At 39.5% G+C, this 72089-nt stretch overlaps 1 protein-coding gene across 1 annotated transcript; it reads left to right on the top strand.

The window, feature by feature from the left end:
- The first annotated feature begins 5230 nt into the window (after positions 1–5230).
- On the top strand, positions 5231–38790 carry ADGRF1 (adhesion G protein-coupled receptor F1). The gene is made up of 15 exons (XM_056125953.1): positions 5231–5299; positions 7989–8046; positions 10429–10578; positions 12823–12996; positions 15256–15356; positions 16818–16876; positions 18492–18497; positions 19929–20074; positions 23260–23423; positions 26104–26292; positions 28074–29447; positions 31166–31207; positions 32760–32819; positions 36913–36979; positions 38717–38790. Exons 1-15 carry the CDS (start codon positions 5231–5233, stop codon positions 38788–38790), a joined length of 2733 nt encoding a protein of 910 aa, XP_055981928.1.
- Positions 38791–72089: the final 33299 nt, after the last annotated feature.

A 72089-nucleotide genomic window follows, 5' to 3' on the forward strand; every position in this document is an offset into this window, starting at 1 on the left:
ATTTATATGCTTTTGTTATATGACATAGTTCTAGACGTTCAGTCAAAAATGTTTGAAAATATTGATGTCGAGACAAAAGTCTGGCACTTCTGAAAGACAGGAAGCACAGGTGACAGGGAGTACAACTCAAAACAGGTTATTTTTAAGAATCAAGATTTAAAAGAGTGATCTGGGACACAGACAGCCAAGAGTTCCTTATGTCTGTCTCTTACTGACATTTACAACATTTTCAAAGGATATTTGTGTGGTAGTCATTACCTGGACCCCAATGTTTTGTTCTTGTTTTGAATATTTGAATATGTTACAAGTGAAATAGGGCAGTATTTTTGGTTACATTAAAATACAATGTTTAAAGAACCCTCAGGAGCAAGATTTGAAGCCTGTCTCTGTATTCTCTCTCTCTCTCTCTCTCTCTCTCTCTCTCTCTCTCTCTCTCCCTTCCTCCTCACTTTCTCTTTCTTTCCCCTTCCTTTCTTCCTTATTTTGGGGTTTGAGGGTCACATCCTGAAGTGTAGATGATCACATGTATCCAATCATGTGCTATTTCATTATAAAGAGCAGAGGTAACATTGTGACTATTGATATCAAATGATGAGAAATGACCAGTTTTGTGATCTTAACTATGATGACTTGATCACTTGATATCCCATTATTTATTGACTTGCTTGAGCTGGTGCCAGTAATGTTTCCATTCATCCCTGTCGTGTGCTAGAGTAGTCCAAAGACATCTGCTCATTCTAGGAAGACGAACGGTCTTGACGAAGAAGTCTGACCAGCTCGTAAGTGGGCGACCATGCGATCTTTTGACGTCCCATGGAATCCAGTCGGTAATGGCTCTAGTCCAGCGGTTGTGTCCAAATCTCATTACGTGTCCAGCCCATCTGATTTTCGACGTCTTGGCAAACGAAACAGCACCCCTGATTCTCTATCATCGATGGAGGTGGGAACTCTGGATTCTTTCTCTCACTTGAGTGAAGCGTGATACTCCAAGCATAGCTCTTTTGATTCCTCTTTGGGAGACCCAAAAAGCATTCTCATCCTGTTTTCGTAGGGCCCAGGTCTCTGAGGCGTATGTTAAAGCAGGAAGAATGGTGTAATCGAAGAGACGTGCCCAGAACCTGAGGTTCTTCGTCCTCTTAGCTATTTCTTCGAAGCTCTTGAAGATAATCCAAGCTGCTGTCTTCCTCCTGCACAACTCAGGTGCCAGGTCATTCGTCATGTTGACTTCTTGACCTAGGTACATATTACTGTTGCATTCAGAGATGTTCATCCCATTGAGAGTGAATGGAACATCAGGAGAGAGACCGTTTCTCATAAAGATTGCTTCATGAGATTCAGTTGCAGTCCAACCTTTCCACACTCACGGTCAAAGTCGGCCAGCATTTGTGCTGCTCTGCTAATATTTGGTGTTATTAGAACGATGTCATCAGTGAATCCGAGGTGCTGTAATTGCCGACTGTCTATCTTCACTCCCATTTCTTCCCATTCCAGTCGTCATGTTCTTGAGGGTGGTGAAATGATGTCACCCTGACGAACCCCTCTCTTGACATGGATGATCACTTCCTTGTAGAATGGTGAGATCCTGATAGTGAATCTGTAATACAACTCATAGAGGAGCCTGATGTATTGAGTTTGAGCACCCTGTTTGGATAGGGCTTTGATGACCGTTTCAGTCTCAGAATCAAAGGCCTTCTTTAAATCAATAAATGTTAGATAGAACATTTATTGAACTCCCAAGAAACCTCAATGAGCTTGGTTACTGTGTGAATATGGTCAACCGTGCTGAATCCTTTGTGGTACCCGGCTTGCTCGCATGGTTGTCCTTCATCTAGTTTTCTGCCAATCCTATTCAAGATGACTCGAGTGAACAGCTTGTAGATGACAGACAGCAGGCAGGTCAGGCAATAGTTGCCAATGTCGTGGATATCTCCCTTCTTGTACAGTAGAACAGTCCTGCTGGTTTTACATTCAGATAGGTAGCATGTGAAGAGCCAAGCCAGTGTATTGATGAGTACTGATGGCAGGTTCTTCAGGTATTCAGGTCTTACCTTGTCTGGGCCGGCTGCTGTTCACTTCTTTACTGACAAAATGGCATGTTGGATTTTGGAAGGGAGAACAATGGAAATGACATATCCATCCTGCGGAATTTGGTATGTGGGCAGGTGGATGTGGCTATTGAAGAGATTGTAGTAGAAGTCATACATAATCTTCTCCATTGCCCTTCTGGAAGATGTGAGAGATCCATCAGGATGTTGGAGGGCAGTCATCTTGGTCTTGTACTGGGCAAAGGACAGGCGGGCATTGCGAATGCTTTTCCCTGCTCTCTTTTCTCTTTGAGGTCTTCCTTTATTGCTTCTCTGAACTGCTTTGCGAGCTCGGATGTTTGCGTGAGGTTGCCTGAGGCTTGCACCAAGCCACATTGGTGAATGTGCTCGAGAGTTTTTAAGGACAGGCGTCTTTTTTGGCTCTCTCTCTCTCTCTCTCTCTCTCTCTCTCTCAGAGTTCCTCGCACAATCATGAAGGTGCTGAGCCAGTCGATTGTATTCCTCGTCAGTGTTGTCAACAATGGCATCGTCCCGTGTTGCTGCAGTAGTGCCAAAGGGCTCTCAGTTGGTGGTCATTCTGGGAGTTCTCGTCTTAAACTTTGCAGCCCTTTCTTCCTGCTTCATGAAGTAGAATTTTGCATGAAGGAGATGGTGGTCGGATACCATTTGGAATTTTTGGACAACAGTGACATTGGTCAGACAAAATCATCGATTGAATATGATGAGGTCAATTTTGTTGTGGAACCGTCCACCGGGAGACTCCCATGTCCAACGTTTAGATTCGACCTTCTGGAACTTTTAGTTACCATGGATGGTCTTGGTCGACTTGATGAACTCAGTCTCTCATCCTGTTTGTTCCAGTCTAGGCTATGGGTCCGATGTGGAGTTCTTCGGCTGATCTTCTCGATCCTATCTTGGCATTAAAATTACCCAGCTGCCGCCACACTCCATGACGCTTTCCAGATGCTCGGGCTGAGACTCACGCACCAGTGAAGCCCTACAGAACCAGGTAAGCGGAACTTCGTGACCTTGGACCCCAGGCTCAATGGGACCCGGGAACAGAGATTCTCTGCCTGCTCCCATCAATCTCCTACAACCCAGGGTTTAAACCCAGAAGCCCCACCCTACCCTGCCCTGTCTGCTTCCACCAATCTCTGGTGACCCAGGGATCACACACAGACGACCCACCCTACCAGTACCAGATAAATACCTCATTGGCAGACGTCTACTACCTCCACTACCTCCACTATCCAGCCACCGCTACGCTCCAGGACACTTTTTTGACAGCTTGCGGTTGTGCGACACATCATAAGACACTTGATACCCATCTTCCAAGATTACTGCACCGTATTTGATGGGGCTCAAATATGGTTCAAACCATGGGAACACTGCAAGGGTGATTAGAGGCCACCCTAAAAGCCCCTATTCCTCTCGTATAGCCTGGCAAGCTATCTGTGGAGTGTTCCATATGCCAAAACCCGTAAATACAATGTGTCTCATTTTCCTGACCCTGAAAGAGCCACTAATACGGCAGCATTAAGAAGGATGAGGAAGGAGAGACTGATAAAATCTCAAGGCCAAACTAGGCTTCCAAAACGAAGAAGGACAAAAATGACTGTCTGTACTTTCAATGAACGTAAGCTGGCATCAGATGCACCTATTGAGGACCTGATGGTACAAGTGTGAAAGATCAAGTACAACATCATTGGTATGACTGAGACGAGAAAGCATCAATTACATCATGCCGTTTTTGACACTGGAGAAGAACTGTTTCTCGGAACATGTGACACAAGAGGCGTCGCTGGTGTAGGTGTCCTTGTCAACACGAACTTGGCCATGAGCATTGATTCATTCGAATGCCTAACAACTTGAATCGGATGATTATCCTTGAATAGATGTGGCTCACTGCTGGCAGTTTCTATCTTCGTTGTCTATGCACCAACATCCAATTATGATGAAGGAGAAAACTATGAAGTTTAAATAAATTATTAAAGTAACAATAAAGTTAAGATCAATATGTTGCTGAATACATCAGCTTTAAAAAGGAAAATTTGCCATCTTGATTCATAATAATTTACATGTGTAATTACAGATATCCTTCTTATATTAGTGTTTCTAGGGGTACTTCATTGTGACAATATTTTTTTTTACTGAGGTGAAAAGGAAACCTCCGTGAATTATAAACATCTGACTTCTAAATTCACCTCATTATAAAGTTAAGCAAATCATGATTTTAAACTGTCCCTTGCAAAGTAATGACAGTAAGATCAGTAGTTGGCAAGAATTCAGGAGGGAAATGGAGAGAGGAAAGTAGGATTTTTGTAGTATAAAGTTTTTAGGCAGTGAAATGATTCTGTAGGACATACTAATGTTGAGTTTGTATTATGAGCATTAGTCAAAACCCACATATTGTGATGATGTTAGGTATGTGTTAAAACACAGAGGAAATCCTAATTTCTACTATGGGCTCTAGTTGATAGTGATGAATCAATATTAATCCATAATTTGTAACAAATTTATCATAGTGGTGCATGGTGTTAATAAAGTACCTCCTTTATACACTCCCTCCTCTACCTTCCATACGAGGAGGGAAGAGGGATTATAGAAATAATATTATTATTATTATTATTATTATTATTATTATTAGTTTGATTGGGAGCCATACTCAGTGTACAGGGATACTCCAGACTCTGTGCTCCAGGTCATTCCTGGGGTACTCTGAGGACCATATGTTGCCTTCATGAAAAACAAGTACCTTAACTTCTATACTATCTCCTTACTACCTAGAGGAGGTAATTTATACTTATTTTTTTAAAGCATAAAACTTCTGGAAAAAATCACGTTGTGATAGTTTGTGTTTAGTAAATTTGATCACCTGCAAGAGGATTCTTGATCAATTTTCTAGTTAAGTTTGTAAAGACTGAAATATACAGTTTCTATGATGGGAGTGGAAGTAGAAATGAAAATTAATTTCAGTTCAAGTAAAAAGTAATAAAGTTCTCAGGATTTCTGATGAACGAGGACATCAAGGAGATGAAATTGGAGGCCACATTTTTTTCCATTTGGGAAAATTGGTCAACTTGTGTTTCTGCCTTAGCCCTGCATGAACACCACTGGTGCAGCCACAGACTGTCAGCCTGGCTCTTTACTTTGTGTCAGGAGAGTTGGAGAAAAAGTTGCTGAAGATGAGAGCCCCTATGCTCTGGCTCATCACCTTCTTCACCATCACTGAGGACAGCGAAAGCCTCTTGGGGGTGAGTTGGCAAGCATTGATTTCCCCTCTCTGTTCCCGTTCCTCTCTCTCTTCTACCAAGTCCTTCAAGAATCCATCAGGCTCTAAGTATGCAGTTTAATAACCTTGGAATCAGAACTCCTGGGCTCTTGTCTCCACATCATCACATTAGTGTAGCCTTGGGCCAGTGCTTTCATCCCTTAGAATTAGCGGACCAAAGTGCACCAAAAGGATCTTGAGCAAAAACATCTGGGAGGTCTCTTTTCCTTTGGGTTTTAGAGCCATTCCCAGTGATGCTCAGGGCTTGCTCCTGGTTCTTTGCCCAGGGATCACTCCTCGTGGATCTCCGGGAAGCATACGTGGTGACAGGAACAAAAACCAGATCTGCTGCATGCATAAAGGGCACCCTCCCTACCCCCTGTACTATTGCTTCAGGTCCTAGCATGGTTTCTTTGATGGAGAAAAAGCAAAAAATTTGGCTTCAGCAATCTTTGAACTTTTTCTCTCTTGTCTATATTCACTCTTACCTTTTGGTTTCCTCTTGACTTTGTGCTTAGGGGTCACTCCTGGTGCTCCTTAGGGGATCATGCTGAGCTGGGGAATCAAACCCAGGCTTCCAGATAGAAAGCACTGCTACAGCTCTTTGAGTTATTACTTTGGCTCCCAGACTCATTTTCTTGATGTTTTTACCTAGGATCACATTTAAAAAAAATTTTTTTTATAGAGACCACACCTGTCACTGTCAGACCACACACAAGTCTGACCATTTGGGGCTTATATCTTCAGATGTAGCTCTCCGTTGACCTTGAGGTACTCAAAGGCCACTAAGGCCACACTGAATAGTATTTGAAGAGAAAATGTGGTGCTGTGCATCAAACTCAGTGTTTCTTGCATGCTCAGCCTGTGCTCTACCACTTGAGATATCTTCCTGGCTATAGGTTCATAGATTTCATTATCTCTACATGGTTGTGTTTGTGGTAATGAGATCAAATCCATAACTCCATCTCAAATATCCCCTTTGAACTCAACACTCACAGGTCTCCGACCTCCATTATGCACGTTACCTTATTATATCTAAAATTAAACTTGTTTCTCATAGACCCGTTTCTCCCTTTCTATTCTCAATAAAGGGCATTACCATATTGCCCATGGCTGAAACAGATAGCTCACTTAGTTTTGTATTTTTTGAATTGAATCACTGTGAGATGCAGTTATAAACTTCCATGATTAAGTTTCAGTCATACAATGATCGAGCACCCATCCCTCCACTATTGCACATTTTCCGCCACCAATGTTCCCAGCATCCCTCCTGCCATGCCCAACCCATCCCACCCCCTGCCTCTGTGGCAGGCATCTTCCTTCTTGCTCTACCAAAAGTAGAGATCTCTACTTTGGGGCATTATGGTTTGCGATACAAAAACTAAAAGGCCATCATGTTTGGTCCTTAGTCTACTTTCAGCATGCCTCTCCAATCCCGAGTGATCCCTCCAATCATCATTTATTTATATTCATTGCTGGTGGCACTGGCTGGCTGGTCCAGCCCTTTGGGAAAACAATATGGACATTCCTCCAAAAACTAGAAATTGAGCACCCAGCAATACCACTTCTGGGAATATATCCCGGGGATGCAAAAAAAAACCCCACAAAAAACCCCAAAACAAAACAAAACAAAAGACCACAGTAGAAATGACACCTGCATTTGTCTGTTTATTGCAGCAGGGTTAACAATAGTCAGAATCTGGAAAAAACCCGAGTGCCTGAGAACAGATGACTGGTTAAAGAAACTTTGATACAGTACTATGCAGCTGCTAGAAAAGATGAAGTCATAATATTTGCTTATAAATGGATGGACACGGAGACTACCATGCTAAATGAAATGAGTCAGAAAGAGAGGGATAGACATAGAATGACTGCACTCATTTTTGGAATATAAAATAGCATAATATGAGACTAACACCTAAGAACAGTAAAGACAAGGGCCAGGAGGATTGCTCCATGGAGCTTGCCTCATGTGCTGGGGGAAAAGGCAGTTGGAATAGAGAAGGGACTTATTTTTATGTTGATTCTCCATGTTACCTTCATCTCAGCTATTGGTACTTTGTGGGGATTATCTTCAACATATAACCATCAGTCAAGTATTTCTCACCACCCCTTCAACTTTTAGCTTTATTTTGACCATCATCACCTTTGCCTATATTATTTTAATCACTCTTTTAATGTTACTTTGCTTCTGTGCTTGTCTGTTGTGAACATGTCTTCTAAAATCATCTAAGAAGTAAATGGCATCATGTATTTCCAGTGTTCAGGGCTCTCCAGTGGGTTCCCAGCTTACTCTAGCTAAAGAAAAGCTCTTGCCATACCCAGAGGATGGATACAGCTTGCCTCCTGGGAGATACTCTCCTTCACTTCCGGTATCTCTTCCCTCATCATTCCTTCTTTTTACTCTGTCCTCATGTGCCAGGCATGTCTTAACCCCTAGAGCTGTGTGTGTGTGTATGTGTGTGTGTGTGTGTGTTTATTCCTATACACGAAGAGTTTCCCCCCAAGGATGTCCTGATGGCCTTTAGCTTAACATTTAGAAGTGCCTCCTGGCTGCCTTTCCGTACTACCTCACCAACATTCTGGTTTGAATTTTAGACCCATGGTTTTAATGTATTTGGGAAATACAACACAAACTTGTCATAATTATTTCATTATGTTTTTTTTAACAGAGAAATATTAGTCTCAGATTGAAAAGAGAATTCATCATGAATAAGAAAAAACATCCTGGTGAGTTTCCTTTACATAGAATTTGTGGTGGACGATGGTACCAAGACACTAAGGTTCAAACCCCAAGGGTACTTCTGACAGAATGTGTGATTTTTGGTACTTTAATAAACAATCCAACTCTAGAATGATATGAAGAAATAAACATTAGCAATTAAATAATTTAGAAAACAATTAAAAATAAAATAAGATGAAGTAATAGAACAAAGACTTGTTCTTGTACTATGGATGGCAGCCCCTGGTCCATTCTTGGTTTTCCTTCCTTATCCCGATCCTAACAATGTAACTAAATGAACACAGACTTTAGGAGTGGACTGTGTTCTCACAATTAATGAGTCTGAATATATATGTATATATATGTATATACATATATGTTTATACACATATGTGTATAATATGTATTAGGAAATATATACATTAGATTTAATATATACATTAGATTTTATTATATATATACCAAGAGTATCCTCTCCACATGGCAGAGCCTGGCAAGCTCCCTGTGACATATTCGATATGCCAAAAACAGTAACAATAACGGGTCTCATTCCTCTGACCCTGAAAAAGCCTCCAATATGGCACTGTTGGGAAGGGCGAGTAAGGAGAGGCTGCTAAAATCTCAGGGCTGGGATGAATGGAGATGTTATTAGTGCCCGCTCCAGCAAATCGATGAACAACAGGATGACAGTGATACAGTGAATATACATATATATGCATATATATGTATTAGGAAAACAGTAAAGCACACAAGCATCTGTTAGGAACCTGGCCAGTTTGCAAAAGTGTTTTATGATAATGACAAACCTGCCATACAGCATTGTGCAATAATGCCAGAAATCTTACCACAGTGCAGGGTAGCAATTCCTTAGGGAATGAACATAAAACTTTTAACAAAAAATACCATGACTACATTTCTCCTGACAGTAAAGGTATATCTAATGTTTACTAAGTAGATAGTATGTGCCACACACTATTTTAATTTTAAGTACAGTGGATGAGCTAAAATGTCACTCTGATTTCTGAATTAGGTTTAAGAGTTAAAGTTTCACACGGGCCTCTCATCATTGTTCATCTTCATTTATAGAGAGTGAATGAAAGCAGATAACTGGGGTTCCAAAAGCATGATTCAAACCTAGTGAGCGTGGCTCCAAACTAGTGCCATGATTCCCTGATAATATAATCAAGGTCCACCTTTCTCCCATTTCCCAAATCCTAGGTGCTTGAGTAGTAAAAAATCTTAGCTTCACCTGGTATGACGGTCATACCTGGTATGACTTCCAAGGCCCAGAGCAGAAATTTCAACCTGCAAGGAGTTAGTGTGTGTCATAGAACGGGGCTAAGTCTCTTCAGTGTGCAGTGGTGGCAGATGGAAGTCTGGTAAATATCCTTTGCCTGCTGAACCAATCCCTGGTGCTTTTTTGATTTCTTTCTGTAAAGTCTAGGGATTGATTCAGTTCTTTTACTCTCTCCAAATCTCCCTTCTATATCCTTTATAATATCCCAAAGAACAATTATTATAGAAAAAAAAATCCCCAAAACTCAATCGTTTCTGTCCCTGCAGACAATATGTTTGTGCTCTAGCACTCTGGGGATTTTCTAAGCGATGCCACAGCCAATAGCAGAAACATGAGAGCCAAGCTGAAGTAATATTCAGAATTTTCTCCTTTTCAATGGGACCTTCTCATTCTTATTCTGGGTTCCATAGAGAAAATTTTGGGGAATCTTGAAAATCCATGGGGATCCATACTAAGTTGTATGTGAATGCACCTAGGTGAGTTTGGATCTAGAGACTATTCATCTTCTCTTCCTTATGCTTAATGGTCTTTACTTAAGGAAGAAAAAAAGTGCAGCTCAGAAAAGATCATGTGGAGATAAGAATGCTTCAGGAAGCACCAAGGTGTGGTCTTGTTTTGCTTTTGCATTTTATGTAAGTATTCGAGTTAGACTAACTGATAGCATGTTGTACGAGGTAAGAAAAGACTTTTTGGAAAGTTTCAGATTTTCATTGGAAATTCTTCAAGGAGACCAAAACTAGGGGAGGAGAAGGGAAGAACAATCAGGACTTTTCTTACCTCTGCATTCTTCAGTTCTGAAACTTGACTCGGAATGTGCCCTGAGGAAGTATGCAGCTCAGTGGCAGGAGAGAGAGTGGGAAGGACACAGTCAAGAGGACAGATGTGGAGCTCTCACACGTAGGACCCCCAGCATGTTTGTTTTGGAGGCTCAGTGTTAGTCACTGTCTGGATGAATGGAAGTCAATAAGAAGCATGTGTTCTATAGTCTTTGAACTGAAGGCTGAATCTGATGACCACTTCACGGTCACTTCCTGAGCAATGATTCTCTCCCGGAGAGAGAAAGGAGCCTTCTGACTGTCTTTCTTTCCATTAGGCTCCCCTCGGGAATACGAGTTATTGCTTCAGGTGACCTATAGAGATTCCAAAGAGAAAAAAGACTTAAAGAACTTTCTGAAGCTCTTGAAACCTCGATCACTATGCTTACACAGGCCAATGAAGGTGATCAGGGCAAAAGCTACAACATGTAAGTCATTCCTCTGGGAACTGAGACTGGAAATGGTGAAGGGGAGTACATCTGTCAGGAAAGGTTAGATCAGCATACATGCACTTTGTGTGGCTTAGAAGAAACCATGGTTCAGGGCTAGAGAGACAAATGTCCAATTCCCAACACTGCATGTCGTCCCTGAGGACATCTAAACAGTGATCCCCAAGTGCATAGCTAGAAGTAAGCCCTGAGCACCACTAGGTGTGGCCTCAAAATCTATATATAAAATAAGTTACTTTGTTCGATAGCACAGCAGGTAGGGCGTTCGCCTTACAAGCGGCCAACATGGCCGACCCGAGTTCGATTCCTCTGCCCCTCTCGGAGAGCCCGGCAAGCTACCGAGAGTATTCGATATGCCAGACACAGTAACAACAAAGTCTCCAATGGAGACGTTACTGGGCCCGCTCGAGCAAATCGACGATCAACGGGAGGGCCTTTACCTTTACCTTTACTTTGTTCACAAAACTAATTTTTAGATTAAGTGGAAAGTGTAATAGTTACTTTTGAGAAAGGAGAGAGGCAGAGAAGAGTGAAGATGTAGTCTTTTGGATGGTGATATGGTACCAATATGAGCTAAGTCTTGCAAATCATGATTGCTAACCCCCTGGAAATCCATAATTTTGCAAAGAAGTCATGTTAATTCCATTTAGAAAAATAATTCTTTTGATTTCTACACACCCATTGTAGGCTGACAAAGGGACCAAATTTGTGGTGGCCATTTGAAGATCCAGGCTGATGAATCAGAGATGATCTCAAGTATCTGAGACAGAAAGAAAAGGAATGCTGGAGGGTTTTATATTCGCAATTGAATTTTCTAACTGAGATTCATTCTGTTCACAACAAATTGGCTAGAACTGGTTTCATGGCTGTACTCAGCCTTGGGGGTTCAACAAATTCAATTCTACTATGTGTTTGGGATAGAGCAAGAAATATTTGCAGTGTTGGTGATAAAATCTAGGGTGTCATACATGCACAACAAATACTATACCACTGAACTACTCAGGTCCAGGCATAAAAAAATATCTGGAAGCATCACTAATGACCACAATGGTGAAATTCTGAAAAGTAACATGATTTACTAGAACTCTGGTTCTCTGAATGTGGTACCCAGTCCAGCATTAACAGCAGGAAGGAATTTAATAGAAACAAAAATTCTGGGCCACATCTCCAACTTACTGAGTCAGAAACTTTGAGCTGAGATGCTCTACATGATTCTGATGCATGATGAAGCCTGATGATCATTCACATCATGTTGCCAAGCAATTTTTTACATTAACAAACGTCTACGCTGTTACATTTTTCTTCGTTGGGGAGGTTGAGCCACACCCAGTTTTGCTCAGGGTACTCCTGACTCTGTGCTTAGCCATCACTCCTGGTGAGAGTAGGGAGAAGCAATGCAGGAATTGAACCTGGGTCACCCACTTAAAAGACAAGCACATTACTCACGGCAGTATCTCTCCAATCCTCAATTTTGTTTTATATTGGACTATTGAAAAGAAATGGATTTTAGTGTAAGTATTAGGTTAGATAGATGAAAAGTAAGCATACAAGATTGGTTGAATGGATTTGTTTTAATCATAACTGTGGAAAAATAAAGCCTCTTTGCATTCGGATCTCACTTGCAGGGTCTACTTGGGAATGATGATAGGTGCAGAGGGGATGGGGCACTGGAGAAGATTCCAATAAGATAATGAATAAATATCCTCTAGATTCCTTCACATAACTCTCCGGTCAACTTATATTCTCCTGAATCTCTCTTGGACAAATTTGCGGGCTATCGAATGTAGCCTGCCCACAGGGCAGAGTCTGGCAAACTCCCCGTGGCATACCAAATATGCCAAATACCAGTAACAATGATGGGTCTCTTTCTCCTAAAGAGCCTTGAATATAATCTCAGGGCTAGGATGAAAGAGACATTACTGGGGCCTGCTGGAGGCAATCGACAAATAACAGGATGATGAAATGAAAATGAAATGAAAATGAATCTCTCTGTACTTCAAGAGCATTCACCCTTCTTTGAATCTAGTACCTTTTAGTTTGCCAGTTTTCTAATTGTATCTAGTTGCTCATTTCCTTAAACTATATAGGGTCATCTTTGTTTCACCATTCTAGCCATGCATCAGAAATAATTCAATCATGTTCTAAGCCAGAGCCAAGGATAAGCACACAGTAATGGTGAAATTTTAACCAGACTACTTGAACTAAGCTCTGTCTTTCTTGTAGATTGTGACAACCAGAATGGGGTTCTACAATGTGCCTGTGAAGACGGCTATACCTGGTTTCCCATCTCATGCCTTGATCCCCAGAAATGCTCCTTTCACACAACCGGATCGCACCAGAGCTGTACCTGTCACCTCAACAACCTCACCCACAGCGTTAACTTCTGTGAGAGAGCAAGTAAGCAGAGTATAATGATGCCAGTAAAAGGGAAGTGCTGAAAAGAGTCCCTGACACCTAACTTAGACAGCAAGAGGACTGTGATTATTTGCTAATGTATTTTTCTTTGTCTTCCAATCAAGGACTGGTGTTTGCAAAAAAATTAAAGAGCAGTGGTCTTATATCCTGAAAGGTTTGGCTACGCACAATGAATTTTATGAGTGCAGAAAATTCATAATATTGGGTCAGGGATGTAAGTCAGTGGTAGCACTTATGCTTTGTAGACGTGAGGCCCCGAGTTCCATTCTTTCTATTTTTTTTTTAATGGTTCACCATGAGGGTACAGTTACAGACAAATTTTCATGCTTAAGTTTCAGTCATACAATGATTGAGTGCCCATCCCTCCACCAGTGCTCGCTCTCCACCACCAATGCTACCAGTATCCCACCCATTCCCCCCTGCCCCCCCCACCTCTGTGACAGACGCATTCCCTTTTACTCTCTCTCTCCTTTAGGGTGTTGTGGTCTGCAATGCAAGTATTAAATGGCCATCATGTTTGGTCTATAGTCTACTTTCGGCATGCATCTCCCATCCTGAGTGGGCCCTCTAAACACCCGAGTTCCATTCTTGGCACTTCTTTTCTTTCCCTCTCTCCACAAGAAAGTTAAAATTCAGAATTTCAAGCTGGTGTTTGAGTATCACTTTAACCTTAATGTATATCTATATCCAGCTCAGTGCTATGATTTTGTGATTCCATGGACATTTAGGCAGATAAATGGCAACACCAAGTAAAGAAATGCTTGAATAAAGAAAATTTTCTTACTTTTTTTTTTTTTTTTACTTATTTGGATGACATCAATTTCCAGAAAAGTTAAATCTGGAGGTGTGAAAGCAGGAGCAATTCCTAGTGATTATAATGAAAGAAATGTTCTCAACTGCCAGGTGAATACAGTACTAAGCATAACTGAAGATTAAAGCCTAACTCATTGGAGACACCTGGGTTGTGAGGTGTGCGCTTCAAAAAAGAAAAAGGGAGACAGACAGAGACAGAGAAAGAATATTTCTTACAATCCCAGCACCGTAGTGGTAGTAGTAAACTTACTTTATCAAGTGTAACTAATGGTTGATTGGTTATTGTAGTTTTAAAACTTAAAAAAATAATTAAGCCTAAGTTAAGGAACCAGTAGAATTGAAGGAAGCTGCTGTTTGTGTTCAATGAATAATGAAGACAGTCAATGACATGATTCCAGGGCTTAAAGAACTGCCAGAAGTTTTTCTCAAAGACTGTTTATCATGATCTTGAGGCTCTGGATTTTGATAGAACTGAGCAAATAGTGAGGGAGAGCCTAAAGGAGAGCAACTTTCTTAGGCTGTCTTTCCCAGATGACAGCAAGTTAAAGCAATATTCTCCATTAAGCACCACCTGTATACTCAGATCTGAGGACAAGTTCTGGGAGATCATATCAAAGCTATTTATGAAATGACAATCTAGTTGAGGAGAACTGTCTTTAATGAAAGATCAAGAATAATGCAATTTCTTTAATACATTTGGTTGAAAAATCTATCGTTTGAATGAAAATTCGTGTCTCATCCATCATCAGAGTATACAAAGATGGGTCAGACAGGAAATTATACTCCTAAGGGGTTTCCCAAAGGACAGTGGGAGATATCTATGCCTGAGAAATGTTCGCAAGTAGATGTCTTGATTCAAGGCTCTGTAAGAGAAATTTGGACACAGTTCTATAGAAAATTCAGAGGCAGGATCAAGGCAGCGTGCCTTGGGAAGGGGTGTTCTAGAATTGACCTTGACTGAAATCTAAATAGGCCTTGTCCATACAGAGTCAGGGAACAACCTGTCACAGAGAAGAAAAACCCAGGATAGATAAGCAAGGTTGGAATTACTATGTTGGAATTAGAAAGTAGTGGGCTTTGTTTTGTTTTAATTGTTAGTATGGATAACATTTGGATCCAGTGTCTAGTGAGGATACATTGCAAAGTTTGGTGACCATATTTTAGAAACACATGTAATTGGCTACACATTTACCTCCTCAGATTATCTTCCTCTTCAGCACCTTTCCATAAATTTTTGAAACCTTCAATTAAACACTCAGCTTTTATTTAAACCATCCTATATTATTTTATGTTTTTATTCATTATAGAAAGAAATTGAAATACCGCTGCCGAATATATATGTTCTGAATTGTATTTCTGTCATTTTATAGTATATTTAACTCAAGTGAACAATTTATGCATCTAGAGACTTCTTTTTATTTCTCATAGAAGTGTGGGGCACTTTCAAAATTAATGAAAGATTTACAAAAAACCTTTTGAATTCATCCTCTGCTATATACTTCAAATATACAACTGGAATTGAAACTAAGGTAAGCAAAGCTACCTATTACTTACAAAATAAGTACCAAATGTTCTCAGTCATCTATGATATATTAAGAGACAAAAATGAAGGAATAGACAAGATCAAATGATGACAAACCTTGACCTTCAATTACAAAACTGACTACCAAGCAGTTGGGAGAGGCACGGAGAGGATCTGGACCAGAAGCAACATAGGGTCAGTGGTGAAGGGTCATGGGTGGAAGTGAGGGACATTAATATCATAAACTTCAACACTCTATATTTATACCACACTACCTAAAATATGCACGGTAGCACTGTCCTCCCGTTGTTCATTGATTTGCTTGAGCTGGCACCGGTAACGTCTCCATTGTGAGACTTCTTGTTACTGCTTTTGGCATATCGAATACATCACGGGGAGCTTGCCAGGCTCTGCTGGGTGGGCGGGATACTCTCGGTAGCTTTGCCAGGCTCTCCAAGAGGGACGAAGGAATCGAACCCAGGCAGACCACATGCAAGGCAAACGCCCTACCTGCTGTGCTATAGCTCCAGCGATATATATTTTATATTATAAAATATAATATATTTATATTTTAATATAATTTAAAAAATTTAAAGAAAATTTGGTCAAACATAGTTTAATGTTTTTTTTAAATTAAATATAGTTCAGATTTTTTAACTTAACATATTTGCTTACTATGTATTCTTAATTATTTTTCTCAGTGAATTATGACTGAAAAGTTAATCACTTGGCTCATAATTGGTTGTTGTGCTTTGAATATGTTCTTTCAGGACAGCTTGCCAGTTGATTCTTTGTTCTATGTTCAGTTTTGTTTAAGTATTTGGACAATATACCAAGGTTTCTTGATTATTTTCTAATATTTATTCATTTTTTCCTCTCTCTCTCTCTCTCTCTCTCTCTCTCTCTGATTTTTGGGCCATACCCTCAATTATTCCTATCGCCGTGGTCTAGGTTAGCTCCTGGCAGTTCTCTGGGACCATATAAAATGCCAGGGATTTGGGCCAGATTTGGTTGCGCGCAAGACAAGACTATCTCTCTGGCCCATCAGTTGTCATTTCATTTTTATAACATGCAAAATTCTCTTACTGTATCTATTTCTTCACTCTATTTTCATTGGTTTATATATTGCCTTCATCAATTTTTTGCTCAATTGCCTGTCTTGTGTGAACAAAGACAAACTTTTTTTTTTAAAGTTCAAAAAGAATTTAATACAGAAACTACAAAAGTATGGAAATAAGTTGCATATGAACCAAATTGTACCATATAAGATCTCCAGAAGACTGGAATAGAAATCAGAAAGTTTAGTTTGGTTGTCTGAGATGGTAGGCAATAAAGGTACATAGTCATAGATTCAAATGCATTGCTCAGTGTTTTGCTAAGATTGAGTGGTGGTTTTGTATATGTTTACTTCATTATTATGCCTTACAATTTTCATTTTCATACTATATTTTTTTATTCTCTTTGTAAGCTTAAGAAAGTATACAAAAGAATTCAAGGTTTTGAATCAGTTCGTGTCTCCCAGTTTCGGTAAGTAATACACTGTCATTAGAAGGGTTCCCCAGAATTGTTCACTAGACCTGAAGAATTTCTGGTGCTTTCCCTAGTGAAAATTAGAAAATTGGTCCTCCCCGTAATTGATGGGAGGATGGGAGTAATCTTCCTAAAATTTGAAAAATTCATGTGCTGCTTTAAAAAGTTTTAAGAGAAGCTTAATGAATCCTATCCTTAAAACCTAATGGATCTAACCCTGAAACTATCCCAGAATGGCAAATCCCTAATTGTGTGACAGAAAACTTGATAGGGAGTGAGAGGGTGGGGAGAGGTGTGGAAGGTGAGTTGTAGAAGAATGGATTTTCTTTTTCCTCACAACAAAAGAGACAAAAGATTTACTAGTCAAATTATTGATGCTGGATAGCTGGCATTGAAAAAGGGGAACATTTGGTAAAATATTATATATACTGTAGACACCATAGCTCAAAACCCAATAGTCATTGTCTACAGCAAATAAAAAGATTATTTAGTAAATTATTCTTCTGTTTATGTTTTCATTACCAAGTTATTTGGTTAGTTAACCATGTGTGTATAATTCCCTATTTATAGTCTGCTTGATAAAAATAAATGACTTAGAGGTCACTTAGAACTTGGCATTTTATTTATTTTCTTTACCTTTATTTTTTATGGCAGATATGAGCGTTCTCGGTAATGAGCATGCTCTCCTAGGCATTACCCTTGAAGTCTTATAATGTCCTTATGTAATGGCGCAATTGTAGAACTTTCCTTAAAATTAAATGCTAGGGAAAACATTGCTTCTTTTTCCCTTATGTCAAAGTTTGTATAATTCCTTGTAGGTTTCTAACTTTGGGGTCATTATATTTATACATAAAATGAAATATAATATTTTTAATATCTATATCTATATAATATTTACTTTTCCCTGGTCCTGGTTTGCTCTTTATTTCTAAGTAATATTTTATTATATCTCTCATAAGCTATTTCCAATAATTTGTGGACAAAAATTACAGAATTAGTATGCAAAGCCTTTAAAACATACATAAGTTTTATTGCTCAGAATGTTTTAAAATAAATCTTAATCTCTCACCATCTCAACTTACATATATGCTGTATAGGACTAGCAATACCTATGTAATTAGCTTAATCTCATTAAATCAAATAAAATAGGCATGTAAGAGCCACGTAAACAATATGGAATTTTATGTCAATTTTATATGTTTTATTTATTTAATTTATTTATTTTATTGACATATATCAATGCAAAGACACTGAGATCATTGACATAAAAGGGTATTTGGGCTTACACATATGAGTAATAGTTTATGTAGAGCTTAAGATTTGAGCTTTAAAACATTATAGGTTCTAATCCATCAAATAATAAATACACAAACCAATTTGTCATTGAAACTCAGTTTCCTTATATGTGAATTAGTTTTTGCATTATTATTTTATCACAGGATTAATTTAATACAAGTGATGTTATTTACTTTTCTGACTTCAAACACACTCTATATGATCATGGATTCTAAATTAGTGTATGAACTTATCTTCCTAAACTTTAGACTCAAATCACTACTGCTTACTGGCATGTCTTTTGACTTTTTAGTATATATGCAACTGTGAGGACTAGACATGGGTTTTGAATTGGTTGGTTTTCCACTGATATATGTCCCTTCCACCAACTCTTTTCCTCCTCATCTTTAATCTACATCCACTGCCTTTCCTGTCTCAGTTATGGTAATGCTATTCTTCCAGATGCACAGACCCAAACCTTGGAGCCACCTTTTATTTTCATTTTTAATTGAAGTATATAAAGAAATAGGCTCAGACTTTTAAAAAATGACCCTACAACAAAAAGTGAAATATATTAAAAATAAACACATTTGAATGTTTGACATAAAAAAATTACCCTGCCTTGACTTTCTTTTCTATTGTTTTTATTGTAATACAATGCCCAGTACTCTCTCTCTCTCTCTCACTCTCACTCTCACTCTCTCTCTCTCTCTCTCTCTCTCACATACACACACACACACACACACACACACACACACACACTTGATTTTAGATCTCATACACACAATTTCAGTTGCAATGCTCACACATGCTTGCCAGAGCGTCTATTATTTAGTTGTGGTATTTAGGAACATTTTCATGGTAGTGCTTGCCAAGGGTCACATTTTTTATTTGCAAATATTTTAACAGTGTCATACTGAATTGTGGTGCTCACATGCACCTGAATGTGGTGTGCTGAAGATTACACATGTTATTGCAGTGTCATGGGTCCTAAACAAAAAAAGGATCAGGACAGATTTTCAGCACATGAGGGCTGCACCAGGGATCAAACTTACAGCCTCAAGCTCGTAAAACAGTCACTTTGCCACTGAGTAATTCTGGACTCATCCAGCTCAGACCTTAAGCTTTGACAAATGTTTTTATAAATTGCCTCTTATCAAGACAGATCATTTGCATCACCCCAAGAGTTCTCTTTCCTCCTTTTTCTCTTTTCTCATTCTCACCTTCACTCATTAAACTTTACCTGACTCAAAAGCTTTACATGGGCTGCCTCCTCCCTCCTCCTCCCTCCCTCTTCTTCCCTCCCTCCCACCCTTCCTCCCTCTCTTCTTCCCTTCCTTCCTTCCTTCCTTCCTTCCTTCCTTCCTTCCTTCCTTCCTTCCTTCCTTCCTTCCTTCCTTCCTTCTTGTTTGCTTTCTTTTTGTTTAGTATTTGGGCCACATGCAGCCCTGGCTCTGTGCTCACGGAACACTCCTGGTGGTGCTCTGGGGACTATATGAAGTGGCAGGGATTGAACTGTGGTCAGCCACATACAAGGCAAATGCCTTAACCCTGGAACTATTTCTCTGGCCAGTTTCCTTGTTTTATATTTGCCTTGCCTTCTTCAAAAGGATGTGAATGCCATGAAGTAAGGGGCCAGTCCTGGTTATTCCCAGGGATTCAATGTCATGCACACACAGTGCAGTGTGTGGAGCAGTGGGGTGACCAGATTTCTTTAATGACTTGGTAAGCAAATTTTGTGTCTCTTTTTACATAATCATTATAGGGGTGACAGCAGTATCAGTGCCGGGTATGAAGTTGTGGGATCCACCAGCACCTCCGAGTTGCTGTCAGCCATTGAACAGGTGGCCGAAGAGGCAAAGGCAGCTCTCCACAAGCTGTTTCCACTAGAAGCTGACTCTTTCCAGGTGTTCGGGAAAGGTAATGCTGGTTCCTCAGACTTTTAGTGCAAATTCTTTCATGTCTTTAGAATTGAAGAGTTTTCTGACACAGAATTTTTCTAAGACTGACTTTCAGCAGAAACAGGAAACTGATTCGTTACCATGAAGCAACTCAATTTCCATGACTCTTTCGAATCCAGGGTAATCAGGGATCTGATCTCCACCTTTCAGTGTAAACATTGTGGTAGACTGATTTTATTGCAGGCTCTGCAGGGAACTATTCAGCTGTGTTTATTGGCATATATTTAGTATCCTTAGGGCTGACATTACTGCTTCACCACAAACCAAGGAGAGAATGCATGTATACAGGTATTTGACACATTCATACACATGCACATACAGAATTCAAATATACATAGACACACACATATATACATACATATATATATACAAATATACAAACACAAGAAATGAAAACACAGAAACACCACCTTATTCAGATATTTTACTCTTCCTTTTATTTCTTTGCACATAACCTTAATCTTCTTACCAAAATCTGCAACACTTTGTTTTTTTGGTTGTTTTTTTTTTTTTTTTTTTTTTTTGCTTTTTGGTCACACCTGGCAATGCACAGAGGTTATTCCTGGTTCTGCACTCAGGAATTACTCCTGGTGGCGCTCAGGTGACCATATGGGATGCTGGGAATAGAACTCAGGTCGGCCGCGTGCAAGGCAAACGCTCTACCTGCTGTGCTATTGCTCCACCCCCAGCACTGTTTTTAAAGCACTTATTTAATAAATATTTAGGATTCAAAGTACTTGGGGACATGGTACAGAAAAGTGAGGGAAAAGAAAGAAAAATCACAGTACTCAGGGTCCCCTTTCAAAGTTTCTAGTCATGTTATCAATTACCAGGTACAGTTGCAAAGGCAACTAGTCAAAACATGAGTAGCATTTTATTTTTATTAAAAGGACCTTTTTTTTTTGCAGCACTTTGATTTTCAATACTGTTTTGACAGGGTTTCATGCATGCACTATTTGTTTTTTATTTGATCTATTTATTAAATTATTAAATTTAAAATTTCATTTAAATTTAATAAATTTAATAGCACTGTAGCACTGTCGTCCCATTGTTCATCGATTTGCTTGAGCGGGCACCAGTAACATCTCCATTGTGAGATTTGTTCTTACTGTTTTTGGCATATTGAATATGCCATGGGGAGCTTGCCAGGCTCTGCCGTGCAGGCGGGATACTCTTGGTAGCTTGTCGGGCTCTCTAAGAGGGATGGAGGAATCCATGAACCCAGGTCAGCCTCGTGCAAGACAAATGCCCTACCTGCTGTGCTATCGTTCCAGCCCTAATTTAATAAAATATAATAAATTTAAATTAATTTAAAATTCAAATTATTCTTCACAATAATTTATTACATTCAATATTCCAACACCAATCCTACACCATTACACCATACCACCAACCATTATTTTGAATTTTCCCACCACCACCCAAACCTGCCCCCAATGCAAGTATAAAATAAGTTATTTTACATTGCTTGTTATGAATAATCCGCTAAAAAAGATCCAAAAAGTCTCCTAAAGGAAAGTGTGTGAAGAGTGTTCTCTCTCACTCATACACTATTTCAACATCACATTCTCTACCAGGGCGTCTACTTTCCTCCACAATTATCTCAGGCTCCCCTCCCAAGTACCTGTCCCTGCTTTCTGCTGCTCCTAGTAAGCTCAGTTCCGTAAACCAGTATGACAAGCTTTTAAAAAGGATGCAGAGTCTTTTACCTCCACGGATGGATCTAGACAATACCATGCTAAGTGAAGTCAGTGGGAAGGAGAGGAATAGACACAGAATGATCTCTTTCATCAAGATAGTGATAAAAGGCCAAAGGTAACAAAACTGAAGAAATGATCCACACAGTTGAATTTGTGTGTGTTGGGGTGGGGAATTGAAAGGGTGGGGCATTGGGAGAGGGAGGTGGGCATGCTTTTACACAGGAAACCATCATTAGCAAAACTATAAACCACAGTACTACGATCAAGAAAAACTTTTTACAAAAATTTAAAAATTAAAGAAAAAGTTGCAAAGTGGAACATGCAACTCCTAAGCAGCAATTGCATATCTGTGGCATCAGGAACCAAATCCAGGATCAGATGGAGAGAGACAAGGATAAGCACTGTACCACTGAATCACAGCCCTAGCACTTACTGTCCATCTTTCAACCATATTATTGGTGGTTTTTGAAGCCACATCTGGCAGTGCTCAGGGCTTATCCTGCTTCTGTGCTCAGGAAACACTCCTGGCCAGGCTCAGGGGGCCATATATGGTGCCGGGGATTGAACTTAGGTTGGCCATGTGCAAGGCAAATGTCCTACCCGCTGTCCTATTGCTCTGGCCTCTATAATGCTTTGTACCATATTGTCTTTTTTTTTTCATTTTGGGTCACACCAGTGATGTACAGGGGTTACTCTTGAGTCATTCATTCAGGAATTACTCCTGGCGGTGCTTGGGAAACCATATAGGATGCTGGGAATCGAACCTGTGTCGACCGTGCGCAAGGCAAACGCCCTGCCCATTGCGCTATCATTCCAGTGCCTGTACTATAATGTCTTGGAGATTTTCCTACATGCCCTTAATATTAAATTCTTATTGTAAAAATGTTCATAGTCCAACATGTCACTATATGAATGAAGGAGCCAGAACTAAATGAAAAAGAAGAGGTTAGATGCCTTAGTTGGAGAATGGAAAGATAAAAATAAATAAAAATGAAGTTATTGAACATAACAGACACTTAAAGAGCACGGGGCGGGGCTGGAGCAATAGCACAGTGGGTAGAGCGTTTGCCTTGCATGCAGCCAACCCAGGTTCGATTCCCAGCATCCCATATGGTCCCCTGAGCACCACCAGGAGTAATTCCTGAGTGCAGAGCCAGGAGTAACCCCTGTGTATGGCCGAGTATGACCCAAAAAGAAAAAAAAATTAAAAAAAAAAGAGCAAGGGGCTAACCCTGGGCAAGACTAGAGGAGAAGCAAGTATGAAACAGGTGCTGATAACTTTGGAGTTGAGCATCAAAGAAGAGCATATTTTTCTGGAATTTCGCCTAGGTTTTGAAACTAAAAATATACAACTAGAATCTGACTGCATGGTCTATAGAAAGTTTATTATATTATCACAGAATATTTCAGAGATATTTTCCTCTTCACTTTCATTCTTTTCCAGTCCAGTGTAACAGCATCGTCTTTGGATTCGGGTCTCAGAATGATGAGTACACTCTTCCCTGTAGCAGTGGCTACACAGGAATCATCACAGTCACATGCCAGCCCTCTGGGTGGCAGATCATCAGGGAGACGTGTGTGCTCTCTCAGCTTGAAGAACTGAAGGAGGTATAGTATTTCCACCGGACAGATTTGCTCTAGTTCTGGGCTTAAGGAAGGCATTGTCCAGTGAGAATGACTGAGAAGAGGCTGAAATCCATCTATTTGCCTCCTTGAGCAGTACACAGAAGAGGGAGGGTGATTAAACCATGCTAAACCCATGGACTGTAGACACAAGTAGCCAAATCTTTGTGGCAACTCATTAAGAGAAATGTCAACTGATGGTTTTGGTGGAGTGCTGTAGAGCAGTGAATCTGCAATGAAGAGGTCGAAGATAGTTGATAGAACTGCAACTAACATGAATTCAAAAGTCAAGGTCTAAAACAAATTTACCCAAATCCTTCTATAGTTCAGGAAAGGAAACAATAAGGGTCTTTTTTTTTTAAATTGTATGACCTCGAAATACAGTTACAAAACATTTCAGTCATACAATGATCAAACACCCATCCCTCCACTAGTGTACATTCTCCACCACCACCAATGTCCCCAGTATACCCCACCCCTTTTCAACCCTCCCCCTGACTCTGTGACAGACAATTTCCCCCATACTTTCTCTCTGCTTTTGGGCATTATGGTTTGCAATATAGATACTGAGAGACTATCACATTTGGTTCTTTATCTACTTTCAGCACACATCTCCCATCTCTAACAATTCCCCCATTCATCATTGACTAATGATCCCCTCTCTAGTCCAGATGACTTCTCTCCTGGCTCATGAGACAGGCTTTCAGCTATGGAGCAATATTCCTGGCCCTCGTGTCCAGGGTGTCCATCTAATGTTATGTTATTTTCTATTCCACAAATGAGTGCAGTCATTCTATGTCTGTCACTCTCTTTCTGACTCATTTCACTTAGAAAGATACTCTCCATGGCCATCTACTTATAAGGAAATTTCATAACTCCATCTTTCCTAACAGCTGCATAGCATGCATAGCATTCCATTGTGTAGATGTTGCAAAGTTTCTTTAACCAGTCATCTGTTCTTGGGCACTTGGTTTGTTTCTAGATTCTAGCTATTGTTAACAGTGCTGCAATAAACATGCAGGTGCAAATGTCATTTCTACTATGGTTTTTTTGCACCCTCAGGATATATTCCCAGAAGTGGTATTGTGGGGTATATGGAAGCTCAATTTCTAGTTTTTGAAGGAATGTCCTATTGTTTTCCAAAAAGACTGGACCAGTTGGCATTTCCACCAACAGTGAAATTGTTGACACTCGTCCCTTTCTCCCCACACCCATGCCAACACTGGTTGCTTTTGATTTTTTGAATGTGTGCCAAGGCTAAGGGTCCTTTTGGTAGCATCAGTGCTGAACTACCAATTGGTCAGTTGACTTCTAGTCCAGTGCTGTGATCTTTATCTGATGCTCTCTTAAGAAGGTCCAATTCTTAAAGCAAGGAAGGTAAAAAGTTGGACCAAGTGATGAGGAATTAATTAAACCCCAAGTCACAATAAAAGTACACTCCATGGAAAGAAGCAAAAGATCTGTTTTTCTGCAAAAAGATCTGTGTGGGTAGAGAAGAACATCTGTCTTAGACACAGACTCTGCAATTACAATAGAAAACCCCAGAATGGTCTTTAATACTGAATCTGTAGAATTTTGCATCTCCCTTTCTGGGTCTCTGTTTCCTCATCTGTAAACTTGGGACCAGATTGTTTCCGAGGTCTGTCATATTCTTGCTTCTTTGAATATGGGGCACAGTTGTTTAGCTTATCAAATTTGGTCATGGAAAACAGGTTTCATATGTTCTAACAGAATGACACTGTCCACCGAGAAGAGTGAAAGGGAAAACAGGTAGGGGCTGGGCTCCGGGGTACTTGTTTTGGCTGAAAGGAGATAATCTTTTTTTTTCTTTTTTAAAAAATTTTTATTAGTGAAACACCATGAGGTACAGTTGTAGAATTACAAATTTTTGTGCTTGGGTTTCACTTATACAATGATCGAGTACCCATCCCTCCACCAGTGCCCATTTTTCACCACCATGGATCCCAGTATCCCTCCCACCCCATCCCCCCCATTCCACCCTGCCTCTGTGGCAGGGCATTCCCTTCTGTTCTCTCTCTCCTTTTGGGTACTGTGGTCTGCAAAAGTGGAATTGAGTGGCAATCATATTCGGTCCATAGTCTACTTTCAACATGCATCTCCCATCCTGAGAAGATCCTCCAAACACCCTTTATTTGGTGCTGAAAGGAGATAATCTTTATATGCCACTTTCTGTGTTAGTCCAGAACAATAGAAGCAAGTGAGCAGTTGGGGGAAAAGTCAAATTCCAAATGTAGAGGTAAAATTCTGTCAAATCCCCTTCTGTCTTTCCACACTACAAGAATTTATTAGCACAGTGTAGTGACTATGTATAGGATTTAATGCCAGTAGACCTACATTACCACTTTCTAACTGGGTATAAATGGTTTCAAGTTCAAGTTTCTGAATTTATAAAGAGAAGACAATAATGACACCTCCCTCAAAGCGTGGTCATAAGATTTCATCAATGAATCTCTGTAAGGCACTTTACACGCTACCAGGAAGTCAGTGCTACAGAAAGCATGGAAAAAACAGCTCATGGCATTATCATTGTTATATTCAAATGAACTAGACAAATGTCAGTTTTACGTGGCCAAGAAACAGAACTTAAATTTTATGAGGTTTAGCATATCACTGTTTCCTTTACATTAACCACTTGTGTTTCTAGAATTTTAGTGTGATAGCAGGCACCGCCACTGAGGCAGCCATGTCATCTTTGGTGCGAAACCTCTCGGTGGTCATTCAGCAAAGCCCAGCAACCACAGCTGGGGATCTGGCTTCAGTGGTATCGCTTCTAGGCAATGTTTCATCCCTGTCCATGGCGAGTCTTTTCAACGTGTCCAATTCAACCATGGAGGTATGGCCTACCTATGTGCTAAGGGCTCACTATACATGAGGGGCTGGGAATGTGGTTCAGAAGTAGAGTATTGGCCTTGCATGTGTGAGGCATTGAGTTGAATTCCCTGCACTACCCCCCCGCCCCCCCTCCCCCAAAAAGGATGATTTCCTTGGAGGAATAACAAAAACCTAAATTAGTAGACGTGGTTAGAAAGAAGACCAGAGAGGCTATTAAACAGTTTATATGAACCTTACTCTCCTCAGTGTTCCAGGAACTCAGGGAATGAATGATAGTTCACAGTAAGATAGAGTCAGACAGTCATGTACTTAGGGGAAGACTTGCTGTTTTTTTTTTTTTTTGCTTTCTGGGTCACACCCAGTGATGCACAGGGGTTACTCCTGGCTCTGCACTCAGGAGTTACTCCTGGCAGTACTCAGGAGACCATATGGGATGCTGGGAGTCCAACCCAGGTCGGCCGCATGCAAGGCAAATGCCCTACCCGCTGTGCTATCTCTCCAGCCCTGCCTTACTCTTTTTGTACCATATGACACATGTTAATTTTTAAAAATCTGTTTTCCATCTATAGCTGACATTTCCTGTAGTCATCATCTCTGGCTTTAATGGCATATATTTCAGGAGTTCCCTGGAGAACTTATATTTTATCTTGGATATTTAAAAACTGACTTTAAATTTTGTCAATAAGACTTGGATACTATAAGGTATAAATATAAAGAGACAAAGTAAAAGATCTTTTAAGTTCTCCATAGAAGAACCACTGGCTGCACTTTAGGAATCAGTGTTTTTCCTAAGGGATTGTAGAGCCAGGTACTCAATAGATACTTGTTAAGCAGTATTCAAAACATTTTGATTTTTGTGTTTTGTATCTTAAAGCATATGCCATTTTATAAAATTGAATTATATAATTTTACATAGCTACACAGTATATTGAGTTGTTTGGAAAAAAGGCTTTCATGTTAAGACTGACCTTTAAGATATTATCAGTAGAGACATATTGCTGCAGTGCAGTTTTGACTTTTCCTTTGTAGTAGCCTCTCAAAAATCCATATATACACATGAATTAGAGCATGGACACCTGAATTTAGAACCTCTAAGGTGAGTGAGATAAGAATAAGATGGAAAAGTCTTTTTTCCCTTTTTATTTGGTGTTTGGGCCACACCTGGTGACAGTAATCTGAGGTCCATATGCAACACGGGGATTTAACTCAGGTCGGCAGCATGCAAGGCAGTGCTCTGCCCACTGCACTATCTCTCACGTGCATTTTCCTTCAAATTAATTATTTTTTATTTAGGCAACATGATTTACAAAGTTGTTCAAAATAGAGTTTCAGTAGTGAAGCAGTTGTATTTTCGGGGAAAGACCAAATTGCTGAGTTCTTTCTCATCCATGACGAAACCTTAATGGGCACTTAAGTGGTCACCTGGGAACTTATATAATTCCCTTCATCCAAGTTTATTATTTTTCTTTTGGTTTTTGAACAATACCTAGTGGTTCTTTGGGATTATTGTGATTTAGGAGCTGTGCTTGTGCGATCATGAAGTGTTGGGATTAAACCTGCATGCAAATCATGTGTTCCAGTCATTTGAACTGCCTTGGATTCAAAATTCATTTCAGAGCATCTATTGTGGAGAGCCGTTGTGCTGAATTTTATTGTTTTATTTAATATCCATTGGAACCAATTCTCTCTTTGTCTGTTATTTAGTGCTAATAACTCCCCACTTTTAGTCTTCTTATGTGTTTACTCAAAATAATAGAAATGACTTTCATCTTTATATTTCAGGATGTCATTAATATAGCTGACCGTATCCTTAATTCAACATCAGTAACAAATTGGACAGTATTACTGCAGGAAGAAAAGTATGCCAGCTCACAGTTACTGGAGACATTGGAAAACATCAGCATTCTGGTGCACCCAACGGCATTGCCTCTGAATTTTTCTCGGAAATTCATTAACTGGAAAGGGGTTCCAGTGACCGAAAGCCAAGTTAGGGAAGGTTACAGCTATCAGACCGAAGTATTTATGAAAAATACTTCCACTCCCATCAGAGGACATGTGTTAATTGGGTCAGATCAATTCCAGAGGTCCCGTCCAACAACTATTATCAGCATGGCCTCATTGACCTTGGGTAACATTCTACCCATTACCCAAACTGAGAATGTTCAGGTCAACGGGCCTGTGATATCCACAATTATCCAAAACTCTTCCATAAATGAAGTTTTTCTGAGATTTTCCAAGATCCAGTCAAATCTGAGCCAGCCTCACTGTGTGTTTTGGGATTTCGGTCACTTGAAGTGGAACGGTGCAGGATGCCACTTTGTGAATGAAACCCAAGACACAGTATTGTGCCGATGTACACACCTGACCTCCTTCTCCATACTGATGTCACCCTTTGTCCCCCCTGCAATCATCCCTGCTGTGAAATGGATCACCTTTATGGGACTGGGTATCTCCATTGGAAGTCTCCTTCTATGCCTGATCCTGGAGGCTGTGTTTTGGAAACAGTTCAAGAAAAGCCAAACATCGCACACACGTCATATTTGCATGGTGAATATAACCCTGTGCCTCCTGATTGCAGATCTCTGGTTTATTGTCGCTGTCACTGTGGATACCACAGCAACCTCCCCTGGAGTCTGCATCGCTGCTGTGTTCTTCACACACTTGTTCTACCTCTCCTCGTTCTTCTGGATGCTTATGCTGGGCATCCTGTTGGCGTATCGGATTGTCCTGGTGTTCCATCACCTTGCCATGCCCTGGTTGATGGCTGCTGGATTCTTCCTGGGCTATGCATGCCCTCTCCTGATAGCTGTCATCACTATTGCCGTCACACAGCCTAGCAATGAGTACCGAAGAAAAGATGCGTGTTGGCTTAACTGGTCGGACGAGAGCAAACCTCTTCTGGCTTTTGCTGCTCCTGTACTGACTATTGTGGCTGTGAATTTGGCGGTGGTGCTGCTGGTTCTTACAAAACTATGGAGGCCTGCTGTGGGAGAGAAACTGAGTCAAGATGACAGGGCCACGGTTATCCGCATGGGCAAGAGCCTCCTCGTTCTGACCCCTCTGTTGGGACTCACTTGGGGCTTTGGCATTGGGACGATGGTGGACAGCCAGAATCTGGTCTGGCATGTTATTTTTGCATTACTCAATGCATTCCAGGTGAGAACTGTTGGGTTGATTTATTATATTGTCAGGCACTTGGTACCTTTATAGACATCTGAGGGTAAGATCACTATCTCATGATCTTATCTCATTGCTTCCTGCAGAACTATAACTTAAAACTGTCTGGCAATACTGAAACCAAAAAATGTAAATCCATTTTCTTCCAAAGTTACTTTCATACAGAAGCAGAATAGTAGACTTTTTTTTTAGTAATCTAGTCCAGAGTTTTAAATCTGTGAGAGTTCACACAATTACCATCAATCCCTTTTGGGTTGACTCTTGAACTCCAAAAAAGCATACAGGGGAAAGAAATAATCAAGAGTACCTGTTGACTCTCAGTGGTGCAAAGAAAATTACTGAGTGAGATAGAGCAAAGGCTGGTAAAGTGAGGTCAACACTGTCTTTGTAAATAAAGTTTTATTGAAACACATCTATGACCATTCACTTATATTTATTCACAATGGTCCATGGTTGTCCTTGCTCCAGTGATAGGGCTGAGTAGTTGCAAAAGAATCAGTATGGCCTGAAATAGTTTGCTGACTTCTGCTATTAAGTATAACATTTCCGTGCCAGAGAGATCGTTCAAAGAACAGAGTGACAAATTAATTCTTAGATATTGATGAACCTGGAAAAGAGCATTCACTCCTGGTTATTTGCAGGCTTTAACTGCCTTATCTGTATAATGACCCAGGGAAGTAGTCCTTACATTTGAGCACTAAAATTAGGTAGTCTAGATTCAGGTATATCACTTTATCAAATTTGTAACTTCTAACAAACTGCATATTATATTAGAGAGCAAATGTGAGGATTAAAGGAGATAATTTAGCACTCAGCCTAATGCCTTGCACATAGTAAATGATTCCGAGGCATCCTCTCACAGGAGCTAGTTTCTATCTTCATTGGCATAGCAGTGAACATCTAGTTGTACTATGGAGGACAATCCTGGCAAGCACAAACAGAATGGGTTGAGGAACGTTGAGGAATGAAAGGCATTGGGCTATCTGATGTTCCAAGTGAGGATGCTCTGATGACAAAGGGGATTCTCCTAGGACCAAGCTAGATGGAAAGGGTGATGGAAATTTTGGACTGCCTTCACTTGTCATTTTAGGGTTGGACCTCACTGTCTGGCACTTAGTAATTATTAGCCAATGTTTATTAAATTTGTTAATATTAAATTTATTATTTAAATTTATTCCTGGTCTAAAAGAAAACCAAAGATCTAAAGATGCAAAATCAAGTGGGAATTATTTATTTTTTATTTTTATTTTTTGCTTTTTGGGTCATACCCGGCGATGCTCGGGGGTTACTCCTGGCTCATGCACTCAGGAATCACTCCTGGCGGTGCTCGGGGGACCATATGGGATGCTGGGAATCGAACCTGTGTCGGCCATGTTGGCTGCGTGCAAGACAAACGCCCTACCCACTGTGCTATTGCTCCAGCCCCGGGAGTTATTTTTTGAAGCTTAGGACAACACAAAGGGGGAAATGAAGCTCTGCATGCACTTAAAACTTGATTTATTAAATGCTCTATTTATTTATACATTGAGTGAATATATTTTGAGTTCCTGGTGTTATTTGAGATGCTAAGGAGGTTGTCTTTAAGGAAATGATGATCTAGTAGGACAAGAAACAAGAAAATAACTTCAGGGCTGTATAGAAATACTTGAATTCCAAAGGAAAATGACAATGCTTGTGATTTGTTTTACTTTTTAAAGGGTTTTTTCATCTTATGTTTTGGAATGCTCTTGGACAATAAGGTAAGTCTACTCTTTTTTCTTTCCATTCTCCAACCAAGACATCTAACCTCTTCTTTTTTGTTTAGTTCTGGCTCCTTCATTCATATAGTGACATGTTGGACTATAAACACTTTTACAATAAGAATTTAATATTTTCTATTGCAGGCTTAGCCAGGAGACAAGAGAACTAAATGTTCACTGTTGATCATAAAGCTATATAGGAAAAATTACAGCACAAGCTGTGAACATGATAGAAAAAAAGGAAACAATTTTACTTTTAATTTTTCTACCTTATGAGTTAGTAATAATTCAAAAGCACGAATACCTTTCTTATAGATAAATGACCTTGTTTTTCTTTTCTAAATTAATATATTTATTTACTTCTACATTTCGGAGAGCCCGGCAAGCTACCGAGAGTATTCGATATGCCAGACACAGTAACAACAAAGTCTTCAATGGAGACGTTACTGGGCCCGCTCGAGCAAATCGATGATCAACGGGAGGGCCTTTACTTTACTTTACTTACTTTACATTTCTAGAGTTTTGTAAAACCCAGTGTTTGTTTTGTTTTGGAACCACAGCTGACTCTGTTCAGAATTTACTCCTTGATCTGTACTTGAATCAATCCTGCTGGTGCCTGGGCAACTGTATATGGTGCCAGGAATTGAACCAGGGCTTGCTACATACAAAAAAAAACCACCATGCCTTCCATATTCTCTCTCTATTCTAGAGTGAAATTTTTAATGTATGACTCATACAAAGAAAATATAATAGAAAAAACTTAAATGAATGTTATTTATTATTTTCTTCATGTGTTAAATAATTCACTTGATAAAGACAAAGGAAGTGAGTTAATTTATGTAGGACTTCCTTTTATTTAGAAGGCAAGAATATCTTGCAATTAACACTGTGTTTTTACATGCACAGCATTTCGCTGTTCTTTTTACGTTTATGCTTCATCATCTTGGGACTTTTTTTTTAAAAGCCAATTATCATTTAATATTTATTTATCTTTTGCCTGCTTATTTAGTTTGGGAGCATTTCTAAGGTTGAGTAGTAGCCTGGGTATGCTTGCTCAAGAGGTGATGTGGTTCCAGGGATGGAAATCATATTCTCACACATATAAAGCATGTGCTCTACCATGTGAACTATATCCATGGTTCATTATTTTTTTTTGTTCTTAATTAACTAAATAATTCTCTTGCTTGTGATATTCACATGATTAGAAAATTTTGCTATGTTCTTCTTTGAAGATATACTTCAATGTTTCAAGAAGAAGTAAAAGAGAAGAATAAAGGAAAAAAGGAAATTCAATGTTTCTAGAAATTATTGTCAATTATTAAGGTCTAGAATCTAAATTATTTTGACTTTTGGTATTGTTGTTCTTTGTTTAACTCAAATCTGTTTATAGGTTAAGAAACTAAATTCCATCATATACCTATGCTTATTGTCTGTTAAGAAAGTGTAGGAAATATTACAATCAAATAACAATTTCAACCTTGTTTTTGTTCTTGATTTGTCTATGGTGAGTGTATATATGGATCCCCTAAATAATTCTTTGTTGTTCTTGTAGCTAAGGCAATTGCTATTCAACAAGTTGTCCCCTTTAAGCTCTTTGAAACAATCATCAAAGGTAAAGATCTCTCTTTATTTGGAATTAATACCTATAAAATTCAAATTTCATATTTTTATACAGTTCTACACAAAGCTCACTTTTGCATAAATTCTTAAATTTCTGTAACCACCTATGCCTAGTATTTGGTATCACGTCCAGTACATGGTCAATATGCATGAATGAGTTGTTGAGTGAGATAGAATGGATGAGTAAGCTGATGAATGAATGAGAGCACAGAGAGCTAAGATGATGCTCAGTTATTGAGAACTGTGAGTGCTCTTGGGCACTTATATTTGACCCCACATGTTTGCTTTGGCCTGACATGTATGGAATCTAACCAGTATCTAGAGTCTCTTGGGCCCTTTTCTCTGCCTGATTTTCTGAACCTATTCACCACTTTTCCTTCTTCAGAGATACAGAGAGGAAAACCTTGGCTAAGATCCAACCTGTATAGTGCTCTCTTGGATTTTCTCTCATGCTGGTAAAACTGGTTTTGTCTTTTCAATTTTAAGTCTACAAGTGGATCCATTCTTTGCCACCAAACTGTAATTCATATAAGAAGGGTATAGATGGCAACAAAAATGCTTGCATGTCTATTAATATGTACTTTTTCCCATCTAACTGGAATTTTGTTTCTCAGTAAGACTTAGCGTCTTTCAGAAAGGATTCTAAAGATTTCTGGATTAGATAAAATCAACAGCCTAAAGTGTGTCCTTTAGAACCTTCATGGATATTTGGAGAGTTTTTGTAAGGAACAATATAACCTTTTGTAATAAAAAACAGTGAGGAAAATAGCTTCTGACACTGACATACTTTTCCAAATCTGCATTCTCTAGCCAAGAGCACAGCTATGAGCGAGGGAGTAAGTGACCCATGAGTCTCTGCCCTGCTCTTTACTTCATTCCAGTCACCAACTGACTGTGTCCTTTTCTGAAAGTCACTTAGTAACTTTTGGTTTCAATTTTCTCCATAGCAAATATTAAGTGTTGGACTAGTTACTCAAAGAAATTGAAAATTTTGTGATTTTTGACTTTTTTCTATTTGAAGGTACTCAAATCCCTTTTAGTCAGAACACGTGGAGCTAACGGATCATTCTGTAAAGGGGGAGTAATTATAGCATATGTGGCTCTATTAAAGAAAACAATTGAACTAATAAAGATGGAGAGGATATTTCCCGTGCTACAATGAAGAAATTCTGCTTATTTTTTATTTCAAAATAAATTAAAAAGAGTAAAACTCCAAGAGGTAAAACAAACAAAACCAAAGATGCCTGATATTTTTTTCTCCTTGATTTTAATATCACAGTGACAATTTTCAACAGTCAGTGAGGACTCTGTTTCTACCGGATTTGTACCTTTTGTCCAATTTTCTCTCTGTCTGTCTGTCTGTCTGTCTGTCTGTCTGTCTGTCTGTCTGTCTGTCTCTCTCTCTCTCACTCTCTCTCTCTCTCTTTTTCTCCCCCCCCTTGTATGTATGTGGTGTGTGTGTGTGTGTTGTGTGTGTGTGTGTGTGTGTGTGTGTGTGTGTGTTTGGTGCCAGGGATTGAATTTAGGAAGTGACACATTCAAAGCAAGTGGTCTATTCCTGCTGAGATTCAACCTTGGTCTTCTAGTTTCAGGTCAAGTGACAAAAGCAAGATTTTGTTTCTTTGGCTAGTTGGCTCCTTGTTTTTAAATGCATGTACATCTGGCAGAAGAAAATAAGAGTATTTGTAATTTTCTCATAGAGTTTGAGTTTTTTTAAAAATTTTTTTAAAAAAAGAGACCCAGATTATAGAGTCAGAAAATGATGAGATGGGAAGAGAGTCGTGAGTGTCAAGAAAGGGAGGGTGGTACCCTGCTGTAGACATGGACCAGGAACCACAGGGTGGAGCTGTGTGGCTAAAATGTGATGAAGTCCATCTGTAGGGAGGGAGAGCCAATGAAGAGAATGAACAACAAATGCATTGGGGAGCTGGTAGTAATGGACTGATGAGGAAGTCCAGGGTGGAGTTAGATTCTTCCCTACACAGAAAAGTAATTGTTGGACTGATGCAAAGAGAGCCAGGAGTGGGGTGGGGGTGGGGTACAGTGTGTTCTTGATGTTGGAGAATTTAGACTTGGATACCTTCTGTTTTTTGTTTGTTTGTTTGTTTTTTAAGTAGGAGACAAGGCCATCCACTGAAAGATGAGAAGAGGGCTGTGAAATAGGGTTCTCAAACAGAGCAGTGAAAACATGGATAGTTGATTGAAGTGAATGGAAGAAGAAGCCAACATTGTTCTCACCAAGCCCCATCCCTCAAGTCTCCATAACATCACGTGAACTCACAACGTGTTTGTTTCCATAATCCTCTCCTGCTGGAGGGTGCAGGGTGCCTTCTCGGTCCTTCCCTCATTCCTAATCACATTCTGTCTTACTCTTCACTAACAACAAATTCTGGTGACCCCTCCAGATGCCCTCTCCACAATGATGGAACCTACTAATTTGTAGTTCCTGTGATTCACGTCCTATTATTCAACCCAAAATTTAAACCCATGGAAACTTAGATGCCTAAAAACAATGTTTTGTCTGTTTTTTTTTTTTTTTAAGAAATAAATGTACATTTGAAACCAGATCAGACCTTACAGAGTCCCAGAGTGTATTTTAATCTGAGTCTTCTCTCTAAATGGGCAGGATACAGTTTTGAATGTGACAAGCTTAGGATGTTTGTTTTAAGTTATAGTGTCAAATAACTAGTGACTCCGAATTCTGAAAGAAATATGCATTTTTGCATTGAAACCTTCAGGTGTTTCTCATTCCTGTCTCTTGTTTGCCTTTCCCCCGGAGTTCAATGTACAGTAGTCACTTGCATATGTCTGGAAAGTGGGACATTACCTTTGACCTATGAAGATATTAAGAACTTACATTTCCCGGGGCTGGAGTGATAACACAGTGGGTAGGACACTTTCCTTGCATGCGGCTGACCCAGGTTTGATTCCCAGCATCCCATATGTTTCCCCGAACACCACCAGGAGTAATTCCTGAGTGCATAAGCCAAGAGTAACCCCTGTGCATCACCAGGTATGACCTAAAAAGCAAAAAAAAAAAAAAACAAAAAACAAAAAAACCTTACAATTCCCCTCTAAATTAGCTTTCTGATAACATTCAATACATAAGAAAGTAGAGCTTATATTATATATATATATATATCCAATATTTCTGGTGCTTTAACAGTGCCTTTTATATAATAGCACTTTATATTATATGTTAAAGACCAAATAAATTAATGAGTAATAAAAGACATAGTGTATCTTCACAAACATATATTTTTGCTTGTTTGGTTTTCCAAGTGATGCTTAGACGGTTCAGAGCTCCGACTGGGGATTCTTGGTCAACTAGAAGGGAGTTCATGCACAGCCTGAGTATATGGGGATGCTTCAGCCATGAGGTGCTGGACTTGGTCTGTCCCCTTTGCTCTTGTCAGTGCTGAGTCTTCAGGACCACACTTGGCAATGTTTGGAACTTCCAGGGCTGCACTTGGAGATGCTCAGGGGACATGTAATGCTAGGAACCCAGGTCTGGTACATAATAGGCATGAACCCTAATCACTGTACAATCTTCTGTCCCTTAATGCATATTTTATAATATGTGCCTGGTATTCATTTTAAGTAGTTTCAGTTTGGTCATTTGGTTTTAAGTTTTTTTATTATTATATTCTGAACCAATGACTAAAGAATTATTCACAAAAAATTTGAATGCTAAGATGAGCGAGAGTGAGGAAAAGCCTTATTGGAGACCATTTTTTACTGTAAGTCTTGCTTATCTTCCAACATTTCCTTTTTTAGAAATAAATGCGTGAACTAAATAAATGTAAGCATGGACATGAAAAGGGAAAATATATTGTTTTAAGCTGCTTCTAGTTTGTTGTTAGAAATTTTAAGGAATACAGGATATAGGAATCATTTAGAAATAATGCTTAGTGTTTTAAAATAGTCCATAGTCATTTTAAATAGAAGGAAACATGAATAATTTAATTTTTTTGGAAAATGCTACACTACATAGCTGGAATAAAGATTGTGAATGACAGAAAAGTTATACTTCCACTTAAAAAAATCTTATTAAAATCTGAAGAACTTGTTTTTGTCTTGTGCAGCAGAACTCATCAGATTTATCTGCCAACTCCAAATTTACAAAGCCCTTCAAACCATTGCAACACAAAGGTGAGTTTAAATAAATCAAATGTTATAAGATATAGAAATAGAGAACAAAAAGGAATCATGTAAAGAAAATTTTAAGGCAACTCTGAGAATGTGAGAATGTCAAACATCTGTGTGTTGCAGGTTCATCTGGCTGACAGAACAGTGTTGGGGTTTTGGTTCTCATGGAGACCAAATCCCAACACTGTTCTGTCATTTTTACTTTCTTCACAAATTACTTCCATTCCATACTTAGATACATCAAATTTGTGACACTGATCGCTTGAGGCCACAGGATGAAAGAGTATGATTAGACTGAGACCAGTTGTGTCATTACTAGAAAATCACTCATTCATGTCAGCTGTTAAGCAGTGAACATGGAAGGACAAGACATTTGTAGCCCAAAGTTGTGTCCCTAAAGTGTCATAGGGAGCTTCTGTCTGCAAGAGTGAGAAAGAGAAGTCTGCTTTTCTAATGACATGTATTATTTCTATGCTTTTTATCTGCTGCTATTAAAGTCAATACTATTTACTACTGGAATACTGGTAGTGAAATACCACAAAGACTCTCAGTATTCCTGAAGAAAAGTGTGCCACAGGGGTTAAGGAGAAGATACTGATTTCCTTGCAAGCTAAATTGAAGTCATGATTAAGTTAAAGTCTATTCTTTGTTAAGCCACATTATTTGCGTATTAAAGTAGAAAAATAGGAAGGTCATTTTAGATTCACATGAAAATTATTTACATTTTAGATAAAGTTCAGTGTCTGAAATTGAAAAGGAATTTTCTACCCACATGGTTCAGTATCATTATGGGCTGGAGCAATAGCACAGTGGTAGGGCGTTTGCCTTACAAGTGGCCAACATGGCCAACCCGAGTTCGATTCCTCTGCCCCTCTCGGAGAGCCCGGCAAGCTACCGAGAGTATCTCGCCTGCACGGCAGAGCCTGGCAAGCTACCCGTGACGTATTCGATATGCCAAATACAGTAACAACAAGGCTCATGATGGAGACGTTACTGGGCCCGCTCGAGCAAATCGATGAACAACGGGAGGACCGTGACCGTGACCATGGTTCAGTGTGCTCACCCAGAACCTTTAGAACTTGTTACCACTATCATCAACTAGCTTGCTGAGTTTTACAAATCATCTTTTGCTTTACATCAGTAAAATGAAAAAAACTAAGTGATTATTATGTTTACTTCCAGCAGTAATATTTGTGTCCTCAAATGTACTTTATCCCATTTCCTAGCCATATTTGAGAAATACGGTATTTCTTGGTCAGGCTGGCTGCGCGCAAGGCAAACACCCTATCGCTCCAGCACACAGCGGTAGGGCGTTTGCCTTGCGTGCAGTCAGCCTGGCCAAGCCGGGTTCGATTCCTCTGCCCATCTCGGAGAGCTCGGTAAGCTACTGAGAGTATCTCGCCCGCACGGTAAAGCCTGGCAAGCTCTCCGTGATGTATTCAATATGCCAAACACAGTAACAGCAAGTCTCAAAATGGAGACGTTACTGGGCCCACTCGAGCAAATCGATGAACAACAGGAGGACGGTATTTCTGTTCTCAAATAAGAGAAGCCTAACAAAGGAAAACTCCACAGTATAAAAGAAAAGCTATGCTATTGACTATATTCTAGATCTTTCCTAATGTCTTCCTAAAACTGTCCATAGTTGTAAGGAATTACATAGGTTTATATTAAAAGTTCAGTTTTAATCTTGATTCCAGCATTATATCAGTAACTCTCATTCTCTTTTCCCTCCCTTAGGCACTTATGCATTTTCTCATACTGGAGATTCCATGAATGATATAATACTGACTCAGTTTTTATCAAGCGAATGAGGCTGGGAACCATAAAATCAAGGAAAAGTTTTTGGAACAATGTGACATTTTTGCCTAAATGTCAGTGAAGAAGTTATGCTTACTATTAGATGGAATTTTCTGATTTAGGAGGCTCGGAGTAAAATAAGGTGGTTTCAGCAGCTTCACCGCTGCCTTTCTTATCTTCAGTTAAGTGGAAAGATTCATTTCCATGTGGTTTGATTCAAGTAAATTGGTTCTGAATGTAGACCAGCATTTTTTTTTGAAAAGTGTGTCTGTTGTACATGCCCTTCACAGCTACAAACTATGTTTTTCTTTTTTTGTAAATGTGATTATATGCATGGCCTTTATAGTTATCCAAACTGGAGAAAACTTTATGAAATTACCTTAAATAGTTGGGATTTTTTTTTATCAAAAAGTCACTGGTGCGTAATTCCTAGAGAAAAGATATTTCCTTTACTAATTTTCCAGTTAGATTTTATGCTTTTTTTTTTTACTTTGTAGATTCAGACACTTCACCATGAAAGTTAATAAGAAATAAAATGAAAGTTTCCATTTCAAATAGCTTTATAGCCAGAAACCAGGAAGAATAATAATATTATTCCACATCAATACCATAATTTTCAGTTTACAAATCACTTTCATCTCGCCCATAATCCAATGAAGTAGAGTGTCTAAACCAACCAAGGACCAAGTGAGGAAATGGAACCCCCAATAAACGAAGTAATTGACCAAAGATTGAGAAGTCTGTAAAGAGGAATGAAATTTTAAAATATCTTCCTTCCTTCCTTCCTTCCTTCCTTCCTTCCTTCCTTCCTTCCTTCCTTCCTTTCTTTCTTTCTTTCTTTCTTTCTTTCTTTCTTTCTTTCTTTCTTTCTCCCTTTCCTAAAGCCCTATCATAGACTTTCAAACTACCTGTAATACAAAAAAGATTTCCAATGTTAATTCTGAGTTGTCTTATTTCCAAAACTTTATGAAAGAGTCAAGTGGAAGGAGTGATTGGTTGTCAGCTTCCAGGCACATAGCTTAAAACATCCTGGTTTCTTCCACTATGGGCCACAGAAAGTTTTTTAGATGTATAGCAAGTAACATTTTGGACAAGATATAGAGCTGTTAGAGAATGTACACTATGTGAAGCAACATTCCTTCCATACTTACATCATGCTTGTCTCACCTAAGTTTCAAACCCTGATCACAGTGTTCAGAAGAATTACAATCTTGAAGAATCTCTTAACCCTAATTTGGAACTGTATTATAAAGCTATAGCAATCAAAACTACTTACTACTGGAGTAAAGATAGGATCTCTGATCAATGGATCAGAATAGAATACCCAAAGATAAAATTTCATATTTATGCACAACTAATTTTTGCTAAAGAAGGTGTGAACATAAAATGGAGCTAGAGATAGTATCTTTAACAATGATGCTGGGAAAACTGGATAATAACCACATGCAAAAAATTAAAGCTGGATCCATCTCAGACCTTTCACAGAAGTTAATTCAAAGCTTTTTTTACTTTAAACTCAAGTATTTGAAGACCATGAGATTTGACAAGAGCTATTAAGAACATTGAGAAAAACATAGACAGAATACTCCAAGATTTGGATCTTAAAGGTATCTTCAATGATATGATACAACTGGCAAAGGAACAGAATCAAAAATAAACAAATAAGATTACATAAAAATTAAGAGATTCTGCATGGCAAAGGAAACACAGGCTAAAACTGAAAAACAGCTTAATGGGAAAAAATGCTCTCAATCATCAGACAAAGGGTTTATATCCAGGATATATAAAGTGCTCACAAAAATCAACAACAATTAAAAAATGTGAAAGAGTATTAAAAATATTGGGGACAGAAATGAACAGACTCTTCTCAGGAAAAGACAGGCAGATGACCAGTAGGCACATGAAAAAGTGCTCAGCTGCACTTATCATTATGAAAATACAAATCAAGACAACAATGAAATGTCATCACACACCAGTGATAATGATATATATCAGAAATACCAGGAACAATCTGTTAGTAAGGATATGGAAAAAAAGGAATTCTCATCCACTGCTGGTGGGATCGCTATCTGGTTCAAACTTCAACCCCCATGAAAAGAAATATGGAGAGTTCTCATTATACTTAGAATTGAGCAGCCACATGGCTCAGAAATTTCACTTTGGGGCATCAACCCCAGGACCAAAAAATATTCATCCCAAAGGGCACATGCACACCATTTTTCATTGCTGTAATTAGCACAATAGGAATAAGGAATCAACCTTGGTATCCAACAACAGATGAATGGGTTATGAAGGTGTGGCATATTTACACAATGAACTTCTACGCTGTTGCAAGGAACACTAGTGCTATGCAACATGCTGCAATCTGGTTGGAACCGGAAGATATGTTGAGTGAAGTAAGCGAGAAGAATAAAGACAAACACAGGATGATCTCACTTATCTGTGGTATATAAAATATTAGGATGAGAAAAGTAGTGAAAGGAAGGAAACCTTCACTACTAGATAACCCTTGACCCCAGAATATATAGAGGAGGGTAGGGAAGGAGAAAAAATCAAGGAGGGGGGTGTACAAAAGATGAGAAAGGATGAGAGAATAGGGATCAGGGCTTTACTTAGCTGATGTGAGAGGGTGGTATTGCTATGTATCCTGAGCACAGACTCATGGGATCTAAGCTCATTTGGTATCACTTGATCACTTGATCATTTGACTTCCCATTAATCGTCGATTTGCTTGAGTGGGCGCCAGTAGCGTATCCATTTGTCCCTGTCACGTGCTAGTGTAGCCCAATGGCGTCTGTTCATTCTAGGAACACGAAGAGCCTCAAACAGATCGTTCAGGGTCTTGACGAAGAAGTCTGACCTCTGGTAGGTGGGCGGCCACACGGTCTTTTGATGTCCTGTGGAATCCAGTCAGTGATGGCTCTGGTCCAGTGGTCGTCTCTAAATCTCATTACGTGACCAGCCCATCTGATTTTTGACGGCTTGGCAAACGAGACAGCGCCCCTGATTCTTGATCATTGATGGAGGTCAGAATTCCAGATTCTTTCTCTCATTTGAGTGAAACGTGATACTCCAAGCATAGCTCTTTGGATTCATCTTTGAGAGACCCAAATAGTGTTCTCATCCTGTTTGCATAGAGCCCAGGTCTCTGAGGCATATGTTAATGCAGGAAGAACAGTGGAATCAAAGTGATGTACCCAGAGCTGGAGGTTCTTTGTCCTCTTAGCTATTTCTTCGACGCTCTTGAAGGCGTTCCAAGCCGCTTTCTTCCTCCTGCGAAGCTCGGGTGCCAGGTCATTTGTCATGTTGACTTCTTGACCTAGGTACACAAAACTGTTGCATTCAGAGATGGTCATTCCATTGAGAGTGAATGGAGCATCAGGGATGAGGCTGTTTCTCATATGAGAAACATTTGGTATCAAACACCAAATTTTCAAATATACCTGTCAAGGTGGCAGGCAGGAGGGAACATGGGAACAGACACAGTGGATGGAAGTTGACACCGGTGGTAGAATTGATATTGAAATATTGTATGCCTGAAATTCAACTAACTTGATTAACTTTGTAAATCAAGGTTTTTTAATTAAATAAAAATATTTTTAAAAATCCATCAAAAATTAATGAAGTCTTTCACTATTGCTTCCATAGTTCCCTATGACTTTTCAATTGTTTTTGCTAACATTTTTTGTTTATTTTTAATAATTGTTATGATTATGAAACAGATGAGCATGGTGATAATAATAAAAGTCAAAAAAGAAGTAATTGTAGAGTGCTCAGAATGCAAATACTATTTTAACTGCCTTGCCTTTATAAACTTATTTAATCTCCATGAGCATTGAGTAAAGCAAGGTGGGGTATATTTTATCTCTGTTTTATTGCTGCAAAAAAGAAAACCCAAGGAGGATAAATAATGTGAGCAAAGAAACATGGATTCAAATTTATAAGCAAGGTTAGTAGTTATAAAAGTTGAATTACACTCTAAAGAATATTCTAAAAGTGAGAGCAAAATTGACAGTCTATTTTATTGTATTTGAAATTCTGGTCTATAAATGATTCCAGCATGGTCTAGCCACTATTTTACATATAACCCTGATGTTCTAAATTTCCACTGTCTGTGAATACAGAATGATGTTCATGTTTATTTCCTTTTAATTTTTATTGAGGCCAATTGTTTTTCTAAGTTTATATAGGTTTTAGGTGTACAACACTTTATTTTGACAATATGATCACCATCAAATGTTTAGTCTCCATCTAGCATTAGGCATTTGACTTCCTTTCTACAGAGAGACGAATAATAAGAATAGGTGGTAATGAACTATGGGAAACTGTGAAGCCTGGATGGCGTAACTGAGAATACCCAGTAGTGGACAGTGAGTGAGAGAAAGAATATAAGTGTCCTGGAAGTAACGCAAGGGTATTGGTGAAGGATTTGGGGCAATTTGGTGATGATGAGGTGAGGCAACTATGTACATCAAACCATAAATGTCAACATTATTATAAACAAAGGACCTAAAAATATAAAAATGTAAAAAACTTGATCCCCTTTACCCAATTTTCCTATTTTCCATTTCCATTCCCTATCTTCTAGACGCAACAACAATCTTGTTCCAGTAATATATCTGGTCTTTTTCTTCAATAAAAAAATTGGGGCCAGAGAGATAGTATAGCCAGTAAAGCACTTACTTGCCTTGCATGCAACAAATCCAGATTCCATCCCTGATGCCACATATTAATCCTCCTCAATTCTGAGAAGAGTGATTGCAGAGCCAGGAGAAAGCCCTGAGCACAGACAAGTGTGGCCCAAATTTCCAACAAATTATTGTTTTTTTAGAGGCTCTCTCAGTGTTTTATTTATTATTTTTTTGTTTTTTTAATGTAGGAGTACTGCTATTTATTCAGCCACTGATTAGCTGATTGAATTGTGCATGAACTTCACCTTACTTCTTTTTTCATTTTTTTTATAATTTTATTTATTGAATCACCATGAGAGCAGTTACAAAGCTTTCGGGTCTAAGTCTCGGTCATACAATGAAACACTCATACCTTCACCAGTGCCCATTCTCCACCACCAAAAACCCCAGTATGCCCCCATCCCACACCCTCCCCCTTCCTGTGGGGCAGATGATTTCCACATTACTCTCTCTCTACTTTGATCACATTCAATATTTCATCACCAGACCCACCATTATTATTTGAGATTTTACCTCAACACTCAGATCTGCTGAAAAGGCAACAGTAGACAATTTGTGTTCTGTTGCTGGTTATGAATAACATATGATGTTGTGTGACTGCAGTAGGGCCATGTGATTTTGAAATTCCAAAATTTTAACACTTAAATCTGGAGGAATTTCTGCCAAAAGCCACTGGGTTTCTAGATTTGCTCCTGAATCTCTGGGATCATGGCCATTGAGCAGTTTGATCAGGAGCCAGAGAGGCCGTTCGTGGGTGATGACCTAGGGTCTCATTGAGACGGGGAAACCAGGATTGGCTCCACCCCCCATCCTGTGAGGCCCAATAAGTTTCGTCACTGTGGGCCCAGACCTGACTGTCCAATGGTCTCTGGAGGATGACGGCCACCGAGCCACCAAGGGGGAGCAGGCAGAGGGACAACACCCTTTCCCCCCTGGGGTGGCCTGGCGACAGTAACCCACTGCGGGGTCTGGATGCATTTCTGCCAAAAGCCGCTGGATTTCGAGATTTGTTTCTAAGTCTCTGGGATCATGGCCATTAAGCAGTTTGATCAGAAGCCAAAGAGGCCGTTTGTGGGTGATGACTTGGGGTCTCGTTGGGGTGGGAAGGCCAGGCCCAGCTCTGCCCCCATCCTGTGAGGCCCTGCGTGTCTCATCACTGGGGGCCCAAACCTGACTGTCCAGTGGCTTCTGAAGGATGGCGGCCACCAGGCCGCCCAGGGGAACAGGCCAAGGCACGAAACCTATTCCCACCTGGGTTGGGCCAGCACCGGTAACTTACTGCAGGGACCGGCGCATTTCTGCCAAAAACTGCTGGGTTTTGAGATTTGTTCCTGAGTCTCTGGGATCATGCATTAAGCAGTTCAATCAGGAACAAGAGAGGCCATGCTTCTAATTATATAGCTGAGCCAGAGGTGGTTTGTGGGTGTGTTTCCCACATACCTAACTTTTGGCTGTTTACTTTCTTGGTAAACTTTGCCCCAAGTTTTTGGGGTCTGGCCAAAGGCACAGCAGCAATTTTGGGGTATCTGGAAGTCTGGAGGCGCCATCCGGCTGCTGATGCACTCGCCTCACAGGTACATATTGACTTGCTGGCGGCACCATACCCCCAACGAATTAGTTTTAAATAAAATATATATTTTAAACTTTCCCTCCTCCAAGCAGTTCTCTGGGGCACCAGAGGTCACTCCCAGTGTATTCAACCTGACTCTGGGCTTCACAACTCAGTACTTGAACCCAAATACACTACAGCTAAGTTCCAACAGATTTTGAGGGGACTGCCAGGGTTATACCAGCAGTATCTAGAGAAGTAATAAACTATAACAAATAAAACTTATGGCCTCATACATGAGAAGCAGAAATTCTAGCCCTTTGAGCTCTCTCCCAAACCTAGTTTATTGGTTTTTAAATATTCTAGCAAATGTAATCATAAGGTATTGACGTTTTCTTTTTCCCCACGTTTTTATTTTTAATATTTTCCATTTATTTTTTAAGTGAATCACAGTGATATACACATTGATAAAGCTGTTCTTGATTGGATTTTAGTACTATAATGCTCTTTCAGGGTCGGGGAATGAGACCCATTGTGTTTACTGGCACCTGCTTGAGCAAATCGATGAGTAACAGGATGTCAAGTGATCAAGTGATCAATGTTTCAGCACCTGTTCTCTCACCAGTATATTATAGCACAGAGGGTAGGGCGTTCGCCTTACAAGCGGCCAACATGGCCGACCCAAGTTCGATTCCTCCGCCCCTCTCGGAGAGCCCGGCAAGCTACCGAGAGTATTCGATATGCCAGACACAGTAACAACAAAGTCTCCAATGGAGACGTTACTGGGCCCGCTCGAGCAAATCGACGATCAACGGGAGGGCCTTTACCTTTACCTTTACCAATGGTCCCCATTTCTCTGCCTCCCCTGGTCCCACCGCCTGCCACTATGATAGGCACTTCCCCCTCCCCCCACCCCCGTCTTTCCCTCTCTCTCTTTCTCTTTTTCTTTTTCTTTTCGGCCTTATGGTTTGCAGGTATTACCTTTTATTTATATCTGACCTATTTCACTTAGCATTTTACCTCCTAGATTCATCTATTTTTTTCTCTGCAAATATTTAATTTTTTAAAGCTACCTGTGACGTATTCAATATGCCCAACACAGTAACAACAAGTCTCACAATGGGGACGTTACTGGGCCCCGCTCGAGCAAATCAATGAACAATGGGAGGACAGTGCTACAGTGTCTTACTTCTGTGACCTATAATGTCACAAGGCTGTTGTCAAGTCCATTAAGGTTGCTGGGATGCAATACCATAAATGACATTTCTTTTTGTTCTGGAGACAGGGTGGTCAAGACCCTTGTGTCAGCTGGGTCAGTTTCTGAAAATGACCCGCTTTCAAAAAGCAGACTAGGACATGTCCTCATGTCCTCGCAGGGTATAATGCAAGCTTATTATAACAATGTATGTCCTTCAGTAAGGGGACCCACTTCCTACTATCTTGAGTGTTGGATATTACATCCAAATTTGCAGGAGACTTTCAGAACAGGGCATGTCTACCTGAAATATTTTCATCTAACTAATATTTTGGTGCACTGCAATGGCAAAAATTATTCCCTGTATTTCTTTAATAACACCCTAACTTTTGTTCTTCTATTTTTTTTCTGAAAATTCTGTAATTCAAATGGTGAAACACTTGGCCCAGTTCTCTAATTTTCTTCTTTTTTATGTTGTCTTTTCCCCTTTCTTTCTGTTTTTCTAAGTCACTATAACTTTATCTTCTAATTCCTATATTCAACCTTTTGTCATTACTTCACCTGTTTCAAAAATATCTTGCCTTCATATTCCTTTCTGTAGTATCCAATTCCCCAAAGCCATATTTTGTTTGGCTTTGGGGAATTGGAAACTACAGAAAGTAGTGTCCACTGTATTGAAAGCCACTTTCAATACATCAAAGTCAGTATTGATCCCTGACCTTCCCCTACTTTCTGGTCACATTTTGCCACCTAAATACTCTTTTTTTCTGCATTCTTCTCTCCTGTACTAGAGTCATTGAAATTGGGTTGGAACTACACTAGGTTTGTCTGTATGTTTTTTATATGTTTGATGTCACATATAATATGGAAGGCATTCTAAAGGGGTATAGTCATATCTGGTTCTATTTTATAATGAGTCATTAAGAGCAATTGGAAAGCTGGTGTATGAAGACTAATATAATGCCCTCTGGTGTCACTGTGGGGTAAGCAGAGTAAACATTCCATTAGTAAGTATTCAAAGTCAGAGTCTTTGAGTATTTTTATTTGTCTGATTAGATTGGCCAGAGAGGACTGTCCAAGTCTCGTAAGATTGTGTAGATAGTGATCTGAACCATTTTGGTGGCACCATTTATAATGTAGAGTTTGAGAAAGGCATCCGCTAGAATAGTGAGTAGACAGTTTTTGTGGTGATATGCAGTGACTTTGGAAAACTGAAGGCTCTGTACCCATGAGATTGTCATTCAGCGTTCCTTTGTAGACTTCAAAAAATAAACCGGAAAGAAATCTAGGAAAAGGCAAATGTCAATTAAACAGACAAGTAATAATTTAACAGACAAGTAATTGGCTACTTTCTATAAGTTGAGTTGCATACCTCCAAAATCCATAAATTAAGGCCTAATTCCCAATGTGTCTATATTTAGAATAGTATCATTAGAGAGTCAATTAAGTTAAACAGAATGATCTATGTGAAATCTAACCCGATGTTCTTGGGAGAAGGGACACTGGAGATTTTCTCTGTACATGCTTATACAGACAAAACCATGTGAGCACCTGGAAGAGGTGGTTATAAAGGCCTTTCCAGAAAATAACCCAATGGCATCTTCATCTTGGATTTACCAGCCTCCGTAATTTTATGAAAACAAATTTCTGGTGTGTAGACTGCAAGGTCAGTGGCATTTTTTTTTATGGAAGTCCAAGCTAACTACTCTTCCACTACTCAGAACCACAAAGAACGGGTAAAGAATATGTGGTTCTACATATGCAATGGAATATTATTCAGATATTGAAAAAAAGTTGAAATCATGCCATTTAGGGTGAAAGAGAGAGAGTAACGTGCTCAAGTGCAGGAAACTCCTACACACATCCCAGTACTAGACATGAAAGCATGAAAGTACACATTTCAAGAGGTGAGATGCGGACAACACATGTGTTCAGTCACGTGGGCACAAGCAGGACATAGGCTCAGGCAACATATGTGTGCCCTTGCTTTGTTCAAGGTGGCCTTAATAGGGTTTCTCCAACCTACCCCCATGTGGGACTTCTTCCCAGGTAAAAGTCCGTTGCTAAGGAGGTTACCAGGGAGGTTGGGAGTGGTGATGGTCTTCTTTGGGCTGAATCACTAAAGCTAATCAGGTTGAGGGAGAGGTCCAAGGGAATTTGAGGAATTTCCTTTATGGGGAGGAGTCCAATCTCCTCAGGGTCCGCTGCTCAAGGTCTTATCCGTATCCACAAAGTGGATCAGCCTTGGAATTTTCCTCCCAGAACTTTTGCTGACCTGTTTGTTGTCCAGGGCTTTTCCCTATCTACTTGCAAGCTACTGAGAGTATTTCGCCCCCGCAGAAAAGCCTGGCAAGCTACCTGTGACCATATTTGATATGCCAAAAACAGTAACAACAAGTCTCACAATTTGTTGTGAGACTTTACTGCTGTCCGCTGGAGCAAATCTATGAACAATGAGCGAGGACCGTGCTACAGTGTTACCTGCATACATCATGATGACAATGAAGATTAACCACAAAATGTTGAAAAGAGACAACTGGAAACTGAGCAATTAAGTGTGAGGAAGAGTAAAGAAGTATCAGATATGGAAACTCTCAATATGTGCTCCTGCCAAATTTCCTTATTCGCAGACTATGTGGGGAACAGACTGTGTCAAATAGGGCAATAAATCTGGCAATACTGTGGCCTCCAAATCAAAAGATGCAATAGAAGAGAGAATGGAGGGAACCTTAGGGATGGAGGGACGTCTACTCTGGATCTGCAGGGGGAGAATGTTCAAGAATATGAAATTATCTATGACCTAATTGATAGTGCATATACCTAAGCATTTGAATGGATTTATCAGAAAATTGCATACCTGGGGTCTTGTTGGTAATGGATCTGTGGTATGAATACTGAAGACCAAGTAAGTAAAAAAAAGTGTGGCATCTAACAGAGTCAAAGTATAGTACAGAAATGAAAAAACAATTACACAAACAACTTAGCTATGAATATAGTCTCCGTATTATGAAATGATTTGGATATAAACAAAATAATTACAGAAAACTATATTGAAACAGTGGAGAGTAGGAAGTTTATTTCAGGTAAAGGAAAAAGAAACCTTAGAAACCAGAATAAAACATTATGCTCAAGAGCTTTAAAAGAATAGGCACTCAGGGCTGGAGTGATAGCACAGTGGGTAGGGCATTTGCCTTGCACACAGCCAACATGGCCGACACAGGTTTCGATTCCCAGCATTTCATATGGTCCCCCGAGCACCGCCAGGAGTAATTCCTGAGTGCATGAGCCAGGAGTAACCCCTGAGCATTGCCGGGTGTTACCCAAAAAACAAAAAAAAAAAGAAAAAAAAAGAATAGGCACTCATTGCCATAAAGGCAATTTAGGGTGAGGGGTATTTGGGGTGGGAAGGAAACTGGGGACATAGGTGCTGGGAAATTACATCGGTGGTGGGATGGGTTTCAGAACATTGTATGACTGAAAACTGTATAAGGCCCTGGCTGCTCTCCACCTTACCTCTTGTGTTTGGGGGGCTTCTGGTCCATTCCACAGCCAGGGCAGCCCAGGCCATGGGACAATCGAAGTAGGAAATGAGGGCCAAGCTGGTTGAGCGGTTGCCATTTATTCCATTCTCCTCACGCACCTTCTCCAGTGGTCTCTCTGAGCCCCCCATTCTAGTCTCACATTCCCCTCATTCCCATCTCCTCCTGTCTCTCCCTCTCACCTCTCCGCTCCATCTCACAGACTGGGCTCTCTCTCTCCACGTGCCTGATCCTGTATTCTTCTACATTCTTCTCCCTCTGTCCCCCTTGCTAGTCTCTCCACGCTCCATCTTGCTGCCCTGCCTCTCTCTCATCTCTCCAGCTCTCTCGTGTCTCTTCCTCTCTGCAGCACTGCGGGTAGATGCTACACCCAGTCCGGTAGCAAAATCAGCATAAGAAAACCCTTCCTTCAATGTCATGGAGGGTTTTGCCAACTTTGTCTTCAATGTACCTTATGGATCTTGGTCTGATGTTGAGGTCTTTAATCATTTGGATCATATTTTGTACATGGCATTAGGCAGAGATCTGAGCCCACTTTTTTGCATGTAGCTGTCCAGTTTTGCCAGTACAATTTGTTAAAGAGGCTTTCCTTGCTACACTTCACATTTCTTTCCCCCTTACCAAAGATTAGATGATCATATGCTTGGGGGAGATGTCAGTATATTCAACCTTGTTCCATTGGTCTGCAGCTCTGCCTTTGTTTCATACAACGCTGTTTTAATTATTACTGCTTTGTAGTAGAGTTTGAAGTTAGGGAGGTTGATTCCTCCCATTTTCTTTTTGCCAAGAATTGCTTTAGCTATTCATGGGAACTTATTGTTCCATATGAATTTCAGAAGTGTTTGCTCCATTTCTCTGAGGAATGTCATGAGTATCGTTATAGGGATCGCATTGAATTTATACAGTGCTTTGGGAAGTATTGCCATTTTGACAATGTTAATTCTCCTGATTCATGAGCAGGGAATATTTTTTAATTTCCTCATGTCCTCTTTTATTTCCTGAAGTAGGGTTTTGTAGTTTTCTTTGTACAGGTGCTTTATTTCCTTAGTTAAGCTAATTCCTAGGTAGTTGATTTTCTGGGGCATAATTGTGAATAGGATTTTTTGTTCATGTCATTTGCTTCTCTTTCACTATTTGCATATAGGGAAGATATGGACTTTTGGGTATTGATTTTATAGCCTGCAACTTTACTATACAAGCCTATTGTTTCTAGGAGTTTCTTGGTAGAGGTTTTAGGGTTCTCTAAGTATAGTATCATATCATCTGCAAATAGTGAGAGTTTGATTTCTTCCTTTCCTACCTGGATGCCCTTAATATCTTTTCCTTGCCTAATTGCTACTGAAAGTACTTCTAGTACTATATTGAACAGTAGTGGAGAAAGTGTGCATCCTTGACTAAGAAGATTCTGCACCTCAAAAGAAACAGTGACCAAAATACAAAGACAGTCTACAGAATGGGAAAGAATATTCACTGAATACACATCAGACAAGGAGTTGATGTCAAGGATATACAAAGTACTGTTTGAACTCCACAAGAAGAAAACATCCAACCCCATCAAAAAATGGGGCAATGAAATGAACAAAAGCTCTCTCAAAGAAGAAATCCGAATGGCTAAAAGGCACATGAGAAATTGCTCTACATCATTAATCATTAGGGAGATGCAGATCAAAACAACAATAAGATACATTTCACACCACAGAGACTTTCCCACATCCAAAAGACCAAAAGCAACCGGTGTTGGCACAGATGTGGTGAGAAAGGGACCCTTCTTCACTGCTGGTGAGAATGCCGACTGGTTCAGTTCTTTTGGAAAGCAGTATGGTCGATTCTCAAAAAATTAGAAATTGAGCTCCCATTTGACCCAGCAATACCACTCCTGGGAATATATCCCAGAGAGGCAAAAAAGTATAGTTGAAGTGACATCTGCACTTGTGTGTTCATTGCAGCACTGTTTTCGATATGCCAGACACAGTAACAACAATAGCCAGAATCTGGAAAAAATCTGAGTGCCCGAAAACAGATGACTGGTTAAAGAAGCTTTGGTACATCTACACAATGGAGCACTATGTAGCTATTAGAAAGGATGAAGTCATGAAATTTACATACAAGTGGTACTACATGGAAAGTATCATGCTAAGCGAAATGAGTCAGAAAGAGAGGGAAAGACATAGAAAGATTGCATTCATCTGGGGAACAATAAGTAACAAATAGGAGACTAACACCCAAGAATAGCCAAGATAAGTACCAGTAGGTTTACTCCATGGCTTGAAGTCCAGTCACACACTCTACGGGTAAAGGCAGCTCAGATAGAGAAGGGAGCACCAAATCAAGGGTATTGGTAAGATCCACTCAGGATGGGAGATGCATGCTGAAAGTAGACTATAGACCTAACATAATTGCCACTTAATTCCTCTTTTGCAAACCACAGCACCCAAAAGGAGAGAGAGAACAAAAGGGAATGCCCCTCCAACAGAGGCAGGGTGGGATGGGAGGAATGGGGGGTGGGAGGGATACTGGGACCCGTGATGGTGGAAAATGGGCACTGGTGGAGGGATGGGTACTCGATCATTGTATAAGTGAAACCCAAGCACAAAAATTTGTAAGTCTACAACTGTAGCTCATGGTGTTTCACTAATAAAAATTTAAAAAAAAAGAAAGCCCTTTCTGACTGCCCATGAGGCTCAAGGACAGAAGCACCACCTAGAGGTCTTTCTCTTCTGCTTAATTAGCATCCTAATTAACATCTTAGTATTAGTTACTTTTGTATGGACACATAAGAGATGCATTGAGTCTTGTAGGGTGGCTCTCCTGGGAACATTTTGCCACAGACTCAGACTACAGTGAACAGGCCAGATTCATTTTTCCTAACCCTACCAGAGTTCGAATCTAGTTATTACTTTTTGGATTATGAGAGCATTTATCCATGACCATGCTCTTAACTTACAGTTAAGCATTATGGCACTTTGGCCAGACCCATTTCCATGCCAGGGTAGCACAGAGCTCCCTCGTTGTGACCTGCTTTTGGGGGTGCTAGGAAGTTAGGGCAACTGAGGCTTAAGTCCAGAGAACAGATGCCCAGGAGGTAAATATCACTGAGAGTCCATTAACTCCCATGTTACAAAAGCATAGCATTTACTGTCTTCTTTTATCCATACAAAATGGACAATGCTCTGAATTAACTATGCAAAGGACTTAAGGAGATGAGAAAAATAATATTTACAAGTTAACAGAGGACAAATAAAGAAGTTACAAATAAACACAGAGGAATGGGAGCACTGTGATGGGAACAACACAATAAATCCAAGTTCCCTGCAGCAAGGCAGAAAGGACAAAACAATGTTATCCTACAAAAACCCAACATTAACGGCTTTGTAATGCTTTATCTCACAATGATTCAATAAAATAAAATAAATAACTTAGAAAGAAGTTCTACTATCTTAAATAAAAACCCTCAAACTCTTTCTCTAAGGGCTAGTCAATACTTTTTCTTTTGCAAGCCATGTGGTCTTTGCATTTACAGAAATAAAATAGCCACAGATTATGAATAAAATAGAGTGATTGTAAAAAAATAACAATAAGAATAATAGGCACTCAGTAAGAAATCCCACTCTCAGAAAGTCACTCACTGAATACCTAAAATGGAATAAGATTTCGACTTTGTAGGGCCTTATATTAGTGGACTTGCAGATCTGACCCCATATTGTTGAGAGTGATTTTATTCTTCTCTGAAGTTTAGAGCAAAAGAAGAGAAATGTTTTTCTTTAGAACCTAAAATTTCCTAAATTTTAAAGTTTCTCAAAGTGCTTTGGATTTCAGTTAATGCCCCAAATCTATTTCCTTCTAAATAATTGCTAACTGGGAAGACATTCAGTCTCTTGTCAAGAACTCAGTGGGTGCTGTACTTACCTTTATCAAACTTCAGAGGGCGGACTCTGACCAAGAAATAAACAGTGGGAAAATTGTTCAAAGCTTCAGTGCACCTGCCATCCACTCTAGAATTTGGTGGGAAGAGAGGCATTTTGATCTAATGACTCCAATTAAGAATACTTGGCAACTTTTTGCTGTTCTTTGCAAATAGAAAAGAAGCTAAAAGCATAAGATTTTTGTTCTTTATCCAAGAAGGCCAGCAATGCTTCTCCTAGGTTTAAGTCTGAAAGTGTTAGCAAACTATGAAGGTTACTTCTGAGTATATCAGTAACTATCTGTGATTGGTGCAGGATTTTCACCTTAGAAAACCAGTGTTTTATTTAAATTTGGAATGTATCAAGAAAATATGTTGTGGACATCTAGAATAAATACAGAGTTAATTCAAATCTGTGGCACTAGAGAGATTAGGAATAGTCTGTATTTTTGTTTTATTTTGTTGCTTTGATTTATTCTTTGTGTTGGGAAGAGATAGTTTGGCAAATATTATCATCATTTCTTTAGACTGATCCACTTCCATGAATGAATGATCTAAACTCTCTCGGATTCCATAGTGTTCCCCAGGTCTAACGGGCGGAGGGACAAAACCAAACAAAGCAAGCAACTGAACAACGGTGACTTCACTGAGAGCAAAGATTTCCTAAGTGATGGAAGACTATTCAGGAACAAGTAAGGCTGCCTGAAGGTTATACCTTTGCTCCTCTGCTGGGGCTGAGTTTGCCTTCACATAGAGTATGATTAGAAAAAAAGTGTCTTGCTAAACGAAATGAGTGAGAACATACACAAAATGACTGCACCCATTTGTGGAATATAAAGTAACATAAAAGGAGAATAACACCTAAGGATAGTAGAGATGAAGGCCAGGAGAGTGACCCCACAGCATGGAAGTAGATCTCATTTGCTGGGGAAAAGGCAGGTGCGATGGAGAATAGACCACTAAGTAATGATGGTTGGAGGGATCACTCAGGATGGTAGATGCATGCTGAAAGCTACGGACCAAACATGATGACTGTTTAGTGCCTATATTGCAAACCATAACACCCAAAAGGAGAGAGAGAGAGAGAGAGAGAGAGAGAGAGAGAGAGAGAGAGAGAGAGTAAGAGGGAATGTGTCTGCCACAGAGGCAGGGAGTGGGATGGGGGGGTGGCGGGAGGGACACTGGGAACATTGGTGGTGGAGAATGGGCACTGGTGGAAGGATGGGTACTGGAACATTGATTGAAATGTAATCACAAAAATTTGTAAGTCTGTAACTGTATTTCACAATGATTCATTAAAAATAAAGAAAATTGAAAAAAAAGAAAGTGGCAAAGAAGCAGGGACTGCTAAACTCTTCAACACTCTGCTTTCTGTGCTAAGCACAACTGAGGTGTTTAAAGACCTCTTTTGGTCTTCAAAACAATACAGTAAATTGCATATTATCTCCCCTCTTCTATAGAAAAGAAAACTGGACTAGTAGAGGTGAGGTGATCATTCTGCTGAGAAAGAACCAAAAGTAGGAGGATGAACTGTGTGTACTCCTGTGATCCAAAGTGCTCCCTGTCAGCCATACTCCTTGTGAGCAGCAACAAATCCTGGTATTTTATCAACAGACAGCCTCCCGGTGACATAAAGGAGAGATCCTGAGGTTATCATTCTGTTTTTGTTATTGACTTGGAAATAATACACCTAGAAGTTCTCAGGGTTTACTTCTGGCTCTGTGCTCAGAAATCGCTCCTAGTGGGATTCAGGAGACTATATATGGTGCTAGGGATTAAACCCGGTTGGTTGGGTGCAAGGTAAATGAGCTACTTGCTATACTATTACTCTGACCCAAGATTATCACTAAGGCAGATATAATTCTTGTGCAGGGAGAGAGTTCAAAAGGTTGGAACATATGCCTTGCTATGAGGCCCCGACTTTGATCGTGAGCACCAAATTGTGCCCCCCCGCCCCATATCCAGTTCCATTCACTCTCAATGGAACAACCATCTCCGAATGCACCAGTTATGTGTACCTAGGTCGAGAAGTCAACATGACGAATGACCTGGCACCTGAGTTGCACAGGAGGAAGAGAGCAGCTTGAACGCCTTCAAGAGAGTCAAAGAAATAGCTAAGAGGATGAAGAACCTCTGGCTCCTGGCACATCTCTTTGATTCCACTATTCTTCCTGCATTAACATACACCTCGGAGACCTGGGCCCTACGAAAACAGGATGAGAACGCTATTCGGGTCTCCCAAAGAGGAATCGAAAGAGCTATGCTTGGAGTATCACGCTTCACTCAAATGAGAGAAAGAATCTGGAATTCCGACCTCCATCAATGCTCAAGAATCAGGGACACTGTCTCGTTTGCAAAGGCACTGGAAATCAGATGGGCTGGAGATGTAATGAGATTCAGAGACGACCACTGGACTAGAGCCATTACCGACTGGATTCCATGGATGTCAAAAGATCGCATGGATGCCCACCTCCGAGATGCTCAGACTTCTTCGACAAGACCCTGAATGATTGGTTTGAGGCTCTTCGTGTTCCTAGAACGAGCAGACACCACTGGGCTACACTAGCATGTGACAGGGATGAATGGAGACATTACTGGAGCCCGCTGGAGAAAATCGATGAGTAACGGGATATCAAGTGATCAAGTGATTCAATACTGTGAGGTCCTGGTGGCCTGTGGCAGAGCAGTGCAGGGCAGAGCAGTCCCCCAATATGGCTACTGAACTACCTGACCAAGTGTTTCCAGGAGTGGCTCCCCTGGCCACCAGCACTGCTAGGGAGTCCCCACACCAAAAAGGGATAAAATTCCCAGCGCCATATTATAAAGTACATCTTCCAAATCCAGGCTGATTTCACTTTATCGTGATTCATTTTATTTTGCCTCACAGATTTTGTTTTTGTTGTAGCTGCTGTTTGTTTGCAAATTAAACATTTGTAGCAACCCTGTGTTTAATAACTCTGTAGGTACCATTTCCCTCAACATGTGCCTGCATCATTTTTTATTTTGAAAAATAAGGCATTTTAATGAAGAGATGCACATAGATATACTGCTAATCTGTACCTTCGGTTGTGAAATAGTATAAATGAAACTTCTATAAACTCTAGGCAACCGAATTATTTGTATGGCTGTTTTTTCAACAATCACCTCATTGTGACGGTTTCTAATAGAAGCCACAATACCTTTAGAATTCTTATACTTTATATATTCTTCTAATAACCTGGTAAAGTTGAGTAAGGACTGGACCTTGAGGACCTTCGAGAAAATGCTGAAGGGCTGGAGCAATAGAACAATGAGTAGGGCATTTGCCTTGCACTCAGCTGACCTGGGTTCGATTCCCAGCATCTCATGTGGTCCCCTGAGCACCACCAGGAGTGTTTTCTGAGTGCAGAGCCAGGAGTAATCTCTGTGCATCGCCGGGTGTAACCCAAAAAGCCAAAAAAAGAAAAATGCTGAAAGAACAACGATGAGGAAAGTGTCCCTGATCAGTTTACTGTTCAATAAGAATTATCCCCGAATTGGTTTCCATTTTACTTGACCTAACCCTATACAAAAGTACCTATTTACACTAGCTCAAAGGGCTCCCTTGGTCTGCCATGGACCCGTGTGTCTGGAATGGAGTCCTACGGAGGGCTGGCCTCCACTCACTCAAACACTTCTGTTCCACTTTCCAGGCTGTGAAGCCACAGATCCACATTCATTAGATAAGCTCAGAAGATGCAGCTCTGAACTTCTCTGATTCTATATCTCATCATAAGAAACACCCTGGGAGAAGAGAAATTTATCACGAAAATGTACCAGCCCAAAGAAGGTTTGGCAAGACCTTATCTGACTGGGTAGGAGTCAGAGACAGAACGTTGCCAACAGCTACATGAATGACAACCAGATGGGAAGCGACACCCCTTTGGATTTCTGATCTGATGTTTGAAACCCAAGCAGAGGAGTGCCCCAGTGGGATGGGCTGCCAATGGACACATTGCTTTTGTGGATAAGGTTTCCTGACCCTTAGATCTCAGCCATGTTCCCCAAGAGGGCACGGGGCAAGGCAGTTGTGAATTCCATGACAACACACAGTTGGGCACTGCCAAGGACAACTCTTTACGGTGTGAAAGCTTTGCCTGGCGCTGGTGATAATGGGACTTTGTTTTCCTGAATGAAGCTGGGTGGGGCGAGTGCCAGCCCTACTTGTCCTCTATTTCACCTGATGATGGAAAATATTATTGTATTCAGCTCCAACTTACCTCCCACCTCCACTCCCAGCCCATCAACTTCAAAAGGACTAAAGAAGTTGCATTGGTAGAATCATCTCTAGAATGTGTGTTGATAGTGTTTGCATATCAGAGTCTCCCTCCACTGTTTTGTTCAGCCCTGTTTTCTCTTAGAGTAGGACAAATGATTCTCAAAGCAAATTCTACACCAGGCAGCATCAGCATGACCAGCAATGGGAGTCCTCTCCGAACCTCCCAAATCAGCAGTTCTGGCGGTGAAGCTGAGGTACCCTCTAATCTGAGGAGCACTTCACTAGAGAGCACAGAGGGAATAGTTGAGACTTGGGGTTGGAGATTGGCATCACAGACCCTGAGTGATGCCAATCTCTAGGAGGGAAGTGAGGACAATTCTGAGTTTAATTATTTCTTTGTCATTTATTTTTCATTATTCATTTTCTTATTCACTTAATAAATCAATGTATTTAGTATTCTTGGGTGCCCAGAACCACTCCAGGTGATGCTCAAGTGAATTCAATGTTTGGGACTCAGTATTGTGGCCTGGTGTCCATATATCTGTGAGGATCATATCCTGTGCTATTGGGGGGCCAGGCAGTACTAGGGATAAAACAAAATAGGACCTAACACAGTTTGGAGTGTAGTCTAACACTTGGGCTATTTTCTAGACCTCTAGTTCATCTTCTATTGCTAATACTTCGATGAAATTCAGGAATCTAGAAATTCTTGGTAATGGTAAATTGAAATGCTTCATGCCAGATGGCAGTATTCTGGGTCATGTGACATGGATTTTAAGAAAGACATGGGACTGGAGAGTTAATAAAGTGGGTAAGACCTTGCAAAACAAACTCAGGTTTGATCCCTGGCACCACGTATGTATGCTTCCATGAGCAGTGACGGTTTTGATTCCTGAGCAAAGAGCCAGGAGTAAGCTCTGAGCACAGATGAGTATAGTCCAAAAAGCAAACAAAAAAGACAAAAAAAATAGGATTTAAATCTTGACTTTAACTGTGATCAAATATATCGACTGGGTTATATTATCAGACGCCAGTTCCCTGACTTGTGTTCATAATGCTGATGTTCGTTATGAAGCTTGAGGATTTGGGGAGATGATTCAAAGGGCTAAAGTGCATGCTTGCATGTGGAAGCCCCAGGTTTGATTCGAGCACTACCTGGTTCCCTGAGCATCACAGGAAGTGGCTCCCAACCACTTCCCGTTGTGTTCTTTCAAAAAGAAAAAGAAAAAGAAAAAAGAAAATCATGAATACCATATGGTGTTTTTATTGCTGCAAAGCAGTACAGTGAAGCCCAGAAAGAGAGTATAGAGGTCAAGGCCTGGCATTCACTGGACGTGGGTTAAATTTTGGTACCATATATGGCTCCATGAGCACTACCAGGAATCTCCCCTGTGCACAGACTCAGGGACAGTCTCTTAATCCAACAGGCTGTGGCACATTTAGCCAAAGGTTTGAATCTAAATTACGTTTCTGACTATTTTGATGTTTTTCCGAAATTGGGGACGGTGAGACTTTTCAGGGTCATTGGAGGATTTAAATGGAGAAGTAAGTAAAGCAGGTTTTTTAGTAGCTAAATTCTACAGATCAGTATTTTTCAAGCCATAACATTCCCCGTAGGTGCCCAAGATAGAAAGAAGTATATATTTAAGAAAGCATCACTACTATACGTACTTAGAACATTAGCAAATGTATAGTCTCTGATTCATAAATTGCAATCTCTTTCCAGTTTGGTTCTCCCGGCCATTTGAGTTTTGTTTCAGAAGGGCAGCCAAGGAGGCATTACCGATATAGTGGTGAGCATATTATATATGTTGGTCTTCCAGAAGGTCAGCTAGCAACTGAGATATAGTTTTCAGGCTCCTATTCCTTTCCTCTCCTCTCACCCTCACTCTTGTGCCTATGTGTAGACATTTTCCTCATCCTGGCATTGTGGGCGCTGGATGTATTGCTGTAATGTACATTTGATTAAGTGTCTAAATGACTCAAAGTATAAGCACAGGACGTATAGGAGGTGTGACTATGAGGTAGTGAGACTGACTCTTTGTTTTACCAAAATAGAAATTTGTACTTTATTTATACATTTGAGGAAGTTTAGGATGTTGGCCAGAAGTATAGAATGTGATTCATATTTGCACTATAGCATTTGCACTCAACCATGTGACCCCATAAATGATTTTCATTTCTCTGTGGAGACAATGGCAGTACTGTAAAAATGAGACAATAATATAGTATGCCCACTGTCTTCTTGGAAATAAAGGACATAGCACATATAAGAAAATTCTTAAAACAGTATACCTATAATGTTAAAATTTATTATTTTAATAATAAAAGAAGATTGTTTACGTAAGTAAAATTTCTGTTCTTTATGATAATTGTACATACCCTTCCCTGTCCCTCACAAAGAAAAAATAATTTTTAAAGTTTGTATATTTCTTTCAAGATTATCCTTCTACACAAATGACACATATGTACTTCTTTAGAAGCTTACATTTGATGTTAGTATCAAAACCACACAAAGAAACTTAAAATTTTTCTGTAAGACTTAACCATGTAGAATATACAAATATGGGATTTTTGGAATCATACCTAGTTTTTAAAATAAAGACTGCCTTGTTCTATATGAAAATTTATTACCACAAAACATGAGTCTGGATGAATTTTGTTTACAGAGTTCATACCTCTCTCAAGGCTTCTAATATTCTTGCCACAGTGGATGTTTAGAAGATTGTGGTACTGCCTCCAAAAGTAACTCCAATAGCAGTGTTAACTGCATATATGCTTATGCCCATGTATACACACACACACATACACACACACACACACACAAACACACCTCTTTCTTCTTTTCTCCCATCTTCCTGCTAGCCCAGCAAAGATATAAACTCCCAAATCGTAATATTAACTCTAAGATTGTCCATTCAGGAAAGTCAGTAAACCCCAGTTTTTTGACATTAAATAGAGCCATTTATTCATATAGAAATTAATTATTGTAATTCATTATTATTATTTTTTAAATTTTTATTAGTGAAACACCATGAGGTACAGTTGTAGATTTACAAATTTTTGTGCTTGCGTTTTGATTATACAATGATCAAATACCCATCCCTCCACCAGTGCCCATTTTCCACCACAATGGATCCCAGTAACCCTCCCACACCCATCCCCCCATCCCACCCTGCCTCAAACCCCAGTTTTGTGTGCCACAATGTACAGCATCATGGGTAAGCAGCAAGCAACTTTGTGCAGGATCAAACGTTATCTGCATCTTGGCAAGGACCTGCGTGATTATCAGCTTTTCCTTTGCAAATGCTACTTCAGGATAATCAAAAGAACAGCCCACACATGGCTCCTACATTTGCTCAGTAATAACATTCTCAGGAAGGGGTGTGGCAGCAAGAAGTTCTGAACTTAGGATCCGTACCTCTCACTTTAAGTCACAGCTCCAGCTCCTCACTAAAGTTGTAGTGAGGCATAGGCGCACTTTCTTTGTGCCAGTATGGACAGGATGCTCATGTTTATCGTATCCATCCTGTCCACAGAGTCCAGCCAGGGCACATCTTATTTGCAATTAATGCCATTAAGATGAAACATTTCTTTAATTACGAATTCTTCACCCCTGAGTGACATGTTTCAGTCCTAGACTCTTTACATAGAGAATGCCTACAATCTCCATCATAATTATTCTCTCGTATGTGAGAAAATAAGGACTAGTTTTACCTAGAATGTGACAAAAGTGAGACTTTAATCCAAGATTCTCTTCACTCCAAAACCAATGTCATTTCTGTTCTAAAAATCACTCAAGACCCCAAGATCGATAAAAGGTTAGTGAAGGAGGGACAGCCAAGATGCTTTCTAATATTTATCGCATTATTTGACATTGGTTGATATCTTCTGATCAAGCTGCTGAGCCATAGCAAGAAATATTATCACTTCACACCTCAAACTCCAGACCCTGTAATTCAAGGTCGATGTCTTGACGGTCTATCTGCTGGGCCGACAACAGCGTGCTCCGCAGGCTAGACTGCTGTTTCAGGCATCAGGGGCTTTAACGTTGCTTCCTCATGTTTAACTGTAACATTCACGATCTAAGGATAGATGAATGTGAAGAAACTGAAAAGCTTTCTAATACTATGAGGGTTGACCCCGGGAAACCTGGTTTCAGGAATAAATGTATCGAATGGGAAGTTGTTCAGTGTCTCCTACCTAAAAGAAGTGCAAAAAGCAGGTCATCCTCCATTTTCATTTTTTTTTTGAGTCACACCCGGCGATTCTCAGGGGTTACTCCTGGCTCATGCACTCAGGAATTGCTCCTGGAGGTGCTTGGGGGACCATATGGGATGGGGGGAATCGAACCTATGTTGGCCATGATGGCTGCGTGCAAGGCAAATGCCCTACCCGCTGTGCTATCGCTCCAGCCCCACCATTTTCATTTTTAGCCCAGCTTCAAGGCAGATGGGTCAGGGAGATCTGTCTAAAAAAGAAAAGAAATAATCAAATAAGTAACAAATAATAACAGAAACAAGCCAAAACAAATAGAAAACATCCAAACAACAACAATCCCATCTTTATCGGCTATTGAAAAGCAAAGAACACAAGAAGGAGAATCAAGGGAAAAGGAAGCAGAAATCATTTATATTTCTAATGCTACTGGGAGCATGTTTTGGAGAAGTTGTGAATGGTTTTATGTTCCCAGAAGAAAAATGTAGTGCAGACATTAAGGAGTACTGTACAGACACATTCACTTAACTATTTTCCGGAAGGCCTTGATTATTAGACAGCATGATAAAAGAGAGATGTTATTGGGGGAACTCTTTAATTTTTTCTATTTTTCAGAAGTGGAAAGTCGAGGTGGAAAAGAGGAAAAGGTAATTTCCAGAAAAAAAATCTCACAAAAAAATTGTCTGCTACTCTCGACTCTAAGATCAGGACCAAATCATAATCTTTTAATTTTTAATCTTATGAAATGACTTCTAAATACTCTTCATATGTTCTTAATTGGAGGATTCCTCTTCATGAAGAAATCCTGCAAATCTTGAGATGAACCCTTTCTTTATATTTAGGTTCTTTATATTCAGGAGGTGAAAGGGTAAACCCTGCCACTGGGACTCCTCAATATTCAGAGTGCATGGATGAGCCAAAACAAATACTGGTTTGTTTGTAAAGGGCTGAGCACTTCTGTGACATTTCTTAACATAGGTGGTCATGCATACTATGAAATCAGCCATCCAACTTTCGTGCTTCTTATCTGGACAGGGAACAACTCAGCTTAGAAAATGACACATACTCTCACACTTCTAAAGGGAAGAGAAGGAACATGCCTTGAGTTCTTTCACCTTCGCTCTGATGTGGAAATGGGCTTGTATTTTTAGCAAAAACCTCCAGAGACAAACTCATTCAGGAAAATGAGCACAGCACGAATTCTGCAGTTCTCTGAAATTATTGTTTGCAAGTGGATCCATAGGAGTCTACGTTGAGCATTTCCAAGAGAGATTCATTTTTCTTAATAAAACTGCCATATGGCCAATATGAGTGAGACATCTTAGTAGGTCCTGGGAACACAGTGGCAAACAATATCAGCAAGGCAGATCAGATGAGGTTCCTATAGAATCCAAGAGATTCTTTGACTCTCACAGTTCTTTTTATGCCTGCTCAGTCTAGCCTCTCTTGCTTAATTTATGTATTCTTGCAAAACATTTCTTGGTTTTTCATTAATTTGAAGTATCAAGGCTCTCATAATAGTTTACTCAGTTTTTGTGTATTTTATGCTCGGATTCCAAAAGAAGGTTTTATCACTCACCCTGATACTTCAGTCACCCCCCCAAAAAAAAATATCACCGACCTGGTGTTTCACTCACCTAAAAGTAATGGCTCACTCTCTCTGACACCTGTGTATTCTCACTGACTCATTAAGGTTTAGGACACTTCTCAAGTCCAGCACTATATATGTATATATATATTTTTAAATTTTTTACAGTTGTAGACTTACAAATTTTTGTGCTTGGGTTTCAGTTATACAATGATCGAATACCCATCCCTCCACCAGTGCCCATTCTCCACCACCACCAGTCCCAGTATCCCTCCCACCCCCCCTCCCACCATCCCACCCTACCACTGTGGCAGGGCATTCCCTTTTGTTATCTCTCTCCTTTTGAGTGCTGTGGTTTGCAAAAGAGACATTGAGTGGCAATCTTGTTCGGACTATAGTCTACTCTCATCACGCATTCCCCATCCTGAGAGGGAACCAACACCCTTTATTTGGTGTTCCCTTCTCTATCTGAACTGCCTTTTCCCCTAGCATGTGTGGCTGTACTCAAAGCCAGGGAATAATCCTCCTGGTATTTATCTCGGCTATTCTTGGGTGTTAGTCTCCTATTTTGTTACTTTATGTTCCCCAGATGAATGCAATCTTTCTATGTCTATCCCTCTCTTTCTGACTCATTTCACTTAGCATGATACTTTCCATGTAGTACCACTTGTATGTAAATTTCATGACTTCATCCTTTCTGACAGCTACATAGTATTCCATTGTGTAAATGTCATCTATTAAACAGTCATCTGTTCTTGGGAACTCAGGTTTTTTTCTAGATTCTAGCTATTGTAAACAGTGCTGCAATGAACAAACAACTGCAGATGTCGCTTCGACTATACTTTTTTGCCTCTCCGGGGTATATTCCCAGGAGTAGAATGCTGGGTCAAATGGGAGCTGAATTTCTAGCTTTTTGAGAATTGTCCATACTGTTTTCCAGAATGTTGAACCAGTCAACATTCCCACCAGCAGTGAAGGAGGGTCCCCTTCTCGCCACATCCACGCCAGCACTGGTTGCTTTTGTTCTTGTGGATGTGGGCCAGTCTCTGTGGTGTGAAATGATATCTCATTGTGGTTTTGATTTCCAGCACTATATTTGTAAGGCTCCTGCTTACATTTACTCTGTCCTCTGAACCTTATAATGGCCAAGATAATATAAATGGATATTTATAGGACTTTGTCCTATTGTCTAATGATTTTCATCTCCACTGATTTGTTTTAATTTTTAGCCTGTGTACATTTTTACCAGGGAAGACTGTGCTTTCTTCATTCATGATAACCAGATCATCAGTATTCAATTTGAATATGATTTGTACAGATTTTAAAACTATCTTTCTACTTGCTAATTGAAAGCTTTTAATAATTGATTGAAGTTTGAAGTCATTCTATATGTAAACATAATAATAGACATAATCAATTTTTGGAGTCCCCATTATGTTCAAAATGATGTAGTCATTTGGGGCAGAGGAAGTGGACACAATATATGTCCTCAAAGATCTCATGTTTTCCTAAATAAGTAAAGAAATGCCAAGAAACAGTTTAATAGATTTTATATGAAAAATACCCTCATGCTGTAAATATTTGTTTTTGGTTACCAAAAAATTCTTGTATGTATATATTTGTATGAATTTATGATTCATTGTATTAGTTTGGTATAGATTATGTTTGGTACATAAGAGGAAAGGAAATTCCTGATTTACTTTAGATAACTTTTATATTTATGACAATGCAGTTTCAAGAAAACTGTGATTAGATATATGCTAAAAAAAATTACACCAATCATTCATGATACCACCAGAAGATTGACTACCAGTGTTTTTTCAATCATTTACTTTGTGGTTGCTTCTAAATAAACAGCTATTCACAGGCCTTTTCTTCTGTGTGTATCTTGAAAATGAAGATCATTCCGGTCAAAACGATTCGGCCATCTAAATCATTCATTTCTAAGTCTATCGAATGTAGCCTGCCCACACGGCAGAGTCTGGCAAACTCCCCGTGGCGTACCCAATATGCCAAATACCAGTAACAATGATGGGTCTCATTCTCCTAAAGAGCCTTGAATATAATCTCAGGGCTAGGATGAAAGAGACGTTACTGGGGCCTGCTTGAGGCAATCGGCGAATAACAGGATGATTTGTGATTTTTTTGTGATTTGTGTGATATCAGAGAGAAAATGGACTGAAGTGAGAAATGTAAAGCTCATTCATTTAACAGGAACTTCACACACTATAGTCCAGAGCTTCTCACCTCACCATGTTTTTCTCTAGAGCATACAAATATGTGTTCTAAGCTGTTTAGTTTTCTCATCTCAATTGTCTGCATTGTTTTCTAACCCTTCTGTACAAGCCAAAAATGAAACTCATTTCCTTCTTTGTGGTTGTTTGATTTGTAGACATGTGGATGCCTGGGCTTGTATGTGCTGCTGCCTGGCATAATTCATAGTAAGTGTACAGATTTTTTCCACCGTTGCACTTTAAATAAAGCAAAGCAGACGAGGTGGAGCTTATTTTTTAATTTAGGTATAACAATACTGACTTATGGAATGCTTTTTTTTTTAACGGAGTCACACCCAGCGATGCACAGGGGTTACTCCTGGTTCTGCACTCAGGAATTACCCCTGGCGGTACTCAGGGGACCATATGGGATGCTGGGAATCAAACCCCGGTCAGTCGCGTGTAAGGCAAATGCCCTGCCCACTGTGCTATTGCTCCAGCCCCATGGAATGCTTGAGAAAATACCCATCTGCATCAAAAACAGCTGACTTAGATTTTATACATAGCAGCTGTGATTGTCATTAGGAATGCAGCCAAAGACAATTATTTTATGGATTAAATTATAATGGGATTGAGATAGATTCTGTGAGTCTATTACAAAGTATATCTTATTTCCATAAGTAGGAAATGCTGATTTTTTTCCCTTGTTATTTCTGCAGTCTTATCATTTTCTTATATTACTGAAGTAGTTTCAATTTTTTTGCACATGTGTGCAGTACACATTAATGAATATTTATTCGATCGTTTTTGGGGATGGAAAATGAACTTGTGTTTTATATTTACTTTATTTATCCGTGTTTTGTTTTGTTTGCTTTGCTCCCCAACAAATTCTAAGAGTTAGGCCAATTACTGTGAACCCACTAAAGATTAGCATAGAAACTTTGTAGCCCTATGGGGAAACACTTTAGATTATATTATACCTATTTCTATACCTATTATACCATTGCAGTGCCTTGAGTAGCAATGTAATATGCCTCTGAGCATTGAAAGAGGGAACAACTAATGGTAATATAAGGGAAGTAAAAGAAAAGAAAAGAAGTTAGGATTCTAGGCCTACAATGTGTCAGTTTCCTGTCCCATAGCCACATCCTAGGATCTGTTTATTGTTTCAAAAATGGAATTATGTTTCAAAAATACTACCTATGCAGAAACAAGAGTTCTACTATGATGTCCTGCCCTCTGTTGCTCCGGTTATAGTAAAGTATTGATTTTCTCAGTTCCTAGAATGGAATACGGTGGAACACTCCAGATTTTTGTGGAGTGAAAGACACCTTTGACGTATTCTTCATGTGTTCTTTTTTATTACTTGATTCTTAGTCCTTTGAGTAGAAAACCACATGATTCACACATCTATATTGCCCCAGTCTTAGAAACAGTTATATAAGTTTCTTTCAAATAATGAAACAATAAATTTAATATGGACAACAAAGACAATCATGTCAAGAGAAACTTTCTTTTCCTTCCAACTGGTTTTCTAAGAAGAACTTTCCAAGAATGTTCATTCTTTGATTTAAATAATGTAATAAGCCTTGATTTAAGGCTAAAGATAACAGGAAGAAGATAGAAGTCTATGTAATTTTGTATGAAAATGCAAAATCTGAACTAGGAAAATCCATTTCATGAAAACTAAATTTGGGCAATTGCAAAATTGCCACCCGGATTTGATTCCTCCGTTCCTCTCAGCCCAGCAAGCTACCGAGAGTATCCTGCCCTCATGGCAGAGCCTGGCAAGCTCCCCATGGCGCATTCAATATGCCAAAAACAGTAACAATACATCTCGCAATGGAGATGTTACTGGTGCCTGCTCGAGCAAATTGATGAACAGTGGGAGGACAGTGCTATAGTACCACAAAATTATAAAAGTGACCAGAGAGATACTATAGGGGGTAAGGCCTTGCACTCTTGTTCAATCTTTGGCACCTCATATGGTCCTCTGAGGTCTGCCAGCAGTGGTTTGAGCAGAAAGCCATAAATAAGTTCTAAGAACAGTGAGGTGTACTTTCCCCCAAAATTATTAAAGCAGAAAAATGTAAATACATCATTAGTTAACTGAAAAATATCAAATAGACACACAAAAGACTATAGTATACAAATTTTCCCAAATCATAAATTTCAAAAATTACTTTAACCAACTATGTATATGGTGGCCTTTTATCTATGCTTTTATATATGAAATTCAACCAGTCCCTCAGTTTGGGCATAGAAGTGGTGATACACTAAAGAGTTAATTTAGTCTAAAGAGAAGACTGGTATTTGACTTTGGCTATTGAAATGTTTTCTTTTGATTTTATTAGTGTCCTGCCCAATAAGCATCCCTGTAGTCTTGTGTCACACTGGGCATACTAACAATGTGAGTCTTTGGGGCTTTTGGACAGGCAGTACCTGTTCTAACTCCAGAGGAAGCTAGAGACTATATGCAATATGCCACACTGTCAATCATGGCTACATTATCCAGCCCAGTAAAAACTCAGGATACTAAGAATTGGGTGGCCTCTGGTTGCCAATACCCTGTGCCCCACATTGCTGCTAGGAGAACTGGAGCTCATGTTGTCTATGATGACTGAAAAGAATCTAATGGAAGCTCTTGGTCTAGAACTTTCTGAGGTTCTACCCTATGTTAATTGGTTTTAATTTATTTTATTTATGGTAGAATTCTAGTTTATTTATTTATTTTGTTTTGGGGTCACACCTGGCAGTTTATTCCTCACTCTGTGCTCAGGCCTCCCTCCTAACAGGGCTTGGAGCACCATGTGTGGTGCTGAAGATCAAACCTGGGCTTGACTGCATGCAAAGAAAGCACCTTATAGCCCTGTACTACCTCGCTGGCCTCTATTAGCTGATGTTAATCTGTGTCCTTTTTTCTTTGCTTGTTTGCTCTTGGTTCACACCCAGAGGTGCTCAGGGCTTACTCTTGTCTGGATACTCAGGGATCAGTTGTGGTGGTGCTTGAGGGACCTTATGAGGTATTGGGAATTAAATTTGGTTTAGCTGCAGGCAAGATAAATGTCTTTAACCCCTGTACTCTCTTCCTGACCTTAGTCTGTCTTTCACTATAAAAAGCTATAATAATAGCTTTCAGTAACACTGTCCTCCCATTGTTCATCGATTTGCTCGAGCAGGCCCAGTAACATCTCACAACAAATTGTGAGATCTGTTGTTACTGTGTTTGGCATATCGAATACATCACGGGGAGCTTGCCAGGCTTTGCCATGCAGGTGAGATACTCTCTGTAGCTTGCTTTCTCTCTTATAGTGTAGTTCTCCCTCTCGAAGAACCCAGCAAGCTACTGAGAGTATCCTGCCCTCACAGCAGAGACTGGCAAGCTCCCCGTGGCATATTCGATAGGCCAAATGCAGTAACAAAAATGGGTCTCATTCTCCTGACCCTGAAAGAGCCTCCAATGCATCACCATTGGGAAGGACGAGTAAAGAGAGGCTATTAAAATGTCAGAGCTAGGATGAATGGAGATGTTACTGGCACCTGCTTAAGCAAATCGATGAATAACCAGGATGATAGCGATAGTGATAGTAGTGATTTTGGGGGCTATATTGGGATATCTGACTTTACAGGAACACAAATATTTCCCATTATTTTATATTATTATGATTTTAAGATAAAGTATAGGTTTAAATTTACATTTATAGGAAAAGGAAAATGACAAGTTTTAAGTATAAATTATTTGTAATATGCATTGGAATGGATAAGTATTGAAGTATGGCATTTTGAAGTAAGGAAGTAAGGAAAATTACTTGAAATTTTTAGAATAAACAATATGAAAATTTATAGTATATATGTCATTGATCACTTTTATTTATTGCTTTTATTGAAGTAGGAATTTTGGGTTAAAAGATCTGGGTATTAAGCTAGAAGGATAAAAAGTCTTTTGATGTATCACACAAGAAAGGGAATGGGAGGCAGGAAATTTCTAGATGGGCCAAAAAGAAATAACAAATGCTTGAGAGAAAAAACATATAATCCTTTGGAGAATTAATTGGACAAAATAAAATTTTGAACAAATTCATAGTTGAGGAAAAAATAACTAGGAAGGTAAATCCCATCAATTTATTTGACCCACTGCCCTTTTTCAGAAAAAAAAAAATTACTAGTGTTCCCCTGGAAATGAACCTTCTTTAAGCTAAGAAATAGAAAAGTCCTCACGCCCTTCAATTGTACCCATGGCTATAATTACTCACTGCATTGTGGAATGGAATGACTCACTTTGGAAAACACTGTATGTCTTCCAAAAAGCTTAAAAGCCAAGAAGACAGGAGATAAAGAGACTCTAATGCCTTCTTCTAAGAGGCTTCTTTATTTCACAAAGGATTGGAGGGGGTTAAATGTTTATAAAAGAATAAATTCAAAAGCATCTAGAGGAAATAAGAAGAAATTGCTAACTGCTGTGTGTATGGGCAGAAGCTAGATTCAGAGGTTTCTTGCTATAAGAGTACTTGGTACTTACTGATTTCTCAAATATTCTTAGGGCTCTTAAGCGCAATTTCAAGTAATGATAGATTTTATATCTAAAAATAATTGTGAATAATTCTAAAATTTTTCCATACAAGTGTATTAGCACTTTCAGATTGTTTTCTTTTGGGGGGAGGGGATAAAAACACACCTGTTTGTTTTCTAGGGCGTAGTCCTGGCTCTGTGCTCATGGACACAGGTCAGCCACAAAAGATGAGTGCCCTATCTGCTAAACTATTCCTCTGGCTGGTCCAGTATTAACACTTTCAGTGGTAACTTCTACCTGCCCACCAGCTCCTAGAATAAGTTTTTGCACTATAGTAGATACTAGACCAATGTTATAACAAATAATAAATGGGTGGATGGATTCTTATTCAAACTGTACTCTTAGTACCAGAATGAAATACAGAAATTTCAAAAGCATTGTGCTCAACTATTTTAGGATATGCAATGACTACACTACATACTCTGGAAAGATTGATGAAAATTACTGTATTGTGAGGCACAGTACTCAGAGAGCCTACAAAAAGGTGAGTAAAAAGTATGGGGCTTTAACAATAACATCTCCAAGGAAAAGAGTGCTGAAAACAGCCAATAGTCTTCTAGGATAGTCTTCTCTGAGTGCTGCTATCAGGCCAGCTTCACTGGGATGTTAGATGTTTAAGATATGACCCATTCTTTTTTTTTATTTTTATTTATTTATTTTTTTAAGATATGACCCATTCTTTTTTTTTTTTTTTATTAGTGAAGCACCATGAGGTACAGTTGTAGATTTACAAATCTTTGTGCCTGAGTTTTGGTCATACAATGATCAAATACCCATCCCTCCACCAGTGCCCATTTCCCCCCACCCCCCTCCCACCCTGCCTCTGTGGCAGGGCATTCCCCCTTGTTCTCTCTCTCCTTTTGGGTGTCGTGGTCTGCAAAAGAGGCATTGAGTGGCAATCATGTTCAGAAGATATGACCCATTCTTAATGAAGAATTTGGCCCTTGGTTTAAAGTTCTGTTACTGCTGTCTTGAAATTCTTAATCATATTTGATCAGAGAATTTATTTATTTTTTTGTAGTGAGTTCTGAAAACATGTACTACAGCTTAAGTGCTGTTCAGACACTATCTTCCAATGTCTTACTGGTAAGAGCAACATGAAAACTGTCAAAAGTGTCTGAATTGCTTCTAAACATACCAGACTAAATGGAATAAATAGGCTCTTATAAAGTAGTTTTAAAAATTTACATTAACACTTCAAAATATACTCTTCATATATAAATTCTTTAGTCCTTCATATCCTGTCTCTTAATTGCTGAATGATTTTCACTCTGTGCTTATCTAGCTCTTCTTTTTTCTTCTTTTCTTCCTAGTTCTTTTAGTCTGCTTTCCCTCTCTGCGTTGAGGCTTTATTTTTCTTAATTTTTAAAAAATTGAGTCACTGTGAGAGACACAATTAAAAAGTTGTTCGTGATTGGTTTTTTAATCATAGGATGCTTCAATACTCAGGAACAGGAATACAGAAAGAACAATAAACTTTAAAAGAGAATTCCAAAGTAATCTCATGAGGAAACTCATAAAGCTTGAAGAATATGTTTAAATATTTATGCTTATATGTAAACTGTGTAATACAGTTTTTTCTTTGCATTTTTTAAAGATATATAGAAAAAAC

The sequence above is a fragment of the Sorex fumeus genome, unplaced genomic scaffold (assembly GCF_029834395.1).
Source record: "Sorex fumeus unplaced genomic scaffold, SorFum_2.1 ptg000061l, whole genome shotgun sequence".
Taxonomy (NCBI): Eukaryota; Metazoa; Chordata; class Mammalia; order Eulipotyphla; family Soricidae; genus Sorex; species Sorex fumeus.

Bases quoted from the DNA above. Each gene is read 5' to 3' on its own strand.
- ADGRF1 (XM_056125953.1), top strand. From the start codon at position 5,231: ATGAGAGCCCCTATGCTCTGGCTCATCACCTTCTTCACCATCACTGAG. The intron at 5,300-7,988 runs GTGAGTTGGCAA...TTTTTTTAACAG, and splicing joins ACAGCGAAAGCCTCTTGGGG to AGAAATATTAGTCTCAGATT. The intron at 29,448-31,165 runs GTGAGAACTGTT...TACTTTTTAAAG, and splicing joins CATTACTCAATGCATTCCAG to GGTTTTTTCATCTTATGTTT.